The 72,089-nt window shown below is 44.4% G+C and overlaps 1 long non-coding RNA gene across 1 annotated transcript; it reads left to right on the forward strand.

Moving 5' to 3' along the window:
• Positions 1–11,514: 11,514 nt before the first annotated feature.
• On the forward strand, positions 11,515–51,034 carry LOC132023914 (uncharacterized). The gene is made up of 3 exons (XR_009406091.1): positions 11,515–11,566; positions 14,897–14,948; positions 50,947–51,034. It is a non-coding gene; the product is annotated as an uncharacterized LOC132023914 (long non-coding RNA).
• The last annotated feature ends 21,055 nt before the right edge of the window (positions 51,035–72,089 follow it).

Below are 72,089 nucleotides of genomic sequence, written 5' to 3' on the forward strand. Positions count from 1 at the left end.
TTGGATTTGACAACATGGAGTCAGTCCCTGGTGACTGCCAGGTAGGAGCGAGTTCAGGAGATGTGGTGCACACAGGACAATGAACAACTGTCAAGACAAATTTTGCAGGAAGGAAAACAGAGAAATGTGACAATAACTGGAGGGACATGCAGTTTCAATGGGTCCAACTTTCCTTTTCCTCAGTTGATGTGATCTGTCAAAGATGTTAGGAGCTAGGAGAAGGCATCGCCTTGCACCGTGTTCGACCACTTTGTACAAAACTAATGGCTTCATGTGTTCTTTCTTTCACGTATATTTGCATTTTAAGAGGAGGAACTTTATGTTAGATGTAGTAGATAGTCTAATGTATATTGGGTATCCAGAGTGAATGAGTATTCTAGCTAGGGCTAGCCGTGTGTGTGTGTGTGTGTGTGTGTGTGTGTGTGTGTGTGTGTGTTTGTACGTACATGCATTGTCTTCAATCTGGTGAGCTGGAAATCTTCCTGACAATCTGTTAGGCATCAGGGATTTTTATCTCCAGATGGGTGCCCCATTTTTCTTTTTGATAACCTCTTACTAATGAAGAGCCAGGGATGGGAGTTCCATTTACAAATGGTGAATCATTAGAAACAGATTTGTAGGTGGAGAAGGCTTGTCCGGCAGCAGAGCCTCACTCCTGAGGCATGCCATCAGCTCTTTGCACAAATGGGCCCTGAAGCAGATCCCTGGGAGGGGAGACAACTCATGACACATGTGCCCTCCCACACCACTGCTCTAACCGCAAGCCTTCATCAGAAAGCCTGAGGCCAAGAGGACAAGTGCTCCATTTAGAGTTCACCTTCTAAGTCCCTGCCCCACCTCTCTTTCCTTCCTTCCTTTACAGCAATCCGGGAGACTGAACATTTCTACCCCCTCCTTTTTTAAAGATTCTATTTATTTGAGAGAGAGAGAGAAAGAGACCATGGAGGGAAGAGGCAGAGGGAGAGGGAGAAACAGGTGCTCAACTGAGTGCAGAGCCAAAGCAGGACTTGATCCCAGGACCCTGGGATCATGACCTGAGCTGAAGGCAGCTGCTTAACTGACTGAGCCACCCAGGTGCCCTGAGACTGAACATTTCTTTGTGTTGGTCTGCAGTTGCTAAGCTGTGGCCTGCTCTTCAGCTCCCTTGGCCTGCCTCTGAGCTTCTTTCCAGCTTGGCCTTGAGACAGCTCTCAGAGCATCCTGCTCTTAGTTCTCTGGCCAGTCTGCGAGTGGATTTGCTCCTGCTCTGAAACAGAGTACTGTTATGTAACTCAGAGAGTGGAGACACCTCCAGGACCTCTAGGCCTTCAGAACCACAGTGGAAGGCAGGCCGGGCAAGTGGGACTTTGGACAAGAAAGAAGATGCGCATTCTAGAATCGATCATTGGAGTCTACCTTCCCATATCCCAGCCCCTCATCCCTATGACATTTTAACAGATTATTTCATTATGCTCACTTCCTTCTCCTAAATGCCCATGACTTGGTCTTGCTTCCTTGTTCCTTTGCATTTGACATCCAGAAGGGTCTGGAACTTCAGCCATCCATGTACCTACTTTGTGATTTTTTTTTGGCCATATGTATGTGCCACCAGTGCTGTTTTTTTACGTAAGTTTTTCTTTAAATCAACTCATCATTTTACTTAAATATCTATTTCTTTTTTTAGAAAGGCAGAGGTAGAGCATGGGCAAGCAGGAGAAGGGGCAGAGGAAAAAGGAGAGCATCTAAGGCAGGTTCTACCACAGCACAGACTCTGACACGGGGCTTGATCTCAGGACCTTGAGACCATGACCTGAACCAAAATCAAGAGTTGGGTGCTTAACTGACGGAATCACCCAGGTGCCCCTTAAATATATTTTTTTAATAAGGAAATTTTGTTACCACATGAATAGAAATTCAGGGTAAATAAAAAATAAATATAAATGAAACAGCAAATTCATGTTATTGAATTCTAGTTGTATGCTTGTTTACCAAGGGCTACTGGCTTGTTTTCCCTTTTTTCTCAGGAGGGAGGTTACCAAATATTAGAATCGTTGAAGATACAGCAGCACCAAACTGAGACTTTTTCCTTGACATAGTCTGAAGCCTTGAAACAGAAGAGCTGTTTGCACAGCACTGAGAATGTACTAGAAGCTGCCAAATTGTACACTTTCAAATGGTTAAAATAGTCTATGTTCTGTGAATTTTAGTTCCATTAAAAAAAAAAGCAGATTCATTTTTGATCTGGTGATTTCATACCACATTGCAGTACCATAGTCCCTGATTTTGGTGAAAAAGTGCACCAAGACAGATGCAAGGCTGAGACCCTCATGGTTCAGTGTCAGAGCAGGTCCCCTGTCTGAGAAGTGTAGCTTGGGAGTCTTTAATAGTTTTAAGTGATGCCAATGCCTTCACTTGAATTTCTTGAATAATGGGAAGTCATGCATGGACCAGTATGCTTCTGAAGCCCCAAAGGGTCTCCTTCCCCCTTCTGAAACCTAGAATATGTTTGAGCTTGAGTAAGTTACTTTCCAGAACTTAAATTTCTTTATCTGCAAAGTAGAGATCAACTACCCATTGTACAGTGTTGTTGTGGGGATTATCTGAGAAAATCGTGGAAGAATCTAGCAAAATTCCTGAGTGGAACAAGTAAGTGTTCATTCTTTTCCCTCTCATGGTTCAGTTGAAGAATAGTAGGGAGGCAAATTCATATGGATGCTTTATGAGAGATTTGATATTGCTGTGTTAATGATTTGCTAGAAATCCATGTAATCCAGAAATGGAGTAATTTAGAGAGTCTGGAAAATGGTCACTATTAAGTATTTTAGCCAGTGCCAAAAAAAAAAAAAAGGAAAAAAAAAAAACCCCTTGTGATTTCATTTTCAGAATCATTGATTGCTGAAATATATCTCACCATTTGCATTAAGTTGTTTAAATCATTGTAACCCTATTGAGTTTCTGTGCAATTCTCTTCTAGTACAGTTTTATATATTGGGACTTTGCCAACCTGGTTTAATTAATTAATCTTCAAGTAAATCCAAAGCCTATTAAGAACATTTATGGGATTTCCTTATGAAATATCATCACTTCTGGTTCACCCGCATTTTGCTGTTTTTGGTCATCATTATTTGTATTGTTGTGTTTGGCCGCAATCCTGGAAATACAATTTACTTTATGCTAAAACCATGTCTAAGGCAAAACTCTGACTCCACTGTGAAGTGAAATATGGTTACACTCCCTTGCATTGTGTTCTCGGTTTTGGCTATACATCAAACTAGCAATGATGTATTCTCTCAAACTTCAGAACTTGAGTGTGGGAGGTAGGAAACTTTCAGATGCCACAAACACACTTTAAAAAGCATTTCAGAACCAGTCTTCTCTGGGAAGAGATGTACAGTGAAATTCTCTGATCTTTTTAACCAAAAGTAAATAAATAAATAAAAATTAAAAACAATATAAAGTCCTAGGATGGTAAAAAAAAAAAAATTGCACTGTGGGTATAGGCTTCTCATGGCCTTTGAAAAGATGAGCAAGGTCTCATTTTGTATGCTTGCGGCATAGTTTGGCTTGTGGAATAACTAAAGCCATATGAAGTGTTTTATGATGGGTGTTACAGTTCATTAAGTATTCACTTACAAGGAAGATCTTTTAACGCCGTAATTCTTGAGGTAGGCATTTTCCTCCTCAAAGTCCAGAAAGCTTCATTCTCTAGAATGAGAATCGGCTGTCAGGCAAACTGAAGAGAGCTGGAGCGTCCTCTTCCAGACTCTGGTTTTCCACGGGGGATGTGACTTGGGAACATCCTGTGTACATCTGTCACTCCCATTCCTTGAGCATAGCCCTTCACAACTTTTTTTTTTTTTTTTTCTAAAAAGAACAACCTAAACACCTGAATCTTAAAAATGAAGGTGTGGCTACATCCATATCTAGGGCTGATGTCACAGTCCTCCATTGAGTCACCGTTATGGCCCAACACTCCCGGCTTGGTCTGCCGGCGTGGAGAGCCCCACAGTGTTGGAGTGTGTCACCTGCCACCTGCACTGACTGGATGTTTGGGAAATTCAGGCTTACCAAAGAGGCCTGGCTATGGACTGTGGTTTTTCTGGAATAATACCAACTCTAGGAAGTCAAGAGGGTTTTGCAAATGCAGTTAATTAATTCAAAACACCTTCTCCTGTGGAACTGGACAGCTGTGAGTTTTGATCCCTTGTGAGAGCGTTGTGAAATCATCGTTTACATAAGCGAGTAGTCATCTCACCAGGTTTGATGTTGATTGGTCTTGAGATCAAGACCTTGGGGTTCACCTTGATGTTGATCGGTCTGAGACAGTAGCTCAGGAGGAACGCTGGGGCGTGGCTCCCCACCCCCACAGGGGGCAAGACCGGGTTCTGTTAGACAAACATTGCTCACTTTCTTTCAGTGCCAAGAGTGTGTGTGTAAGTGAGTCGGTTTGAGGCTCTTGGCAGTGTATGAAGGCCGAACAGAGCCCCCAGACAAGTGCTAAGACAGGTGTCAGCTTCCTCCTCCTCTGTTTGAGCAGCGCTGTTCCTCCTGAGATGGTCCCCCTAAGAGAAGATGGGTACCACAGTCAAGCCAGGGGCCAGGCCCTCATCCCCACTCTTGCAACCAGAGGCACAGGGTTGAGTTGCGCCCTCTCTCGGCCATGACTTTGTACCCCTTGTTGCCCCTTCAGCCCCAACAAGTCTGGCTGAGCCGCCAATCCGCTCAGGCAGCCGTCCGGGAAGAGGCCGAGTGTATTCATCTGCCTTTGGTGCCCCTTGTCATCCTTTTCTGTCCTTTTGGGTCTTTTTCCTCCTTTCTCTTCATCCTCAGGCTTTCTTCGCTCCTTTTCGCCTTCTCTCCTCCTTGGCAGAGGCTCTGATACACACATTTGCACTGAAGTGTAAATGGCGGATACAAGTTGTGTTTCTTCTCCCAGGAGTATTCGTTCTGGAGCTAAGACATAAATTTCTAACAGTGGAATTTTAGATCAGCAAGCCAGGTGGAAGAGGGCCTTAGGAGTGAGGAATCTTCGTGAGGTCACCCTAGGCCCGCTCCCGAGCGCGGCCCTGCTCCTAGGTAGCCAGCAGCTGGTGATGGGAGGCCCCGGGCTGCTGGCCGTGGGAGGGGCTGGTCCCATGGCTGAGACCCTGGCCTTGCTCCATGACTGGAGTTTGAAGTCGTGGGGCCCTGTCTGAAAATCTTGAGCAAGAGTCTTGCTTATCCCAGAGGAATGTTTGGAAACACTCATAATATTGCATTTGTGGTAAATGTTTCATTATCTGACTGTTTTCTTCAGCTGATGCGACAGACACCTCTTAGTTTTAAGGCTTCTTGAACTTGCTTTTCTGTGAGACATCCGAAGTTCCCACATACAGCTTCACTCCTGCTGACAGAAACCGGTTAGTTTCATCATTCCTCAGCTTGTCTAACTCAGAAGTGTTTTTGATATTCAAACGCTGACCTCTGGGCAAATGAAAAATTGCTAAGACGCAGTAAAATTCCTCCAGGCTTGGAGCACACACGCGCGAGTGCATCGCTGCAGATGGGATCCTGGGGCTGATGTCACGACAGGGAACACCAGCCCCCGTGGAAAAGCCTGCCCCTACCCTGAAATTCCCTTAATGGACTGTGAGCCCGTTCGTTCCACGTGCTGGACGTGCGTCAGCTCTCAGAACAAGCCCCTGCCCCATTTGAAAAAATCATTAAGCTCCAACTATAAGCAGAGAATATCGGTTAACATTTTTTCCCCCCTAAAACACAACTCACATGTTAGAGAGAGGAGTTTTGACTTCTAATTTACCCTAGTGAGTTGAAATTTCACTGTAAGTTCTCATAAAAAATTGTGAGGTGGAAAAATGAATAAAGACACTCATTCCTCACTCTTATTTCTCTAAGTTTAAATCCTTCATTTCCTGGTTGTTTTGTGTACAGCGTTCTAAACAACCTGATAGCCATGATAATACTGTTTATACCACGACACAGAGGAGCCTCAGAAACTGACACACTTATGCTTAGTGAAGGCAGTCGGTCATAGAGCACCGCATATTGGGTAGTTCCCTTTATATGAAATATCCAGAACAGGCAAATCTATAGAGACAGAAAATAGATTAGCTGTTATAAAGGCTGAGTGGGGAGGAGAAGGGGTGTGGTGACTGCTAAAGATAGGATGTTTCTTTTTGGGGTGATGAAAAATGTTCTAAAATTTATATTACGGTGACTATATAAATAAAACATAGATATACACTGAGTGGTACACTTTGAGGGTATGGTATGTAAGTTACATACCAATAAAGACATTGAAAATGGGGACGCCTGGGTGGCTCAGTTGGTTAAGCAGCTGCCTTCAGCTCAGGTCATGATCCCAGCATCCTGGGATCGAGTCCCACATCGGGCTCCTTGCTCAGCGGGGAGCCTGCTTCTCCCTCTGCCTCTGCCTGCCATTCTGTCTGCCTGTGCTTGATCTCTCCCCCCCTCTCTCTGATAAATAAATAAAATCTTTAAAAAAAAAAAAAAAAAAAAAAGAAAATGAAGAGACTGTGTTCTTGGGTGAACTGGAGAGAAACGGAGAAGTCTTGGCCTGGACCGTACCTCTACACAGGCATGGGAAAAAGAGGAAGGCTTGATCTTGGGATTTTACAGACACAGGAAGAAAGTATTTTGGTGTGGAGGTGAAAATGAAGGTGAAGGGGTCCTCTTTGGGAATGAAGAGGAAATTGAGGCAAGCTGGTAAGCTGCTTGTGATGGTCACACCTTAAGGTGATCCTCAAAGACCTGACTTGTATAATTCCCTCCTCGTGAATGTGGGTAAGACCTGTGATTCGCTTCTTTTTTTTTTTTAATATTATTTTTTTCCAGTGTTCCAGCGTTCATTGTGTATGTACCACACCCAGTGCTCTATGCAATACGTGCCCTCCTTAATACCCACCACCAGACTCTCCCAACATCCCACCCCCACCCCTCCAAAACCCTCAGTTTGTTTCTCAGAGTCCACAGTCTCTCATGGTTTGTCTCCCCCTCTGATTTCCTCCAACTCACTTCTCCTCTCCATCTCCCCATGTCCTCCATGTTATTCCTTATGCTCTACAAATAAGTGAAACCATATGATAATTGACTCTCTCTGCTTGAATTATTTCACTCAGCATAATCTCTTCCAGTCCCATCCATGTTGATACAAAAATTGGGTATTCATCCTTTCTGATGGAGGCATAACATTCCATCGTATATATGGACCATATCTTCTTTTTCCATTTGTCTGTTGAAGGGCATCTTGGTTCTTTCCATAGTTTGGCAACTGTGGCCATTGCTGCTACAGACATTGGGGTACAGATGGCCCTTCTTTTCACTACATCTGTATCTTTGGGGTAAATACCCAGGAGTGCAATTGCAGGGTCATAGGGAAGCTCTATTTTTAATTTCTTACGGAATCTCCACACTGTTTTCCAGACTCACTTCTAACTGGTAGAATATGGTAAAGGCGATGAGACATCCTTCCCACAGTTCATTTTGTTCTTTAAGACTCCATCTTAGCAGACCAGAGTGAGAGACTCTCCTGCTGGCCTTAAAGAAGCAGGCTGCTTGGATGTGGGCTTCCCGTGCGGGGAGCCATAAAGCTGGGCACTGCGGGGGGCCTCTAGGGCCTGGGGGCAGCCTCTAGCCAATGGCCAGGAAGAAACCAGGGACCCCCTCAGTCCTGTAGCCACAAGGAACTGAATTCTGCCCACAACCACATGAGCTCGGAAGAGGATTCGGAGCTCCAGAAGGGTCACCACGCCGCCAACACCTTGACTACAGCCTCGTGAGACCCTGAGCGGAGGACCCAGAAACTGTGAGATAATAAAGGTGTGTTGTTTCAAGCCACCGTATTTGGTGTAATTTGTTTGCTTGTTTGTTTGTTTATAGCAGTGATAAACTAATGCAGAGCTGTTGCAGGAAGAAAAGTGATTTTCAGGATCAGTTCAGTAGGAGGACTTTTGGGAAAGAAAACTCAGGGTGATCACGAACTTAGGTTAGGATGGGACTCTTGCTGTCGACATCAGCAGAAGGCCGTTAAGATGACCAAAAATCAAATGAATCTGAGAAAATGGGCTCCTGTCCACTCAGACTCATGCTGGAAGTTCACATCTTACAGATGAGTGGAAATGCCTGAAAAAGCAAGAATATTAAAATATTGACTATCATTTTATCAGTGATAATAATGACAATAACATGTGCATGTGCTGTGTGTGTGTGTGTGCATGTACACAGGCATTGGGCTAAACCTTTTTATGCATACTTCATTATTTCATCTTAAAAGATTTTATTTATTTATTTGAGAGAGAGAGAGAGTTGAACGAGCAAGGGGAGGAGCAGAGGGAGAGGGACAAGCAGACTCCACACTGAGTATGGAGGCTGATGCAGGGCTCGACCTCACGATCTGGGCTGAAATCAAGACTCAGTTGTTCAACCGACTGAGCCAGTCAGGCACCCCTGATTATTTTATTTTTTAACAGAGACAGTGTAGGACAGGTCTGGTTCTGAATTCGGAACACACATTCCAAGTTCTGGCTTTGTCATCTTACCAACCACATGGCCTTCAGCGAGTCACGAAACACCCTTTCCCTTCTATCCATGCATTTGTAAAACAGGCTTAGTAATAGTGTCTACCTCATAGAGTTGATATGAGGACTAAATGAACAGTGCCTGGCCTGTGGTAAGCTCCCCTCAACAACCACTAATTGTTCTTGTTAGTGCTACTGTTTAATATTGCTTTAGCACGTGGTAATTACGTGTGTCCCTGCTTAGTCACTGGGTGACCTTGGGCAAGCATCTCTCTTGCCTTCAGTTCCTCTTTTGTAAAACAGGGCTGGGAACCTAGCTTCCTTAACGAGAGGATGGTATGCTTCGTGCGGTGTGCAGCGGGCTGGCTGATGAGACTGTCTTTGTTCCCTTCCATCCGGGTAGAGATGTACCTCCAGGAAAGAGGCTTGATGCCAAATAGGACATTATAATCTCTTCCTTTATTCAGCAGTTTTGTCGGCAAGCTTGGGAGAAGGCACCTCGTGCAGTGATCAGCTGCGCTGATTTTCAGGGAGTGATAGTTCCTGTTAATTATTATATAGAATTGTCCCAACAATTCCTTCAAGTTGGGTTCTTTATTATACCCATGTTACATATGCAAAACTTAGGCTTCGAGAAGGCAATTTGCCTAATGCCAAGCTGAGTCAGTTTTTTTTTTTTTTTTTTTTTAAGATTTATTTATTTGAGAGAGAGAGAGCACTCAGCTCCTGCTGAGCACAGAGCCTGATGCAGAGACTCAATCCCAGGATCTATGAGACCAGAACCCGAGCTGAAACCAAGAGTTGGATGTGCAACCCAACTGATCCACCTGGGTGCCCTGATGCACCTGATTCTAAGCAAAAATATTTCAGGAAAGCCTATTTTACACAGACTACGAGGACAAAGAGCCTTAATATGGTCCAGGCCAAGAATAAACTTTGAGATGAAATTGAGAGAAAAACAGGTAGAAAAGGAAAATCAGCAAACATAGGTGACAACAGGGAAGAAAAGAAAACACACTAAAATGAAATTTCTGGTAAACCAGGCTATGACATTCAGATCCACTTACGTCCACTTCCATATTGTACAAATACATGTGATTTTTACAACCAGTGACACTGGGTTAGAAGTTCTCATTTCCTGGCTCCAGGGTGGAATGCGTGGACAGTCCGAGCGAGCCCTTCCACGTCTGACTTCTGCGGGCCGTCATCCGAGACAGACGCGATTACAAAATCCCAGTCTGGCTGGGGTTGACTGGGAGGCAGGGATCACTGGGTGGCTTTCTCCAGCTGAACGAGGAAAGACAACAGGCGAATGGGATGAGGCTGCGCCAGGGGCCACACACTCTGACTCCGCGCCAGCTCGTATCCTGGCTTCAGTCTTCTGGAATTCCAGGGCCTCCCTAGACAGTGCTTTCTACCACCCAAGTGTTCGTGTTGCATGGGATAGACCTTTGGGGCAGCCCCAGATGCTGCCAGATAGATAACGGTCTTGTTTGTGCGACAGAGTCACCACCCGAGAGTTGTGTGAACAGTCAGCCTTGCCAGAGGGCTTTTGTCATATGGCAGCATCCTGGACGACGACGACGACGGTGACGACAAGTGATGGTGGTGATGGTGACGATGGTGATGACGAAAGTATTCATTGACCGGAAGAGTGCACTGAGGCAGTTTGAAGCTTTTGTGAAGAGCATGGACTCGGATTCCAGACTGATTGCCTCAGTTGAAATTCCAGGTCTGCTACTTACTAGTCCAGTGACTGGAGACAAGTTACTTAACCTGACTCAGTTTCCTCACCTGAGAAGTGGAGACAAACAGAGTTCCGACCTCATAGGTGTATTGTAAGAATTTTATGTCATTATAGCCAATGTGTGCAAATATAAATACACAGTATATATAAATTTATACCTATAAATGCATATATATATACACACATAAGTATTTCCGTATTTCTGTGTGCATGTGTGGGTACAGATCTCTAGTGTATAAAGCACTTCCCAGGGCACATGGGTGGCTCAGTGGGTTAAGTTTCTGCCTTCAGCTCAGGTCATGATCTCAGGGTCCTGGGATCGAGGCCCACATTGGGCTCTCTGCTCAGCAGGGAGCCTGCTTCCCCCTCTCTCTCTGCCTGCCTCTCTGCCTACTTGTGATCTCTCTCTCTGTCAAATAAATAAACAAAATTGTAAAAAAAAAAAAAAAAACTTAAAAAAATGAAGCACTTCTTGTGCTCCTGATTAAGGCAATCATTAGCATTAATTGCCAGTCATTAGCACTCCGGCACATGCTATAGCAACAATTGAGGGCTTCCTCTGTGATACGTGCTTTAAAGACATGACCTTAGTTAATTTTCACAGCAGCCCCAGGAGGTATGACCTTTTCTGTTTTACAGATGAGGACCTGAGGTGGAGAGCAGAAGTGGGCTGCTCCAGGTGCCCTCCTGGTGGAGCCAGGACTTAAACCCTGGTCTCGCTGACTTCAAAGCCTGATGTGTATGAGGCTAAGTCGTGTCATCTCTCCGTGGATGTAAGCAAACTAGCCACAAATATCCCAGGGCCTGTGTTCCTCTAAGCTGTCCTTAATTCACATGCCAGAACAGAGGCTTAACTACAGAGCTCTCTGAACCATTACAAATATCTGCATGGTTTTAGCAGAAAATGATTTACATCCGCTCTCGTAGAAACCAGAATGTTCCACACGGTACCCAAAAGGCGTGCCCCTTGCCCCCGGATAAATGGAGTTTACAACCCACAAAGGAAGGTTCATGAGTCTGCTGGGGAGACAGGAGTCATCTAAATGAGAATCTTTCTCTTTTTCTCTCCAAGAGTTCACACTTCCCAATCAGGAATAGTGAAAATTCTAACAGGCTACAATCAGAGAAGAACCAAGAATCCGATTCAGAGAAGACACTTTCCCATGCCGAGGGCACTTAGTTATCTGGAGGTTGTTCCTTGGTGCCACAAGATTTAATTCTTTCAGAGGAGCTTGGCCCCTGAATTGCCAGACAGAGGATCGGGTGCTGAGGGATCAGAGATAAGCAGCCCAGAGTCCCTCAGGTAAGGCGCACGTGACCAACGGAGGGGCTCAGTGCATAGAACACAGTTGTCTAGAAGTAGGAGGGAGGGGGAGTGTCTCCCTGCCGACAGGAATCCCAGAGGGCTTCATGGTGGAAGTGAGCTGGACCCGATGGATGCTTTGGGCTCAGCAGGCTGAGAGTCAGAGAAGGCCTTCCGAGTAGGAGAAACTGTATTTGCAAAGGCACAGAGATATGAACGAGGCTGCCTGCTGGGGAACAGAAGGCAGGCAGGTCTGGCTGGAGCAGAGAGGGGAGAGAAGAAGGGGAGGGGTGTGGGGGAGTATGCGGCTGGTGGAGTCGAGGGGGCTCCGACGGCCAAGGGCCTTGTGTTTCCAGGAGTGTGGGGGGGCAGCTCAGGGAAAGGCTGCGGTTCCCTGGCAGCGACATGACTTGTCCTTGTCTGTAAAGATTGGGAACAGGAAAGACCAGAGAAGAGCCGCCTGAGAGCGGGGCATTGCCATGTTAGAACAGGAGGTGGTGACAGACTGAATTAAGAAGTAGTGGTGGGCTAGAGGAGAGGGAGAGGATGGCAAAGGAGTCTTTGGGGTGGGAAAGTGGAAGGGGGAAGCTCTTAGGGGCGGCGGGGAGTCCTACCCTGCCCAACCAGGTACTTGGCTGAGCGGGGAAACACAAAAGGAGCCTTGGCAGAAAGACAATGAAATATGGAGTCTGGAGGTGGGAGGGGGGCAGCTCTGCAGGACGACTTCCACTGGTTTCTTTCTCTGATAGACTGTCAGGAAATAGGCATTGAGTTTGCCAGATTCTCATTTGTGGAGTCAGTGGGGAGAGGCCAACGGGGTGTCAGGGCCCATGGGAGAGTTGGTATGTGGCCCCTAGGAGAGGGGGAGGGGAGCTTGCCTGGGGGCAGCACTGGAGGAAGGGGAACTGGCCATGAATGTGCCACATGGAGTGCCCCATGCTGGGGGGGGGGGGCAGCTGGAGAAGGAGGCACAAAAGAGGTGAAAAAAGTCATGCAAAGTTAGGACACTAGGAAGATTCAAGAAAAGAGTGTGGCGACTCTGGGATGCCACCAGAGGCCACCCAGGAAAGTCCGGAAGATACATGTCAGGTGTTCTGATCAGGAACCGTGGAGAAGCCCGCAGAGCTCCTAGGACTGAAGACTCCGGGGAGGGCATGGAGGGGAGCAGGTGAGGTTGGAAGGAGGCTGTTCCTGTGAAAACACGCTCTTCGTCGTCCAGGGATAGAAACCCGAGTTGGGAGCCCAAAACATTAGTGCATTTGTGTCATGGGCTCATCTTACAACATCCTGTCACCAAATCCTGGAAACCAGGGAAAGAATTTGATTATGCTGAGTTGGTCCTGGCACCGGTACTAATGTCTTGGGGAACCATAAGCAAGAGGAGAATTCTGAAAAAATTGTAAAGACGTGTTTGGTGAAAAGGAGAAGGAAAATCTTCTCAGCTGTGGAGTGGAGCACACAGAACAGGGTTGGAGGTGGCAGTGAGCAGGGCAGGTGGGGGAAGGCTGGGGGTTTGCTCGTCTGCAGTAAGGATCTGACGTGAGACGCTGAAAGTTCATGACTCAGTCCTTGGATCTGACCTGAAAGGCCAGTGGGAGCCACTGAAGGTTTCTGAGAAACGGAGTGACGTTATCAAAACAACACAGTATATGCAGCATCGGGGTCCAAGGCCAGATTGTCAGACATGACCTCCATGTTCTATGCTTGCTTGGTCAAGCACAGTTCGTGGTGGAAGTGACTGTGTCTGTTCTTGTCCCAGTAAACTCCAAAAAGTGCTTTGGCGTGGGTGGCTGACACCACACTCAATCGCACATGCAAATACAGTAATTATGCCTGAAAAATTAGAGGTCAGCTGGAGGCCAGCGGAAGATTTGGCCTCTCTGCTTCCAGATTTTGAAATAGCAGATTATGCACAACTCACTGTCTTCCGCCAAGACCTCATTACACACTTTTGCCAGGATCTCATTTTACAATTTCCATTCTTTTAAAGAGAAATCCCCACACGACAGTGATTCTGGCCAACTAAGTGCTTTCCCCCAAAGTGCGGTTTGTCAGAGCAACCCCCACCCTCCGCCCCGCCCCAGTCCGGCTCCCGGTACCTGCTCGCCCTCCGGGACCCCGGGGCCTCAGGGCCACAGAGGAAAACACGCGAAGCCAACGGCGCCTGGATTCTCTTAGGAGAAACATTTTGGGAGAGGAGGCTATAACAGAGTCCTGAATATAATATGGCACAACAATCTTAAATATTCCAGACAGGAAAAGTTTTTTGTCAAAGCCTCTGACAGTTTAAACTTTAAAGCTTTAGCAAAACTTTTAAACTTTTAAACTTTGAACCTGTTTGAACCTCTCATGATTTATGAATTATTAAATGTACGACTGAAAATCAGACTTTCTCTTGAACTAGGAAAGCTTTCTGCCTAAAAGCAACTGAGAAGAGGGTGACTGGCTATGGGGGATACAGAAGGAAGAGAGAGCCATAGTTTTGTCTTGTTTGGTTTTTTGTTTTTCCTGGAGGGGTATTCCTTTTGGTTCTGTAAAAAACCAGATCCAGAAAAGTCTTAGGAGATAAAAGGTCCAAACCAAGGCACACGATATAAAAAAGGAGGTGAGAGATCAAAAGTAAAATGTAAACTGTCTGAAATTAGTTATATATCTAAATAAGAGAGGAGCTGATGCAAATATATAATATACATTTGATATCCTGGTGGTAAAAGATACATCATGTGAAAGTTACCATTTTGGCCTTTTTTAAGGATGCAGTTCAGTGACATTAAGTATATTTGCATTGTCATACAACGACTGTCACCATCCATCTCTGGATTTTTTCATCTTCCCAAACTGAGACTCTGTTCCCATTAGACACTGTCACCTCCCATTCCTTTTCCCCAGCCCCTGCAAACCTCCCTTCTATAAATCTATTCCAGGAGCCTCATGTAAGTGGAATTTATACACACACACACACACACTCAAATATTGCACAATCCCATGTATGTGGGGAACTTGGAATAGAGAAATCATATATATGTTTTTTTTTCTTTTTTTACTGCTTTCATAATATAGCAACAAACACAAGGAGGGCATCAGGCCAGGAAGAATCTGAGGTTTTCCATGCATTTCAGACAGAGTTGAAAAACATGCAAAGTAAGTACAGATAGGGAAAAAACTGGTTAAAATCTATGCTTCCCAGAGGGTACCATTTAGTTCCATCCTCAGGAACCCATAATCACTGTGAAAATGAATGGGCTGAGTGGAGGGCGGTCACTGACAGCCCAGTCCTTTTTTTTTCAAATCGAAGTATGGTTGACATACAATATATTCTATTCATTTCAGGTGTACAACAGGGTGATTCGACAGCTGTATGTGTTACAAAATGCTCACCATGGTAAGTGCAGTCACCAGCTGTCACTGTACGAACCTATCACAATATTATAGAAGGCATTCTGTCCGCGGTACTTCTCATCCTCGGGTCTTACCCATTTTATAACTGGAGCTTTGTATCTCTTCATCCCCTTCACCTGTTTCACCCCCACAAGACCCGGCGTCCTGAGGGGTGAGGATCTCGTGGGCTGCTCAGGGGATGCCCGGGGTCAGGGCTGGGCAGAGGAGGGCTGGGGAGCGCTGTTTGTGGGGGGCACATGTCGGGGAGCTCATAATGGGTGAGTGACCTAAGTCCAGACCTTTTCCAGGAACCAGGGCACAGGTGGGATGAGCGTGTCCAGCTTCCCCCTGGCTCCCAGCACAAAGACTTTTTTACTTCTGTTAGTGTGTTTTCATGGGCTTAGTAACCAGTCATAGAAACCCCCACCCTAACCTCACAACATCGAGTGTAAACCCTGCGTGCATCCTAACAGCTCACAGGGGAGCTGCAGAAAGTTCAGGAATTGCCTGAAGACTCCCCACCAGCTGTGTCTTTTGTGCAGCTCACCTGGGTGAGGGCGCCTGCTGGCTGGGAGGCAAACTAGCGGGAGTTTCTTCCTTAATCACGTCCACTGCTATCAAAGTGACAGGGGCCCTGCATCCTGAGGAAGAAAGGAGGGAAGGCAGCGCTGTGTAAGGGGTTTGGGCCTGGGAGGGAGACAGGAGGGACCCCAAGAGGGGAAGGGTGGAGCAGCAGCAGCAGCAGCAAATGGCTTGCTCCGCAGTTTGCCGTTCCTCACTTTACCCCTGGGAGAAAGCCTGTCCTCATATTGTGGGTTTGGGGAGCGTGAACATATTTGGCCAAAAGTTGCTTAAGTTATGATTGGATCTACCTAGTTCTCCCATCGTGGGTGTGGAGGTGCACCCTCTCTTAGTGGCCATATTTCTATAACAGATGTCATGACCATGGGAGGATTCTGGCAAGAGCAAGAGAGGCTGGCGGAGTGGGGGTGGGGAGGATGCAGGGGAGGGAGAGCGTTTTTTCCTCTTACTCACCAGTTAGCAGTAGGTGGGGGTTGATGCCAAGTCTCAGAGATTCGGACGAACTCTGTGTGAATGCCTCCTGCCCAGAATAGGTCAGGACAAGGTGTTGTCAGGGCCCCCCTAACTGGGAACCCACTTCACCCAACGCTAGATGCTCAGGGTTAACTCACTTCACCAACCTCTGGGCACATTCTCCGTGGGAGAATTTTCTGTGTTCTTCCCTGGTGGTGGCTTTCCTAAATCTGAGGGAGGTCATGCTGGATGGATCTCTCAAGGAGCTTTATGCCAAGGACGGCACACAAGTTCTAGGGCTGGTGAGTGGTCCCCCTCGAGTGGCTGTCCCTGAGATATGTAGCTGCCAGTCTGTGGCTTCACTTTGTCCCCACCCCAGCAAAGGAGCGCATGGTTTACCATTGTCTGAGAGAGAACCACTGCACCCTCCCATTCTGTCACCCTTCCTGTCACCGTGGTCACAAGACAGTGGCGAGAGTAAGAGCAAGATAAAAAAAAAAAGAGGACAAGATACCCCAGGAAACTGAATGGAACTTGAGCAGTCTGAACATTTAAACATGGAAACTTGGCTCTGGTTTAAAGTCAACAGGGTGTCTGAATTGGGAGAAAGAGGAAAGGCAATCTTGAGGCTGACAAAGGAGAAAGGTTTAGAAGATGGAGCATAGTTACTCTACCCCACTTTATGGACTGCGTCATACATACTAACCACTGACCAACCATTTTATTTGGAACTGTTTGAATCTTGGAGGAATTCTGCGCCAGATTGCCTGGGTTTGAATTCTGGTTCCATCACTTCCAATGTGACCTTAGCCAACTGTCTTACATATCTGCTGATTTAATTTCTTTGATTGTAAAATGAATAATACCTGACTCACAGCCTGTTCTGATAATTGATTGAGATAAGATTTATCACTCTCTTAGCACAGCGCTCAGAATATAGTAAATGCTGTTTAAGTGTTGGATGTATATGCATCTATCGCTCCACTAGCGTGGATAAAGAAACTGAGGCTCAGAGATGCTAGGTAGTTTTCCAGGGGTTTCCCAGCCAAGATTTGAACCCAGGCCTATTTGATGGTTTCTCCTGTGGTCACCTTAGCTAACAGGGTGAAATGTTTTCAGAAGAAGAATCTTTTTTTTTTTTTTCCAAAAATTTAATTTAATTTAATTGTGTGTGTGTGTGTGTGTGTGTGTGTTCCAAAATGCAGTGTTTATGCACCACAGCCTCCTTAGTACCCACCACCAGGCTCACCCAACCCCTCACCCCCCTCCCTTCCAAAACCCTCAGTTTGTTTCTCAGAGTCCAGTCTCTCGTGGGTTGTCTCCCCCTCCGATTTCCCCCAACTCACTTCTTCCCTGAGATGATGGATGATGGTGGTGATGAATGCTGATACGTGCTAGGTGTTTTACACACATTATTTAATTTTATTCTTATCATAGTTCTTTTGGTAATGTATCCTCATCTCCGGGTACAAGGTTGAATGGTATGCCTCTGAAATTCAGATCTATCCAAAACCTTAAAATGTGACCCTCTCTGGGGTCTCTGCAGTTGTCATCCGTTAGGATGAGATTCTACTGATCCGAGTGGCCCCCAAATCCAGTGACTGGTGTCCTTACAGGAAAGCCATGAGGAGACATAGAGCCCCACGGGGAGAATGCCACGTGACCATGACGACGGGATGAGAGTGGGATAGCCACAAGCCAAAGAACGTCAAGGAATTTCTGACATTCTACCAGGAGCTAGAAGAGGCCAGGATGGTCCTTCCCTAGAGCCTTCAGAGGGAACATGGCCCTGCCAAACTTTTTAGCCTCCAGAACTGGAGCGTATAGATTTCAGTTGTGTTCAGGCACCTCGTTTGTAGTCCTTTGTTATGGCAGCACTAGGGCACTAAAACTCCCAGCTGACATTTGAAAAACTGAGGCTCAGGCAGGCTAGGGGATTTGCCTCAAGTCAGCTCATTGGTGGCAGCAGACCTGGGACTTGAACTTGAGTTTGTCTGACTCCCGGCAGGGCTCTGACAACCCCCAGTGAGTGTCGGGGGTGCCGAAGCATCTGGGTCACATTCAGGCTGGCGGTCATAGGCACGCTGCCTCGCACTTTCCAGTCCAGTGTCTCCTGAACTTGACCCTGTGGTCCAGAAACCAAGAACCATGTGCTGTTCAACGTATCATGTGGAAGGGACTAAAAACAGTAGCCATGCCTCCCTTACTACTGGGGAGCAAATCCACCAAATACTTGGGGGAGAATTTCTCAGTTAAGCAGGTTATTAACTTAGGTTTTCCTTTAAGTATAAGTGATAGAGACAGTTATTTCAGAATAATGAAAGCTTTAGCTCCCGCAGAATTACTTTACGTTAGATCCCTGTAGTGCACAGAATCAGATTAATGATCATTCATTACTACCTTCAGTTCATGCCCGGCTTTGCTCTTTATTCCCTCTGTAACAAATAACTCTGAAGTGGCCGATGAACCCCAGAAGCAGAATATTGGCGGTAACTCCCAGAAACCTATATTCTCCTCCCCAGCCCCTTCCCTCTCTCCTTGCAGATAAAACAACCTTCTGGACTTTGGCCTTTGTTATTTCTTTATAAATAAATACTTTCGTCAGATGGGCATGTGTGTGTCCCCAACTCCTATGCAGTCCGGCCATGCCTTCGACCTTGACTCCAGTTTTACTCATCCCGCCTCGGGAATTGGCAGTCATGGTCTCGGTAGCTCGGATGGCTTATTGAGTAACATTTTCCTTGTATATGGCAGGCGCAGCGCCCCCCCACCCCGACTCCTTTCTGACCTGATCCCACTCCCTTGCTCACCTCCCCTGGCCCCCATGGCAGACCTGGCTGCAGACCCCTTTCCTGGAGACAAAAGCACAACACACGGAGAAAGGAGGGCTGCTTGTGTAGCATGACTGACTGAAGGACTGAGAATGGGGGCCGTGGGCCAGATTATGGTCCTTCGCCAAGTCTGTTAGGCCATTTGATAGCTCATTTAGTTCTCAGGTGTCCTTGCTGTGCATATAATCACACTTCTTTTGAAAGGGGATCCAAACAAAGGCTTAATCCTGTGGCATTTTTACACACAAGGGCTTTTGTTCCCAGGCCTTCTGCATGCAAATAATAATTTCGAAGCAGTTAAACAAATCTACTCATCACCCACTGAGGCCCATGCCTGTCTCCGTGTCTTGCAAAGGGAGCAGGCATGCAGGTGAGGCCCAAAGGAACGGTTTCTGTGAAGGGAGATTCTGGTCTGGCTTCTTTTGGTGGGAGCAAACCACCTGGCTTGAAGGGCAGTACTCTTCCCAAGCAGGAGAATTAGGAACTCGAGGTGATGAGGTTGGGAAATGGAGATCATTTGGGGAAGAGAGACTTCGTTGAGTGCCGTGGATTTTTGTGGGAGGGGAGGAAGTGGAAAATGCATCCTCTGCTGATTCACAGGGGGAACGGACTTCTGGAACTTTCTCTCCCAATGATCACTGACATTCTCCTCCGTGAATAAACACTGAGAAGGAAACAAAGGAAAAGGAGACGTCTAAGTAATTCCAGTAAGTTGTTCCTCTGGCCAGAGACTCAGCCTAGAGCCAGCACACTTCAAAGACAATACAGTTGCCTGTCAGCTGCAGAATTTCTCTGTCTGAGGTAAAATATTTCATGGAGGGATGAGGCATAAGTTTTGGAAGGAGAAGGTGATAACACAAAGCCAAGGAAACAGAGAAGGAATGATACTCCGGCAGGGAGATGCGCTTGGGGAGCAGGGAGACAATTCTGGCCTGAACCTAGAAGGTAAAAATGTCATAACAGGCGAGCAGATGTCTTCTGGCCGAGAGATCAAAGCTGTTGCATTTGGAATGTTGTCATGATCCCTTCGTAAGAGGCGGCCATCCTCCAAATGGATGCGTGGTAACCAGTGAGCGTGGTCACAAGAAGTACTTGGGTGGAAATCATCAAAATTCAGAAATTATCACCGCTTTCATTCCTTTCCTTGGGAGATGGATCATGGGTAGGGCAAGGACCAAAGCCAGAGGGATCTAAGGATCATAGGAAGAGACCCCCCCAGGGCTTCCAAATGGAACCTTGGGGGTTATATTTTGGACGTGGCTCTTGGGGTTTGGAAGGGTAATGCTTGCTCAGGGCTAACTCGGTACACGCAGGGTCTGCAGATCAAAGAATGGAGGACGGAGACTCCCTGCCAAAAAAGTAGCCCATAAAATGCTTTATTAAGCACAGAGAAATGAGCTTTGGCAAGAGCACACTTGTACACGTGCAGGAAAAGTGATCAAGGTAAAGAAGCCAGTAAAAACCTCTAAGAGCCAGAACAGCAGACACTCTTCACCTTCGAGGAACAGAAAGAGCAGTCATCATTGTGACAGCCATAATCAAGTGACATTTCCAGCAATGAGGGATCATGGCATCGGGCCATTTCCTCTGGGAAAGTTGGTTATGGCTTGGGAAGTGTTGGCTTTTCTGGGGCCTCTCTCTGAACACTGGGGCCGGTGATAGATTTGGATTGACTGAGGCCTGGTGGCAGCACCATGACTGGAAGCAACTCAGACCCCAGAGGAGAGGGCCAGGTCTCAGGGAGACATTCCAGTCCTTGCCCAACCACCCCACCCCCCTGCCCTGCCGCGGCAATCCATTCTGGATTTTCAGACAGCCAAGAACAACTTCTTGCCAAAGTCTCAGTGATGGATTTGGAGGTGCTACCTGTTTGGAGGTCTGGGGATTTAAAACATTTCAGCTGCGTCTGTTTAAGTCTGGCTTCGGTGTGTCTACATGACAGATGTGGCACTGCCGTTAGAGGGGGGACACATGTAGGGTGAGTAAGTGTAACGGGGATTTTAGGGCACTAAAGCTGATGTGATTTGGAGAAACAAAACCAAACCACAAGGTGCATTAAAAGAAGAGAAGGGATCCCACCATTGACAGGATGATGCCCCAGTCCTTTGGCATGGTTTCTGAAACCCCTTGTGGTCTGTCCTCCTCTGCCCCCACCTCCCTGTGTTGCCAGAGCCTGAGACTGCCTGCAATTCCCCAAGTGGACTGCAGGGGGCTGATTCTCAGGGGTTCCCCTACCTCCTAAAAATCCTCTCCCCTTGAGCATGGGCTAGGTCAGCTTGTAACAGGGTATGAAAAAAGTGATGGGAAGTCATTTCCATCTTGTTGCTGAGGTCAGTGTCTTTGTTGAAGAGGACCACTTGGCAGGGGGCTAAAGGCAGCATCGAGCCAGCTAGACTGAGGCCCTCAGTCAAACAATCCTTGAAGAACCATGATATGCTAACAACGTGAACTTGGAAATGGAGCCCTCTTACAAATCATCAGGTGGGACCCTAGCCCTGGCCAGCACCATGATTGATGCCCTGGGAGAGCCCTGAAGGTGAAGACCCAGCTAAGCCGTGCCCAGATTGCTGCCCCACAGACACAGTGAGATCAAAAAGGTGTGTTGTTTTGAGCCACTAAGTTTGTGGGTCATTTGTTAGGCAGTAATAGATATTAGTGTAAAGCCCTTGAAATTTCTTGGATCTGTGCCTTTGCTTCTGATCCTCCTAATGCCTGGAAAGCTCCCCTCCCCCCCACACCCTGACCTTGCCAGTGTGGCCAATCCCCATTTGTTGTTTAAGATGTGGATCAGGGGCGACTGTGTGGCTCAGTGGGTTAAGCCTCTGCCTTGGGCTCAGGTCATGATCTCAGGGTCCTGGGATCCAGCCCCGCATTGGGCTCTCTGCTCAGTGGGGAGCCTGCTTCCCAGTCTCTCTCTGCCTGCCTCTCTGCCTACTTGTGATCGCTATCAAATAAATAAATAAATAAATCTTAAAAAAAAAAAAAAAAAAAGATGTAGCTCACATACTACATCTTTGGAAAGGCCCACCCTGCCTTCCCCCAAAACCCTGCTTTCCGATGGAGTTGACTTTTCCCTTCTCGGACCTTGCACAGACTTTTCATAGCATTTAAACCTGTAGTGTGACTTGCTGTATTTTCTGTCAGTCTCCATAGAAGCCCTCCAATTCCTGGAAGAGGAACATATTTTCACTTGTTAGAACTGCAGTAGACCTTTCAGAAGCACATGAAATCAGTTGCTCTGAGGGCTTAGGCAGTGATGGAGGAAGGGCCCAGCCTAGGCTGGTGGTGAGTGGCTACGGTTGCTGGGCAAAAAAACAAGATGGGCGGAGGGAGGTAGCCCTTCCCCCATGGGCTTTGGGACAGAACAGAAACAGAGTGAGAGAGCGGAGGGATGGCAGGGTGCATCTGGAAGGAGGTTTAATGCTGAAAGGCACGCCCAACTCCTCAGGAACACTGAGCTATGCTGGGGACACAGCTCAGCGCCTTGGGATCTCCTCACATGTGGTAAAGATGTGAGGTCCTCCCCCATGTTTTTAAGTTCTTTGTAATTTTAGATGCTCTAAAACATTTACTTGCTTATTGCTTGGGGAATTCACCACGTTGTCTTGTTGAACATTGTAGCTGAGGGTTTTGCTGAGGAGGAGGCCCGTGGTTGGCGTTCATTAAGAATGTGCAGAGTTGGGGCGCCTGGGTGGCTCAGTGGGTTAAGCTTCTGCCTTCAGCTCAGGTCATGATCTCAGGGTCCTGGGATCGAACCTGCATCGGGCTCTCTGCTCATCAGGGAGCCTGCTTCCCCCGCAACCTGTCTCTCTGCCTACTTGTGATCTCTGTCAAATAAATAAATAAAATCTTAAAAGAAGAAGAAGAAGAATGTACAGAGTCAGAATGTTATGGCGTTTCCACCTGTGGGTGGCCGGAACCTTGGACCAGAGAAACGAAGAAGGACTGGCCCCAGATGGTGATGGCTGACAGCTGAGGAAGAGCCTGCCCTGCTTCTCCATGCCTGGCTGGTGGGACTCCCTGGCCGGGGCGCTTATGACTCACACCTCCCACCAGCTCTTCCTGAGCATCGACCAAGCACCAAGCCTTGTATTAGGATTGGGGGTGCTATGACAAGGCAGGACAAGTTTCCTGATCAGGGGTGGAGAGAGACTTGAGGAACCTGCAGACGCCTCCAGGTGGGGACAGAGAAGGGCCCAAGCTATGGGCTGGGCCTGGAGGGGGTGGGATGAATGGGGGAAGACTTGTTTTGGGGGCCCCTGGAGTAGCTGGTGGGGGAGGATCCGGGTATCCCCCGTGAAGACGATATTGTCTTAGACTGCTCAGGCTGCCATAAACCACCATAGACTGGGTGCCTCAAACAACAGACTTTATTCTCTCTCAGCTCTGGACACTCGGAATTCCAAGATCAAGCTCCCGTAGGGTTTGGCTTCTGGTGAGAACTCTCTTCCCCGCCTGCAGAGTGCCGCCTTCCCGTGAGGTCCTCACATGGCAGGGGGAAGTGGTGGGGGGTGGGGGAGGGAGAGAGAGAACTGCCTCTTCTCATGAGGCCACCAATCCTTAGGGCCCCACCCTACTGACCTCACTTAGCCTTCATTACCTCCTAAAGGCCCATCTCCAAAGACTGGCACACCGCAGGGCTACGGCGTCAGCGTATGCATCGTGAGGGACACAGTTCTGTCCATAGCAGTTGTTTCCTTCTGGAGCGAGGAGGCACACTCCATGCGCAGACAGCCCACTCCCCTTCTCTCTGGCCACACGTCCAAGCACAAGGCCAGGGCTCTCGGGCTTCCAAGTGGGGTGCCGGGAGCGTCTGACTCTTGATCTGATATGAATTCATGCCCCAGGGGTGCCACACGACACTTCAAAGCATTGGACTTCCAGAAATGACAGGACCCAGGCTCCACAGCAGGTGCGATGCTTGTCACAAGAACCCACTGTCCTGCCTCAGGGCAGCCTGCTTGCTGGGAGCACCCGCCACCCTGCCCCTGGGGTAGGAAGTCACCTCAGCAGGGTGGAGAAGAGCATTTGCAGCCATTATCTTGCCCGTGGTGATGGGCGCAAAACCTCTGTCGGGAGGGACCAGACGTCAGCCCAGTAATGACTGATCCAAGGGCGTGAGGTGTTTCCCCGGGGTTCTGAGCACCTGCGCCTCCCAGTGTGAGATGAACTACCAGTAACCTTGCTTCAACCACAGATAATTCTCCTTCTTGTGGTTCCCGCATCTCTAATCTCTGGGGTGCATTTGGCGTGTGGAAGTGGGGAAACACACGTCTTGAATGACGGAGGGAACAAGGCAGTGGCAGAGGGCACGGAGCTGATACCCATTCCTCTGGCTCCCCAGGAGAGTGGTGACCGGCAGACCTCCCTAACCCGGCCAGACTCTAGTTCTGGAGAATGAGCTCACCTCGAAAACATACACGCTTTTCCTATTGAAAAGCAATAAAAGGTCATTATAGAAAAGTCAGAAAATATGGAAAAGTACAAGGAAAAATATTGTCCAGAATTCAACCATCCAAAGCCCCTACTACTGTGATAATATTGTATCTTGTCCATGCTTTAATCCATGAGTATGTTTGTTTTATCAAATTTTATTTTTTTAAATATATTTTTTAAGGATTTTATTTATTTATTTGGCAGAGCGAGAGAGCTAGCGAGCAGAAGCAGGAGGAGCAGCAGGCAGCTGGAGAGGGAGAAGCAGACTCCCCCACTGATCAGGGAGCCTGATGTGGGGTTCAGTCCCAGGAATCTGAGATCATGACCTGAGCTGAAGTCAGACACAACCCACTGAGCCACCCAGGTGCCCCTGTTTTATCAAGTTTTAATCATATGGTAAATACAATTTTATCCTGATTTTTTAACAGTTCCTGTTACTGGATAAGCATTTAAAAAGCACAAACTTTATAAACTTATTATTGTCCTTTTAAAAACTCCCTTAGTTAAACATAAATGGTTTGTTTTTATTTATTGCTGTTTAGCAATATAAGTGTTTTAGGCAATGACTTTGCCTCTGGGAAAAGTCTGTTTGGGCTGTGGTGTATTTTTATTAATAGTGCTTTCTAAATTTTCTCTGTTCTCAATTTAGATCACAAATTTGACTCAAGAGTTGTTTATTAGTAATTTTAAAATTCCAAAAGTGGGTGCCTGGATGGCTCAGTCAGTTAAGCATCTGCCTTTGGTTCAGGTCATGATCTCAGGGTCCTGGGATTGAGTCCCAAACGGGGCTCCCTGCTCAGTGGGGAGTCCGCTTCTCTCTCTGCCTCTGCCCCGGACTTGTGCTCTCTCTCTCAAATAAATAAAATCTTAAGAAAAATAATAAAAATTCCAAATGGTGGGTTTTGTTGGTTAAAAATCATGTAAAATGACTATTACTTCAGTTGGCAGAGATGTTACTCCTCTTTGCTGTGCACTTTCAACTATTAACTATTGAATTAATGTTGAACATCTTTGTACATGAATCTCTTCCCTTAGTACATGATTTCTCAATGGGAGTGATAACTGTCCCTGGGTCGGTGTGTGTGAAATAAATCATACTCTTTTTATGTATAAAACATGGATAATAAATGCAGCACATAAATATATGGTATATCTGTGTTGCAAAATTGTAGGGGACACAAGAAAAAACGTGCTTAAAAAAAGGCTTTTAAATAAAGGACCAATAATAAAAAGAAAAGGGCAAGAAGCAATTCCTGGGCATAGAGGCCCAGCATGGAACTAGTAACTCAAAGGGCTTGAACATTTTTAAAAAATTATTTATTTATTTATAAAGACTTTATTTATTTATTTTAGAGAGAGAGTGTATGTGCAGGGGGAGGGACAGTGGTAGACGGAGAGAGAGAGAGAAAATATCTTTTATTTATTTATTTATTTATTTATTTATTTATTTATTTGACAGAGAGACCGTGAGAGAGGGAACATAAGCAGGGAAGGAAAGGGAGGGAGAAGCAGGCTTCCCGCTGTGCAGGGAGCCCAATGTGGGACTCAATCCCAGGACCCTGGGATTATGACCCGAGCCAAAGGCAGATGCTTAATGACTGCTTAATGCTCTCTCTTGGTGCCTGGCAGAGAGAGAGAATCTTAAGCAGACTGTTGAGCTGAGCGTGGAGCCCAATGCGGGGTCTGATCTCATGACCCCAAGACCATGACCTGAGCCAAAACCAAGAGTTGGATGCTTGATTGAGTGAGCCTCCCAGGTGCCCCAAAAGGTTCGAACATTTTAAAGGGCTTGATACATATTCCAGATTTGCATTCTACAAAAGTTATACCGATATGTACTATCTCCAGCAATACAGGTTTTATCCTAATTAGCTCATTAAAAAAAAAGTCTATGAAGTGTCCACAGGAAGAATGCCATTTATAATTCAATTCTCATTTTGAACATTCAGCAATCAGTGTTGTCAAGAACACAAGCTTTGCTGGGGAGTAAGGAGGGCGCTTGTCTGAAGAGCACGGGGTGATGGGTTGAACCACTATACTGTACACCTGGAACTGATACAACACCCTATGCTAACCCATTGGAATTTAAATAAAAACCTTTTTAAAAAGGACACAGGCTTTACGATCAACAGGCATGAGCCCCGCAACCTTGGGCAAGTCATTTCCCCTCTCTGAGCTTCAAATCCTACCCTGTGATACGAGAATTTTAATCTACAGCTAGGGTTCTTGGCTTCAAGGAATGAAGTCGCATTCTGACCTATTCAGGTACAGGAGAAGTTTGGTGATGGGATTTGAGTTGCTCAAGGAATCACTGAGAAGGGTGGGTCCATCCGGGCTTAGAAAATGTCCTAGAAACAGAGGAGGAGCCACGGGACCCGCTACCCTCCGCATCCAGGTGTTTGCTGCCAGTTCTGCTGCTAGAACAAGTTCTCCCTGTCCCCTTCTTACTGCCGCTTGTTCCTGATTCAAATCCAATGGCCAGACCGGGTCGTACGCCATGTCCTGCAGAAAGCAAACATGTGGCAAACTCTTGTGAGCAGTGAGAGAAGGAAAGTCCCACTCTTTGTGGAGAACTTTGTGGAGAATTTCCCCACACCCAAGAAGGGGGATTAGATACCGGGCAGCTAAGACACAGAAGTCAAGAAGTCTCGGGATGTCCTTTACGGCACTTCACAGGGTCTTTGGGAGGATTCCATGAGTTGGGATGTGTAGACAGCAAGCGTTTGGGAAGAACTCTGTCAATGGGAGCTGTCTGTCTCCCGTGATTATTCTCAGCCATAGTTCTGTTCTGCACAGGAGTTCCTGCCCCAGGACACGCATACACACACGCATGCACACGCACACACACACACACACGCTCATGCACACGTCTCTTTAAAGAAAATGCAGTAGGTTAAAGTTCCATACGGGATGCTGGGAACGCCAAAAGGTCATGTCTGTTTATGTGCCCAGTGGTTGGTAGAGCCAGAAACTCAGGGGAGGAAGAGATGCGGCTGGCGGGCCGGCTGGGAAGGCTTTGCGGAGGAGGAGGGCAGCAATGTGTGATGAAATGAGGGCTGTTGCATAATTTGGCTCTTGCCATGGGCTTGCATGTGTCACAGCTCTTCAGCACAGGCCAACAGCCTCCCGGGGTGAAGCTTCTTCTGGTCTGCAGCCTCCAGAACTCGGGGGCCACACTGTCTGTGCAGCGAACTCTGCCCTTCAGCCTGCTGTCCAGGGATGTGTGCGTTGGTGGACCACAAGAGGCCTTCTGGAAAGCCCCAACGGGTTCCCAGATTGTCTGAGAATCTGGACTCCTACTATGATACTGCGAGTTGATACCTGTGACAATAGCTGTCCATCCCTTTGGACATCAAATGCATACCAGCCCCTCCTAAGAGTTTCTTCCAGCTCCTTCATGCTCCCCGAGGCTGGGGCCCGACACCTGCCCACACAGAGGGTAGGGCCGCCATGTCCTTGCTCAGATGGTGGGAATCGGCTTCTGTCTTTCCGTGTGACAACAGCAGTGAGCTGCTATTTTTAGCTTTGCATGGGAAAGTCTGAGGGAGCGGGGAGAAAAGGGATCGGCCAAAAATCTTTTCCAGGGCAGCTGCCTTCTCAGCCAACATGGAGCAAAAGAGGGGAGAAGGGAGGTAGAGATGTCTCAGTCACTCCATTAAACACCACTGACTGCATGATCCTCCCTCGAGCGCCCTGGCAAGTAGGGACAGTGGAGAACTGAATCATTCTTGGGAGGCAGACATTCTTTGCCTGTGAGAGGGACAGGAAAGGAAGAGAGGAGAGATTCATTGTCTTCTGAAAACAGCCAATACCATCTGAAGGCTCTGTGGGAGCTGCCTGTGGGCGGTGAGCAGGATGGGAGGTGGCCCGTGGTCTGGGGTCTGGTGACAGGTGATGGAAGAACGTCCAATAAGACAGAGAATGTGGGATGAGGCGATGGGTGGTGGGCCAAGCAACTGGTCCCCATCAATAGATCGAGAGGTTCAGTGCAGGGTGGTGGGTAGAGCAGGGGCAGGGCGGGGCGGGGCAGAGGAAGGAGGTCCCAGGAGGTATGTGTGCAACATGGTGGGGGTCAGGGACCGCAGTCAGGAACGGGCTCTGGCAGCTGGGATGGAATCAGGGGCAAGACTCAAAGCCTGTGAGGAAAAGGAGGGCACAGCACATGGCCTGTCTTTGGAAGAAATGAAGTGTCAGCAGCCAAGCTGTCACAGCAAGGCAACGTGACCTCTTAGAGTGTGGGGACTCTCCGACTCACCTGAGTGCGGATTCCCGATTCTTAGTAGCTGAGTGAGCTCCAGTCAATCAGTCGGCCTCTCTACACTGTGGGTTGTGCAGCCTGATGTTACTGTGGGAGGGCGGGTGTATTCAACTGTATCCACCAGAATTGCTCCTGGGGAGAGCATTGTGGTTTTTGGTTTTTGTTGTTGTATTTTTGTTTTGTTTTTAAAGATCTTTATGTATTTATTTGACACAGAGAGAGAGAGAGAGAGATCACAAGTAGGCAGGGAGGCAGGCAGAGAGAGAGAGGGAAGTAGGCTCCCTGCTGAGCAGAGAGCCCGATGCGGGGCTGGATCCCAGGACCCTGAGATCATGACCTGAGCCAAAGGCAGAGGCTTAACCCACTGAGCCACCCAGGCACCCTGGGCATTGTGTTTTGTAGGAGAGGCATGATGTCCTGTTTGGGGGATGACATTGACACCCCAAGAGATGGACTCTATCTAGGGAGAGCCAGGGGAGGGTGGGAGACTGCGCAGTATGCATCGTGCCCCCTCCTCTTCTGACCCTCAAGTCTCCAGCAAAGTTTGCAAGCTCTTGAGTGATCTGGTGGACAGAGATCTTTTGGGCTATCCAGAGGAAGGGCTGAGGTTTTGGCCGGGGCGGATGTGGAGCAAAGATGCTGCAGGACACGTGAATGGGAAAGGGTGCTCAGCCCACTTCTGCGCTCCAGTTACTAAGGGGTTAATGATACAAGTGTGGGGCACTTGTGCTGAAGAGAAGCACCCTGTCCCCTGCTTGGCACTCAATCAATCATGGAGCTCAATCAATCATGGAGCTGCTCATTAGCCATGGGGGAGGGAAACCCACTCCCCCCCAGTGACGGGAGGAGAGGCTGCTACCTGGGCTTCAGGTTCAAGGAGGGGGTTCAGGCACGGCAGAGCCCCAGAGGGGCGAAATGGGGCAAGTCAGCTCAAGGACAACCTGGTGCCAAGCCCCACAGTCCCAGAGCCAGGCTGCTAGATGGCTAAGGAGGGGCTAGGCGCAGAGCAGGAGAGGGGTTTGCCATCCAGAAGGCTTGACGATCTCTAAATGCTGTTTCTAATCTTTCTTGAATTTGGTGGATGCCAGACTGAGAAAAAAATGATGACTCCTCAAAAATGATTTTAATGTTCACGTGTTGCACCCAAACCTAGGGGTTGGAATAAATACCAGAAATCTGTTTCTCATTCAAGGGACAGCAATACAAAGTTGTGTTTTTCCCTCTTGTTTATTTAAAACCCTTGTTTTTGACTTTTTCATTAATCTCTTGCATTATTTTTAATGCGGCAGCATCTTGATGTAAGAGATTGAAACTTAAACCTAAGGTAAAGCGGGGGAGCCTGGGTGGCTCATTCGGTTAAGCATCTGATTCTTTGGTTTCAGATCAGGTCATGATCTCAGGGTCATGGGATCGAGCCCTGCATGGGGCTCCATACCAGGCATGGAGCTTGCTCAAGATTCTCTCCCTCTGCCCCTTGCTCTGCTTTCATGTGCATGCTCTCTCGCGCGCGCTCTCTCTCACTAAATAAATAAATAAATAAATAAATAAATAAATAAATAAATAAAATCTTAAACCAAAAAACCCCCAGAGTTAAGTCAAAGCTCAGGAAGAATGTAGGAGCAGTTTCATGTGTTCCTAGCATTGTAAACTTCCAAAAGCTGACCTACAACGGAGTTTAAGATTTCTCCTCTTCACCCATAAACTTTGAAACTTTTCTCTGATAAATACCTGCGATGGAAAATTAGAATTACTGACCCTTTCCAACTTTGTCTTTCCCTGAATATACACAGACACACCCCAAACCCAATTCTCTCTTTCCAGGCAACATTTTGAAAGACTGCAACATTCTCTGGGAAGGTGGAAAGTATGGGAGTCTGTCCCTTCGCTGACACGTTCGGTTCAGGCAGGTGGTGACCTTCTTCCTGGGCCAGAAGTGAGACCATCAGAGGACCCCTCACAAGTGCCCCAAAGCACCAAGCTTTGAATTCATGGAGTTGGGGGTGGGGTCCGCTTCGGACATGAAAAATAAAGTATCTCCCTTTAGTTGAAAATACCCATTCAGTTTAGTTCTTAGTGTGTGTCCTCACCTCGGATGACGGCTTTGTTTTGTTTAGTTTTTAAATTCAAGTTAGTTAACATACAGTGTTTCATTAGTTTCACGGTAGAGTTGCATATAACACCAGTGCTCATTCCACCAAGTGCCCTCCTTAATGCCCGTCACGCAGTTACCCCATCCCCCCACCCACGATGACCATGGTTTGGATGGCAAGCCTGCGTGTGTGAACAGCTGGGATAAAGCACACAGGGTTTTTGGTCTTCCAGCAGAATGCTTGTTTCTGCTTGGAGATTTAGGAACCCTGTGCCCTGGGCCGGGTTCCCCAGATGGAGCCCGGAGAGACAAGGACTCTCATGCAGGTGAGTTTTGAATGAATGCTCCCAGGGAGTCCAGGGGTGTGGCATGGGACTGGCAAGGGAAGGGGTCTGAGCGAAGAGAGGGTATGCAGCCAGGTCCTGTCGTGGGTCTCTGAGGACAGGCAGGCCCCGCCTCCCAGTTGTTCTGCTCGGGGGTCCAAGGATGGAGTGTTTGCTCTCCTGTAACTGGCTGAGGGCTGCCCCATGGGGCTGCGAATTCCCAGGCACTCCCCGCATGCAGGTAAAGCAAGCTCTGGCATCTGAGGGCAGCGTCCCTTCCCCGCACCTCGGTGGCAGGGCCAGCTGTGGGGAGTGAAAGCACCTGAGGGAGATGCCCAGTGACAGCCGCTCTGTCCCCACCTTGACATAGCATTGGCCTCTTCGTTATGCGTAGGGCTCTTCCGGTCTCCAGAAGCTTCGCTTTTGTTGCAGACGTGAACAGACAGTCTTCAAGTTACATGCTGCTGAAGGAAGTGTGACACGGAATAGTAGCCACCTCAGTCTGACTCTGCCTTCTGGTTACATGAGAGTTCAAGATGGCTGCGGCAGGCTAGGGATTTCTCTGTGGAGGAGATTCATGTAGACAGCGATGAGCGACCTCCAGCCGTGGGTCCAGCGAGCGGCTGGAGAATGTTTGTGCTGGCCTCCAGCGACTCCGCTCCATGGGGGCTCTCCCTGACCTGCCTCTCTCCTCACATGCTGTTCCCCATCTTGCCTCTTCAGGGCAGCCTGTGAGAACCTTGGTGCTCTGCGTTCGCCTACCTCCTTGCGTTCACCTGACACCACGACGCCCCAGTGTCCTCCTTTCCAGCCATGTTTGGTGAATCTGGCAAAGCTCTGTAAAGCACTTACTGCATGCCCAGCGCCATCTCTGGCCTGGAGAGACAAAGATAAACCACACGGACGGCACTGTGGCCTCCACAGAGCATGTGGTCCCCGGCGTAATAACGAACGAACAAACAGGTGTGATGAAGCCTTGCGATAAGGGTTAGGAATGGGGGTGAGCGAACGGGATGCCACCTGCCACCTGAATTTGGGAGGTCAGGGATGCTTCCCGGAGGAAGAGACGTTTCGTCGGGGACGCACAGGGCAGGATGGGAGAGTAAGCCAGCAGAGGGCTGGGGATGTGAGAAGTACGTCCTGACAGTATTTGAGTAAAGGCTGAGGCAAGGAAGGAAAAAATTCTGTAGGATGGAAAGATAGAATTGGAGCCAAAAACAGAAAGGAAGGAGAAGTAGGGATGGAGCTGGAGGGGCAGGAGGAGGCCTGACCCCACAGAGATTCGTAAGGCGGCCTAGGGAGGGGAGGACATGACTAGCAGTCCCTTGCCTTACCCTGCACTTGTCTCCTCAGCACCTTCTCACCTGACATTCCCTCTGCCTGGAAAGTCTCCTCTCCAGGCAATACCCTCAAGCCAGGGTTAGGTGTCCCTCCTGTCCAGGGCCGCACCACTCCGAGCCTGCCTGTGTTCTCCCGAGCCTCCCCGGTGGCCCTGAGAGCAAGCTGAGGGCCGGGACTGTCTCCGAGACCCCAGGCGCAGGGCCTGGCGGGGCAGGTACAGAGCAGCTTCGGGTTGGAGGGCGGTCTGGGGCCAGCGGAAGGTGGCTGACCAGAAGGGAAACAGGAAGAGCATGGAGAGGCAAAGAGGGGCAGAATATTAAGAGGTGGAAAGAGAACAGAAAAGGGAAACGAAGGGGAAAATTTCACTCAGCATTTCCAGCTTCTTAGGGAAAAGGAATCAAAGTGCATTCTTACTAAAATGGAAGGAACCACAATGATCACCTTTAAAACGACAGAAGATAGGAGAGAAATAGTGTATGCAAGACTGCCCAGATAGATCAAGGTAAAGAGGCCCCTGGACAGAGACTCGGTAATGGCAGTGACTTGGGCCTCTGCCCATCAGTTAAGAGCAGGACTCCTCTGAGTCCTCCAAGCAATCAGAATGGTCAGTACCCACTGCAAAACTGTGGTTTGCTTTTATGGCTTTAATTAAATTCAATTAACTATAATAACCAGGGCTTCTGTCTGCCCCATTCTCCCTTTCAAAACATTCTATTTTAGCTGTTGGGCATGGAGCTTCTGCACTGAAAAATCAGAGTGTGTGTGTGTGTGTGTGTGTGTGTGTGTGTGTGTGTGTGTTTGCCTTTACTAGAAGGGCAGGCTGACCTTTGAAGAACTGAATTACAGTAATAGGAACGGAAGCGAGTTGCTTAAGGCAGCCCCGAGTCCCTAATGCTGTCCCTTTCTCATATCTCAGAGCACCACACCACAGGCCATCAAGTGCAGAGGGGAGAGGGGGAACACTGAGTGAGGAAACATGGCTGAACTGCCCACTGTCTGTGCTTTACCAGCTGAGAGAGCTTGGGCTCCCCTTCCAAAATGTTTGCTTCTTTCAATTCTAGAAGCATACCTTGGGGAAAGCTAGAGAATTAAACTTTTACTTTTAACACTTAAACAGCTTCTAAATACAAGCCTGTTTGGAGAAAAGGGAGGGAGGTGGACAGGCAAATGTCAGTCTTTGCAAAAGAGCAACAGGAAGCCTGAGTTGGCAATGTTTTTCTGAGTACTTTAGAGAGCTGAAGGTCAAGGTGCAGAAGGCCGAGTAAGGGACTGCAGGTCTGTGCCATGTTCAGCCCTCTCAGGCGAGTTGTGCCTCTCACATCTCCCCTGGCCAGCCTGGCACCAGGAACTTCTTTCTGAGTCCTGTGGAAGATTCATCCTGGGCCCTCCATAGGGACTCTGTGCACTTTCCACACGGGATCCAGCTCAGGTCCCGTGGAAAGAATTGAGGGTGACCTATTCTTAAATATTCCAGGGAAAAAAATGAAAAAAAAAAAAAAAAAAAAAAAAACCCTTGCAAGGAAGAGGAAAAAGGTCATCCTTTCTCAATACAGAGAAATTATATTATGATTCTTGGAAACCACAACAAAAATCAGAACAAAGAAATATCAGGATCCATTCTGTCTGAAATTTAAGTACAGAGCAATGACATATGGTAGCTGTGAGTTTCTCATGGGGCTGAGTCTGAAGAGATCTGCAGTTCTCAAGGGCATTCTGGATGGTGACAGCAGCCATTGGCAATGGGGGCTGGTGTGGTCAGGGCTCTCCCTTCCCCAGTGGCAGACAGGGCTTGTGTGCTGTGGTTGGACTGTGGTCAGCCAGGCTCTACGCCAACCACAGATCTGCCACTTTGTACCTCTGGGCTTTGGAGGAGGAATTTATTCATGCTGCCTCAGTTCCACACCTGTAAAACGGAGAGAATAATGGTGTCGATCTCAGTGTTGCTGAGAGCATTCAATGGATGGAGACAGGCCAGGCAGCTACAGCTACTTGGTATGTGGTCTTTACTACTGCCGTATTCTGATCCTAGCTGTGCAACCAGGAACATTACCAACCTCTTTTAGCCTTCATTTCCTCCTTGTAAAAAGGAGTAAAAATACTTACCTTGGGGGCCATTATCCAGTTTAAATAGAATGGTGTCCAAACGTGTTCACTGAGTCGGGGTCACTAAATGGTAGCCTTCCCAGTGAGGGTTTTCCTGAGTTTTCTACATTTTTCCATGACATCTTTTCAAATGCAGATCTAATAAGCTCACCTGCCCTCTGGACAAGACAACGTCTGATCCTTGCTCAGAATGGCAGGAAGCCACAGCTAGTAAGGCAGGCAGCCCTTCAGGAAGAAGAGACCTGAATAAAACCATCACTGAAGGAAACATTTGGGCTTCGTGCTGAGCATGTATTCATTTACTTAAATCTCAGAGCACTCTTGTGAGCTAGGGCTGTTCTCATTCCCATTTGTAGGTGATGAAACTGTGTCTGAGGTTTAGCAGAAGTGGGATTCGGACAGGGGCCCTTGGCTCTGGAGTCTGTGTCCTGAACATGTGCCCCTGACTTTGCATAAAAAGCTTTCTATGGAGAGAGGAGGCTGGGAACATGTGGAAGGAAGCCAGAGGAGAGGTTGGGAGGGTGTTGTGGACACCTGGCCCACCTTCATTTTCAAGCAGCTTCAAGGAAACAACCCAATTATTTATTGTCACCCGAGCAGCTGGGGTCTCTGGTCCTCTGTGTCCTCGTAACCATCCTTCCCCGCTTCCTCTCTCCCCTCCCCCTGGCCGCCTCATTGATAGGAACAGGGACACACGAGGCCAGCAAACTCAGTGACCGCACACAGTGTCCTTCTGTGTGGGTCACTGGCTCACAAGGTCAGCACAACAAACTCACCCCACTGCAAGGACTGTCCCTGGGAAGCTGGGGGAGGGGTGGGGCCAATGTTTCGTCTTGGTCTCCAGCCTGTCTCAGGCCAGGGCAGGCCTGGGTGATTGGAGAGGGAACATTGGGGGAGGGCGAGTGGCAGAGAAAGCTTGACGGGTAGAGGAGGGGGTGGAGACTTTATTTGGGCATTTCAGAAGATTACTCCAGAAGGCTGCTAAGTAGAATGAGCTTCTGCACCTCTAACCTCTCATGTACACCAAGCGCCTTACTACCTTGTTTTGGTAACAACTAGACTTTGAATCAATCACCTTCCCGCTCCTTTTTAAAACCATAAATGTCAGAAATATAATCCTTATTGTTGATGTGACTGTTGGGGAGGAGGTGGGGAAAGATCATGTAGCCTGTGAATCAAACATCGCCTGTAGAACATTCTGTTGGTGTAACTAGAAGATCAGTGTTCCTTTTCCCAACCAGAGAGAGTCTAAGAATCATATTGTAAATCTGTGTAACACCTAGTTTATAAATTATTTTACATATATTTTCAGAAGACGGAAAATCATTTTGCTTGGGATTCTTAACCCTCTCAAAATAAAATCTCAATATACTTCTTTCTGGGCACAGCTTTCCAAGGCCATGCTGCAGAATGGGGCTTTCTTTTCTCCCTTTATTTAAAGATTATATGAATCTCAGGAAAAGAAAGCCACTGATTTTAGGTGACTAAGAGCAAAGATTTAGAAAGAAAAAAGAGGACTTGTTTGGAAGATCTGCCTATTTGGGGAATAGAGAGAGTTTTCTTTCTTCGAGCCTGGAGGATTTATGGATTTATGTTTCCTCCTTAAAACAAATGACCCAAGCACTTTTTTTTGGGGGGGGGGGGGGCACTGACGCTAATCAATTACCTTTGTTACTAAAGAAATAAATAATCTCTACAGAGTAATAGAGTTAAAATGCACTAGGATCTAGTGTTTGGGGTTATGTGAGACTTTTTGTTTGTTTGCTTTTGTCTCTCTAGAGCTGCGCTTTGGCTAATTTCTAGTTATGGAGTAATTTTTCCTTTTGCCACGAGTCCTGGTCCACAGGAGACTAGTCAGAATGTCAGGGCCGGAAGGGACCTTGGAAAACGTAAGCCCCATGCCTTGGTTCGGGTCGGGGGGTGGGGGGAGCTGGAGCGCATCCCCTCTGGGGCGTGCGTACCTCCAATTCTCCAATTCTCTGCCCTGGACGCATGCTGTCCAGCTGTCTCTCCTTTTTCACATCTCAGCGCTTGGACGCAAAACCTTCGCCCTCCGTGGCGGCGGCAGGGGGCGGGTGGGGGGGTGCCTACCCCCAGTCAAACAAGTGATCCAGGCATTCGAAAGGGTTTGGCGTCGGGGCGGACCGGGTTCCTGCCACCGTGCGGCGTTTGGGCTCCGCGAACGCGCGCCGCGACGCCGGTCCCGGGCGGCCCCGTCTCAGCGCCGTCTCAGCGCCCGGCTCCGGCGGGGCGGCCCCGGCCGCGCCGCGCCAGGCTCGCGGGGGTCAAGTCCAGGTTGCGGCGCAGGAAGGCGGCGGGGGAGGGGCGGCCCGGCCGCGCCCCCACCTCCTCTGCCCTGCGCCGTGCGCAGAATGTTGGGACCGTTCCACTGGCGTGGTATGTCTGTGTAAACATCGTTAGCCTCGGGAGCCGACGCATTGCGCGTTTTTAATTTCTCCTTACCAATTGCGGCCTGCCAGCGTTGGAGAAGAGGACGGAGACCTCGCCTCTCCGCCCTTGGGTTGCATTCCCAGGCGCCCGGCTTCCTAGACACGGTGGGGAGAGGTGCGCCTCTTCGTTTTCTGTACCCAAGGATGATGGATGTCCGTGCTGCATTCTTAACGTACCTCATTTGTAACATCTCTGGCTCAGGGGGAAATCTTCCCTACTCACCTGGAATTGGCAAAACGTGGCTTCTCATGAATGTTCACTTTTTAATCTACCCGGCCTCCAGGAGAGAGCAGAATCCTCTTACCAACCAGGCCTTGGCGAGTGGAGATGGCCCGGTCCCCTCTGTCTGCAGACCCAGGGGTCCGCGGGCCTCTTACCTCTTTGCCCACTGCCACGTGTCCTCCTCACTTGGGTTCCTGTGTCTCCGTAGTGCACCACCCCTCCCCCCACCTCCCGACCTCACTCATTTCTCAAAGCCCCAACCTCATTCAGAACTGCCTTTCAAATCTACTAACTTTGAAAAATCTATTTCGTCATCCATAAAAACAGCATCTCTGCCTTCTTCACTCAGATGGGGATGGGGTGGGGATGTCCTTGTCACTTGGGGTTAAGAAACCTCAAAGCGGGGGAGGCTCCTTCCAGGGTACCTATTTTGAGGCAGATCATACAAATGACAAAGATAAAATCCCTTGGAGCCTATGGCAGTTTTGACTTTAAACATGAGGCCAGTTAACAAGGGAAGAGGCAATAAATTCAGCCCAGGGCATGACCCAGTACTAAATTGTCTCTTACAGTGTCCAGATTTCTGGCCAAGTTGTCAATTTGATGCCCCCTTTCTCCAGGAGCCTCCTCAATTCCCCTTTCAGGTCGCCTTGTTTTTGTTGGTTTGCTTTTGCTTCACTGCCAAGTTATCTCTGCCCTAACTCCCCCCCCCCCCCCATTCTCTGACTCTGTTTTCCAAGTTCCTTAAGCATGACCAGCATAACACACCCACAGTTTCTCCTGCTAAATCCCTCAAGTTGCTTCCCTGGTAGAAATTTTGAAACAAGCTCATGTCAGAACATTTTGTTCATCCCTCCCCACACACAAGCTGGTGAAAGATGGAAGGCTCTGGTATTTGCTGGAAATGAAAACACAGGGACGCTGTTGGAACGGACATCATGATGTTCTTTTTGTCCTTTGTACAAGGTGATCGTGTATCCTTCACATTCTATATAAGAACAGCTCATAAAGAACATGTCACCCCAACTGGAGACAAGCCATACTGGTGAGGGTTAACCAAGAAGCACTTAGTGAGCCTGAGTCTGGGAAAGGATTAGACCATGCTAGACGAATGGTCTGATCAGAGTGATAAAGTTATCCCAAAGATTCTTTCCACTTTATGTTTAACAGTTACTTTTCTTCAAAGGCAGTGGGTAAGTGGTGCTGCTTTTCTGGCCTGGAACAGGCCATTCAGACAACTACACAACAAGCCAGCATGAAACATTGTATTATCTTTCCTGCTCCCTTAGATTTGGAAGGAAACTGTGATATCATTACGTACACATCACACAGTGTTTTCTTCTTGATGTTCTACAAATCAAAAGGAGGGAGATCAAACGCATTTAGCACGCTGCATAAGTGCCTCATGGGATAAATTGTCCACAAGGCAGAGGTTTGGGACATGAAGCAGAGAATTCCAAGTGCCCCCCTTGGGCAATGTCGGCGATTGGACAAGGTGAGAAGCGACCAGGAAATGAGGATTTTCCTCAGCATGCAAAAGTTGCTCAAAGTGCGTCTCTGGGTGTTGCTATCAGTTGCCTTCTGCTGCTTGCTCAGCCAGAAAAATAATGACAATGACCTTGATCGTATTTGTAATAGAAACTGCTAACATTTATTGAACACCTACAATGTGCCAAGCTCTGTGAGTGGTGGTTTAGTAGGTTACACGTCTGCCTTTGGCTCAGGTCATGGTGTCAGGGTCATGGGATCAAGCCCTGTGTCAGGCTCCCTCTCAGCAGGGAGTCTGCTTCTCCCTCTGCCCCTCCTCCCTGCTTGTGCTCTCTCTCTCTATCTCAAATAAATAAATAACATCTTAAAAAAAAAAAAGCTCTATTAAGTATCTGTTTATGAGAGTTTCTACCATTAAGGAGGGGCGCTTAGTATGAGCGAGGCCCTTAATCCTCACCTCTACCCTGGCCGTAGGTATGCAGTATTACCCAGCTTACGGATGGGACAATAGAGACTCAAAAAAGCTGAGTAATTCTCAAAATCAGAGCTGATGTTTGAATGCGAAACTGCCTGTTCTGAGCCTGGGCTTTTTCTGACTTATGTTCGTGTGTGTATATGTGTGTGTGTGTGTGTGTGTGTGTGTGTAGAGGGGAGGGAGATAGAGAAGTCCCCTTAGGGTGTATACCTTAGGGTGCGTAGCAAGAACTGAAACCTCCTCTGTGGTTAAATTCATATCAAGCGACTGCAGTTGCCGTAGTAGCCCCAAAAATAGAGAGAGGAAGGTGGGTGGGAGTGACGGTCGCAAGCTTCAGGAGGCAGGGGGTCTGGGGATTGACCTTGAAGGGCAGGTAAGGTCTGGATGGTAGGAGGTGAAGGTGTACCAGCTTTGCAAAGGGCTAGAGGTAGGACTGGCATGGCAGTGAGGAAGGAGTCTGGCTGACCTGGGATCCGTTTCAGTGACCCTAGCTGAGCCTGGCATCAAATCCTGTTCATCTGTGAACCCCCTTTGTCTGCCCGAGCCCCTGGCAAGTAAATACTTAGTAAATGTTGGGGTGCACCAAACTGAGTTAAATCAGCTGAAATCCCTCACCCAGTCTGAGACCTTTGATGCGCACTGCCTTCTCTGTCCCCGCCCTGGGCCCTGCCCCTTCCTTCTTCGCTGCCAGCTTGTCTTAGTTTCACCAGTTCCTTGCCACCATCAAGAGGTGTTTTAACAGAGAGACTGACAGTGCTCATGGCCCGAGTTCCTGGTGAAGGCGGCAGTGACGGCGAGAGTTGCGAGCCTGGTGTGTGCCAGTGGCTGTTGTCGGCGCTTCACGCGCGTTCATGTGTTTAACCCGCCACAAAATGAGCAGGCTTATGATGCTTACTTTACAGGTGAGGAAACTGAGTCACAGAACTTAAATAACCTGCTGAGGGTCCTTCTGAGAGTGAAAGACTGAGCCTCGACTTAAACCCAGGAAGTCTGGCTTCCGTTTCTGTGTTCTCAACTGTTCCTTGCATACTGGTTTCTAAAAATAGCTGAACATTGCTTCAACTGTATCCAAGCCACATCCGGTCACCTCTTTGATGGTGTATGATTGTGACCTTCAGTCAGGCAAGTCAAGGTCAAGACTTGTAGACTCAATCAGTCTGAGACCTGCTGATCTGCTCTCTCTCTCTCCCTCTCTCTCTCTTTGTTATCTTTCAACTTCCTTGGAATTTTTGATTCTTCTTACTCTTAATTATCATGGAGAAGGACCAAATTTAGGTATTAAATTGCTCTTTTGCAATCCGCATAGAAAGCAGCATGCAGCTCTACTTGATGGCTGTTAGGAAAGAATTTTCATGAAGATAAGCCTTGTGTGAATCGATCTCAAATTCAGTGTCTGCCCATCAAAGCCACGGAGGAGATCCCTTCCACGGGCAGAGCTCCTAAAACTGCTTGTCTACTGTCTACTTGTCAGAGCCTTGAAGATGCTAGGGGAGAAGTGGTGCTATGTTCTAATCTTTGAAGAACAGAGTTCACGAGCCGGCCTCACCACCCCAAACCGACAGTGCAGTTGCAGAGACTGGACGGGTTTCTCCAAAAATGCAAACAGGAAGCAGCCACACATGAAATTTTCGACTCCCGAATGCAAGTTAATACATCAAGCAGCTGTACTGAATGTGACCGTGAACCGGTGTTCCTCTGAATGTGCTTAAAAGCACACAGCCAAATTTGAACTTCCTGTATCCCCCTGCAAGCATCCTTGCAAATCTGGCCTCCTGGTGACGTTGGGAGCGCAGAACATTTTTAGGATCTGGGGACATTGTGTGAAAGGAGAGGCAAAGACCAGGACAGAGAAGAATGACATGTAACAGCAACCAGATGATCCAGGGAAGGGATGTGCCATTCTGATGCTGAAAATGCCCTCTGATGAATGTGTGATGTTTCCTGGACATTAAATAAGAACAGGAAATACTTCGCAGAAGACTTATTAATACAACAGCTATTGAGTAGTCCAGTAGTAGTGGGGTGGTGGACGAAGGAAAATAAGTACAGGAATTTGTAACTATGTCAAGCAGGGGCCCCAGATTTCTCTTTAACCCCTCATTGGCTAAAGAGGCGGACCCCAGGGGGTTGCATGGAAGCATAGCAAGAAACCGTTTGAAGGATCTTCAAAGTCCTTGGGATAAAAGTCCATATGAAACAATATTCAGGCGACTTCCTCGATGCTAGGAAGTCAGTTAGTTTTGTATTTCTGCCAGTTCTAGAAATAAATACAATACCTCGCATCTTATTTAAGCCTGTGATCTCACTTTGCCCTTCACAACAGCTCTGTGAGGTAAGTGGCCCATAATCTCCTTGACGTCTGTCTTACAGATGAGAAAACAGTCAGAGTGCGATGAGGGGCTCCATCCAAGCCTCGGAGTTGTTTACGCCTTGGGCCTGGGAGCCAGGGCTTCCGACTGCCACGTGGACACGTGTCCCCCATAGTCACGCAGGGCGGAGTGCTCGGGTCTGTGATCTATATACTGTGACATGTGTCTGAGAATGATGGGGCTTCTGGTAAGGGCTGAATATTGGGGTGAAGTTAAGATAGTGGGGTGGTCTCCTCACACCTGGGAGAGACAGTGCTCCCGGGGAGGACCGACGGTGACCGGGAGCACGCGGGGCTGTGGGAGTCGCCAGTGAGAGGAGAGTTCAGGTTGGCTCCTGCCACATGTCCGCTTCGCTCGTCCCCATAGCTGTCTTCCAGTGAGGATAAGAGCCGTGATTCATGAGTTGCTAAAGACTGTGGAGGAAACTGCTCTTATGTAAACACCACTGATGCGGAATAGCTGTAGAAAACCAATTCTTCAAAGCTGACTTTTATTGTACTTTCAAACCGAATCCGTCGTCATCCCTCATCTCTGTTCTTTTCTTTTGAGAGTTTCATTTTTTTCTTTCTTTCCTTTCTCCTTCTTCTCTCCTCCTCCTTCTCCTCCTCCTTCTCCTCCTCTTTCTTCTCCTTTTTCTCCAACACCGTATCTCAGTAGCTTAACACCATTAGAACTTCATCAAACCTAAAATGAGTTTTTCCAGTCAGCAGGCAGCTTTACTCTAAGCAGAGGTGGGGGGCCAGGCTCTTCCTTGCTGGGGCTCCAATAAGTCGCAGGCTCGCCATCACCATGAAACCTTCTAGGTCACGGTGCTCGTCGCCATCAAGCGTGCAGAAATAAAAGGAGCCTGCAGCTTTGCATGTGGAAAGGCTATTGGGGCCCCTCAGGAAATGACACTACTGCTGCTACTTCTGCTAGAGGCGGTCACAGGTTCACACCAACCCATGCATCATGCACGCTGGGAAGATGTGTAGCCCTGGGCCAGGAGAGAAGCAGGTGGGTTTGGAGACGAGCACGGATTCCCTCGCTGAATCCTCTTCCTACCCGAGAGGGGCCAGGTCATGAGCCATGGGGGATGGGAGGAGTGGCAGATCGTGCTGGCCTCCTACAGCATGGGAAGAGGAGCCATTTTGAATAAACCCCAAAATGCTGTAGATGCTCTTGATTGCAACAGGTCCTTTACATGGAAAAGAAAATTCCGAATAATCAATCTCATATGAAAAAATACAGGAAAGTAAAAAGAAAAAGACCCATAGAGAACCACTATTACCATTTTGACATATTTGATATTAAATACTTGATATATTTTCTTGCAGTTGATAGTTTTCAGAAGACTTTTTTACTTAAATAAATTTATTTAAATTTTATTTAAGGGACACCTGGGTGGCTCAGAGGGTTAAGCCTCTGCCTTCTGCTCAGGTCATGATCTCAGGGTCCTGGGATTGAGTCCTGTGTCGGGCTCTCTGCTCAGCAGGGGGCCTGCTTTCCCCCTCTTTTTCTGCCTGCCTCTCTGCCTATTTGTAATCAATCTCTCTGTCAAATAAATAAATAAATAATCCTTAAAAATTTTATTTAAGATACATCCACAAAGGAACTGTATTTCTATGTATTTATACTGAAATATAGGTTATACATGGTTCTAATAGTGAACTATAATTTTTAGTTCTACTTTTTTCATCCAGTAATAAATTTTACATTAATACAGGACATTTTAGCATATAGAAGACATTTTTGCATACACTTTTATGAACTTATTTATGATTTTCTACACTATTTTTCACCATATGTATAGTCTTCATATTCACAATCTTTAATATGTGTGTTCTGTTGAGTTTCAACTCAACCATAATAGGCTTAATTATTCTCTTTTTCTTATATTTTCATTTCCTCTTCCCTCTCTGTCATGGATTGGGTTGGTCCTCTGTCCAAATTCCTTCAAATTCTTTTTTACATTCTGTGTTGATGGAAATGTGAATCATTTAAGGTTTTTTGGAAGGCTACCTAGTAGATTCTACTGCAATTTCAAATTCATACACTCTTTGACCCAGAAGTCCCTTTTTAGGGACTAGTGTTTTTGTCTGTATGAGATAGATTCCCAGGAATGGGCTATCTGGAAAACATATTGAGGGATTATTCATAGTAACAAAACAGAATAAAGAGCAAAATTGTGGGGCAAAACAACAAAACCCTGCTGACAAAATGATTGTCCCTAATAAAATATCGTGTAGTCATTAAAGAGAATGAAATGGAGCTAGACCAGTTCAATGGACAGGATTTCCATGAACTATTGGTCAGACAGAACACAAGGAACTGTGTACAGTGTATTTAGTAGGATCCCATTTATGAAAAGAAAACAGGACAAAAATATTAAAAAAAAAAAAAGCCTGTGTGTAATATGTAGATGAGCCAGTTGCAAATAAGATATATTCATGTCCTGGTCACAAACTTTATTTTTCAAGTTACTGGAATAGTGATATTCAAATGAAGTGTTATCTGTTCCTTTGGAGCAGGAATTATCACCCACCTCTGATACTTGGTGACAACAAGCATCTTAACACGAGGTCCAGAGACATCTAGCTGGAATCCAAGGGTTAAAGGAAGCATTTATTTCAAATACACAGAAGTAACACTTTTTAAAATGAGGTGATGGTTTTGCTTTACATTTCCAGGGTTGCTTTAAAAACGGATGAATGGATAAGGAAGATGTGGTCCATATACACTATGGAGTATTATGCCTCCATCAGAAAGGACGAATACCCATCTTTTGTAGCAACATGGACGGGACTGGAAGAGATTATGCTGAGTGAAATAAGTCAAGCAGAGAGAGTCAATTATCATATGGTTTCACTTATTTGTGGAGCATAACAAATAGCATGGAGGACATGGGGAGTTAGAGAGGAGAAGGGAGTTGGGGTAAATTGGAAGGGGAGGTGAATCATGAGAGACTATGGACTCTGAAAAACAATCTGAGGGGTTTGGAGTGGCGGGGGGGGGGGGAGGGTGGGGTACCAGGTGGTGGGTATTAGAGAGGGCACGGATTGCATGGAGCACTGGGTGTGGTGAAAAAATAATGAATACTGTTTTTCTGAAAATAAATACATTGAAAAAATTAAAAAAAAACCCTACTATGGTACTTGTTCCTGGGGGCAAATCAAAGAATGAAACAGTGTTGGCAGGAATGACAAGAACTGACTTCTAAAGTTCTTGCTGTGTGTCAGCCAGCGGGTGAATTACTTTAAATATACAGTCCTATTGGTTACAATCCTGAGAGGTAGTGTTTCTGCATTTTCCAGAAAAGCCTGGAGAGATTAACATCTATCAAGGGTTATGTAGCTTGTGCGTGGCCAAGACAGACTTGGTCTCAGAGTGGATAATCTGCAGCCTGTGTGTCTAACCATCTTCCCAGACGGCCCGCCTGTCTTTTACTGTCCTTCTGTACCACAAACCTCTTCCCATACTTGGCATGCATGCATTCTTGAAATATGTGGGTAGAGTTAAATTTTGGGGGTGGGGTGGGGTGAATCATACTTTCTTATGGATTTATATTTTAAAATTAGGTATGTGTCCCTAAGGCTTAAGTATTTGTCAAATGACATTATAAAATCACATGCATACACACGTATGCATATGTATGTATATGTACTATAGTCCATGTGTGTCTGTGTCTATGGAGAGTGGGTGCTCTGAAGGGTATAGGGCAGCTTTCAATATCATTCTGTAGCTGGACAGTAAGTCTACCTTCTCTTTTTGGTTCCAGATGGCAAAAAGGAAAATGAGCTCTGTGCTACTCATCTTACAGGTTTTTGCACTGCTTTGAGGATTTTGAGATACTGTGATTCAGCTAGAGCCCCAGGAGAGGCTGGAAGGGCTGGGGGCAGCTGTAGGACAGCGGGACCTGGACACAATCCATGGACAGGAGGAGCTTGAGGGAGTTAAAGCAAAATAATTAAATAATGTTTTTGTTTTGCATATTGACTATTGCCTGGTTCAACATAATGTTTTATCTCATGATGATATTTCCGTTTTCAGTAAAACCTGTTATAACTAAAATTGGAAATACTTTAAAGCAATAGAATGGGATTATCTATGCTGCAGAATGGAATTTCTGTCCCAGATTTACAAGCACCAACAACTTGGTAAACAGAGAGGGTCAGTGAAATAATTGCTATATGTCTCTTTTACTTTGGTAAAAATATATGAGTGTTAGCAGGCATATATAAAATATTTACATGTTATGATTTCTTAACCTAAGTTTTTCCCATTGTATTAGGATCCATCTATTCAAAATTAAAAATCAGAAAATCCACAAATGACTTCTTATGCTCCAAATGTTTAAAAAATGCTGACTTTTCCCTTAATAAAACATAAACATCCTCCTTCTCCATAGTCCCAAGATAGAGCTGGATTTTTTTTTTTTTTTTTTCCACAAAGAATACTCCGGAGGAAGTAAGGAGCCTGGTCTCCAGAGTGTCTGTCTGCACATTAGAGCAGGACATTACATTTGTTACTGTTATTTTAATCCTCATTTAAAGACTCCTTTGGCTTTAAGAGATACAGGTAAGGGCTGGGAAGCAGGAATTCTTTCTACAGATCTAAGGAGTTCTGCTAATGAATACTTCCTTAATTGCCTGAGGTGGGGCGGGGTGGGGGGTGTGTGGAAATCTAATTTTTTTTTTCTTTTTCTTTTTTGTAGTATCACAGGGATAGAAAAAATTTTCACTTCCCATGCCAGCTCTGACAAGTGGGTATTGTTTCCGGGGTTGAGACGCTTTTGGGGAGCAACTTCAACTTTGAGTTTAGTCAAAGTGTTCTGGGAGACATGTTTTTAGTATATATGTGCTGCCGAAGCGAGCACAGAGACATGATTTTAAGTGGACCTCTGAGTTGACCGTATTTGGTAGAGTGACCCCAGGCAGGCATTTCTGTGGTTGCCATTACGTAAAAATGTTAGATTTAAAAAATGTCCAGAAAGTATCTCCAAATATAGAGTTAAGCTGGAAAGAAAGGGGAAGTTTTGGGTTTCAAAAACAAAAAGCAACTCAAACCTAAAGTGGGGCACTAGAGCTGGTGTGGAGATGACCTTTAGGCAGGAGTCGATGTGGGCGGCAGGGCTCAGGGCCTCGGCACTAGGGTTTTGATGCTCAGATGGTGACAAGGTGTGGTCTCAAGGGCTGAGATTGAGGCCCTCAATCTGGGACACTCAATGGGTCACTGGCTTTTGAAAGAGGGATTGCAAAACCATCATTTTGGGGTCCGACTGAAAACTAGGGTTTTAGAGAAGCAAAGCTTCAATAATTTCTCTAGTGGGACCCTGGCTCAAGGAGGGATGTGAGGGATTCCAACTGAAAAATAACTTCTGCTGAAGATAAGCTTAAAAAAAATCACAAACTCCGTAAGGAACCAGGCCATCATGATACAGAGCCACCAGAAAAAATAAATAAGATACTGGCACCCAAGGATGGGAGAAAATAGAATAATCTGAAAGAGACATAAAATACAAATCTTTAAGATGACTAGAAGTAAACTATAGAACTAATGAGATAGGAAAACAACCCTGTACAAAAAAAAGAATAAGCAGATTTGAGAAAGAAAAATGGAACTGTAAAAATGAGACATATTGAAGTTTAGAATTCAAGAGATGGGTCAAAGAACAAATTCGTTCTAGCTGCCAGGAGAATTCCTTAACCAGGAGGTAGAGCGCAGGAAATCACCCAGCAGAGAATACAGAGAGGAAAGGAAATGGAAAGTTGAAGACAGATTCAGTGATATGGGCAACAGAATTAAGAGAACCAATACATAGCCAATTACAAGTTTTGGAATGGAAGGATTCAAAGAGAATCAAGGAGATGTGATATTCGGAGACAGAGAGGATGATCGGTTTCTTGAAGTGGACAAAAATTCGAGTCCTCAGAACAAGGCAGCACAGTCTCTTTCCTTTAGCAATTTCCCCCTCTCTATTATATTATTGCCATCAGCAAATATATACATTCTCATAAAATGTCATAGTAAAATAAAACAAATTCCCTTTGTCCCACAGCCTCCTCCAGATGCTACGCCTTTTCTTCTCACAGTGACACCCCTCTGAAGAGTTACCTGTGTTCCTCATCTATAGTCTCTCTTCTCCTACTTCTTTTTGGAGCCCCTCTAATCTGGATTTCATCTCCATTTCTCCACAGAGCATTCACCCAAGATTTCCATATTGTTAATTCCAGTGGTGCATTCTCCATCCGCATTATGCACAGTCTGAAGCATTTGGTAGAACTGATTGCTCCTGCTTTCTTTTTCTAAAAAAATTTTTTAAAAAATTATTTGATTTTATTTTTTAATTTAAATTCAATTAAGTAACATATAGTATATGATCAGTTTCAGAGGTGGAGGTCAGTGATTCATCAGTCTTTTATAACACACAGTACTCATTGCATCATGAGTCCTCCCTAATGTCCATCACCCAGTTACCCCATTCCCCCATCCCCTCCCTTCCGGCAACCCTCAGCTTGTTTCCTATGATTAAGAGTCCCTTCTGGTTTATCTCCTTCTCTGATTTTGTCTTGATTTATTTTTTTCTCTCTCTCCCTGGGATCCTCTGTTTCATTTCTTAAATTCCACATATGAGTAAGATCATATAATTGTCTTGCTCTGATTAACTTATTTCGCTCAGCATAATACCCTCTAGTTCCATCCATGTCATTACAAATGGCAAGATTTCAATTTTTCATGGATGAGTAGTATTGCATTTTATATATATACCACATCTTCTTTATCCATTCATTTGTCAATGGACATATGGGGTCTTCCCATTTTTGGGCTATTGTGGACATTGCTGCTATAAACATTGGGATGCAAATACCCCTTCGGATCACTACATTTGTATCTTTGGGGTAAATTCTTAGTAATGCAATTGCTGGGTCATAGGGTAACTCCATTTTCAACTTTTTGAGGGACCTCCTTGCTGTTTTCAGAGTGGTTGCACCAACTTGCATTCCCACCAACAGTGTAGGAGGGTTCCCCTTTCTCCGCATCCTTGCCAACATCTGTCATTTCCCGACTTCTTAATTTTAGCCATTCTGACTGGTGTGAGGTGGTATCTCATTGTGGTTTTGATGTGTATTTCCCTGATGCCGAGGACTGTTGAGCACTTTTTCATGTGTCTGTTGGCCATCTGAACGTCTTCTTTGCAGAAATGTCTGTTCATGTCCTCTCCCATTTCTTGACTGGATTATTTGTTCTTTGATTAAGTTTGATAACTTTGATAAGTTTGATAAGTTCTTTATAGATTTTAGATATCAGCCCTTTATTTGATGAAACATTTGCAGATATCTTCTTCCATTCTGTCAATTGTCTTTTGGTTTTGTTGGCCATTTCCTTTGCTGTGCAAAAGTTTTTTATCTTGATAAAGTTCCAATAGTTCATTTTTGCCTTTGTTTCTGTCGCCTTTGGAAAAGGACTTCTGAATAGCTTATTTCGTGCTTTCCCAGAACTCACTACTCTTCATACCTTATTTTTCTCCATAGCACTTATCACTCTCAGACAGAATTTATATGTATGGAATTATGACGTAATTCTTGTTTCATCCCACCAAAATGTAAGCTGCTTGAACATGGAGACTTTGATTTGCTCTTTGCTGATCCCTAGTGCCTGGATCTGGCATACAGTAGGTACACAATAAATACATACTCAGTGAATGAATGAATCCTGAGCAGAAAATATATAGATCCACACTTAGACACATCATAATGAAATCTACAGAACATCACGTAACCAACAAAAATATTAAGAGAATCCAGAGGAAGAAGACAGATTACCTACAAAGAAATGATAATCAGTTGAGAACAGCATTCTCAAAACTAATACCAAAAGATGGTGGAATAATGCCATTAAATTATGGAAGGAAAAACAGTTTAGAATAAATATCCAGCTATGTTTTTCAGAAGTAAAGGTAGAATGAAGACATTGCAGATAATAATTTAGAATCCCTTAAAGAGCTACTTAAAAATATACATGCCCTGCCTATTTACTTCCAGTAACTCCTTCCTGAAAATCAGACAAGCTAAATGGAAACACTGCCAATCCTATTTCCCATTATACCAATGGGAAAAAAATCTAATTCATTATATACCAACCTGAAACCAACCACTAACTACTTTCCTAAAATACAACCAACCACAGCAAAATATTGACGTATAGCAACCATCAAGTACTTAAATAAATAAAAACTGCTTAAAGTATTATTTCCTGATTGCAAAATGGTGTATGTGGCTATTAACAGACACCTGTCTTGAGTAACTCTCTGATACACCAGTAACTCTCTGTAGCACCAACAGCACACAGGGGACACTGCTGGCTTTCTGTAAGCTTTTCAGTGTCTTCACATGATTCTACCAATTATTTTTGGAATAAAACTTCAGACTATTTTTTTACATTGCTTTGTTCAAAGGGTTGATGAAATTTTGAGATGAGCATAAGTTTTCTTTTTTCTATAAAAACACTAGCCAAAAAACCACAGTGTTTAGAAATAAATATTATTTATAAAATTTGGGAATTAAATCAGGAAAATGTTCATCTAAAAATCAGTTTCCAGGGTATTCCTGTATTTCAGTAGGAAGGAAATTGAAACCAGTGGAAACAAAACAATTGGCAAACATATAAGTAAAATTAATAAGCACTGATGTAAAAACAAACACACAAATCCCCAAGACCAATAATGATAATACTAATGAGATAAGAGTTAAAATAAAGTGGAATTTAAACAATTGATAATAATGTGACTGGCAGAAGGGATGAGTATCCCTTGCTTTTTTGGGGAAGAGGGCAGAGCCAATGGTGACTTGAGTTTATCACGTGCCCATGTTAAAAATTTTTAAATGGTAACTTCTAACAGAATAGAAATACAGTTTATAAATTTTTATAATTTCAAATAAAAAAATTTATAAATTCAAGTCTGTAGAAGGAAACAAAAGAGAATAAAGCAAGTTTGATTCTATATAACACAGGAACACGGAGAAGAAGATACAAGAAATATGATATTAGAAAACACAGAAAGATCGTAGAAATAAGTCAAAATATCCGTAATCAAATTCTTCAGTTAAAAAACTCACAATCTCAGATTGTTTGGGAGAATATGCCCAACCATATTCAGCTTATAAGAGACATGCCTTCAATGTAACGATGTAGAAAGATGAAAAAAAAAAAAAAAAGATGTGAAGGAATCTTGTAAACTACAGAGTTATTTCCAAATGGGAAAGCCTGTTAGTTATTAAAGTCCCATTACTCACTAGGCTATTCCATGATAATCATTAATTGTCTCTCCCGCTGGAGTGTGAACTTTTTGAGGGCAGGAATCATGTATTTTCAACATTCTATCCTGTGCCTGACACATAGTAGGCTCAGAATACATATTTGTTAAATGAATATATGAATGAATGAATGAATGAATGGACAAGATACTACGTCCTCCTTAGACATTGACTATTTCAACCAATGCCTGTGTTGGGGTGGGGCCGTGTTCTGTTCTTGAAGTTGGTGGAGTTCCATGGATATTATTTCAATGTTGTCAATTTTATCTCATTTTTTTGTTGTTGCAGTTATTATGAATATCTTGGTTGTTTTGAGCTACATTAAGTCTTTATTTCCCATTCGCTTGCCCTCCTCATTCAACTGGCTCAATGTCACCGATTCTCTTCTAGAAAATGAACTGATGCCAAATACATCAGATTTCGTCAAGTCTGCTCTGTGAGTGTATATTGTATCTTCTTTCAGTCTTTCTTATTTGTGTTGCCCAAGGTTGTGGTTATGATTATTTCTGAAAACAAAAATGTCTCAAGGCAGATACACCCTCGTTTGTAAATAATGGTTGTGTCACTTAAAGAGCATGTACAGCTTGGTAACCATTGGAATTAAAACAGCTCCTATCAACGCTCTCTGGGAGGCCGGGTAAGATCAGGGAGGCGTTTGGCTGGGCTTGTCATGTCCATGCTTGAGTCTCTGGGAGGAGGCTGCCCTATGCCAGCTTCAGGCAGGCGTGTGGAGAGCGCAGTGACAGTTCTGGTTCCTTCCTCTGGGAAACCAGAGACAGGAAACGCTACATGACATGCTATTAATAAAGGACAAAATCACTTGATGGTAATTAATATTATCCTCATGACTAAATATAGGTGTTAGCCAAGATGTTTGGGCCTGTTTGCTTCTTTTGGAGAAAATGTTATCTGGATTTGGCTTTTATCATTTTGCTCTATTGAATCCAGCTTTACATTTTTGTGTGTGAAATGCTCTCAGAACATTGCCTCATATCGTCAGCTTAATTCCAAATGATCAACGTCGAAGCTGAGACTACAGGACACCGAACATCTGGATATTCGCAAACATTGTTTTTTGTCTGAAGTTTTCATTTGTTAGTGCTGACCTACCAGCCTTTCTTGAGACTTGAGTAACAAGCAGCAGCAAACAAACTCCCTAAGTAATCCACACAGGTGTTATTCAGACACAGAGTCTCTTCCCCAAGAATGAATTATCTGTATAGAAAAAAAGTGACCTAGGGCCACGCTTGGGTTAAGCGCCTGCCTTCGGCTCAGGTCATGACTGTAGGGTCCTGGGATTGAGCCCTGCATCACCCTCACCCTCTGCCTGCTGCTCTGCCTACTTGTGCTCTCTCTCTGTCAAATAAATAAATAAAATCTTTTTTAAAAATCTAAAAAAAAAAATCTTAAAAAAAAAAAAGTGACCTAAAATGCTCCATTTCCATATTCTATATTGAAATTCTCGTTGTGCTCATTTGTGGACTCTGGGTCGGGCTCTAGAGGTGCACAGCTGAGCTGGACCCCTCCATACACGCACACCACAGCTGGAGTGGGGGGCACAGATGGAGTGGGGGGGAGCTTGTGACTGGCTCAGGAAATGCCTGCTCTTGCTAATGCCCACACAGCCAAAGACTCTCGTTAACAGCATGAGCCCAAATGGCAACTCTGAGTTCTGCTGAATTAGACCCACATCAACAAAGAAAGCAGATCATGGAGCTGCTAAATGACCAACAGTCCCAGTGTATCTGGGGCTAGAAAGCTTCCCCAGACACAGGACTTTCAGTGCTACAGCTAGAACAATCCTGCGCAGACCAGCATGGCTGGACACCCTAGTGGGCCGCTGGGCCTTTGGGGATAGTGGCAAACGTCACATGGAGTCTGTTTGTGATAACCCCAAGTGTCTTTCCTGTACCACCTCTCCTGCACTGAGTTTGTTGAATTCCCTTTATAGTCAATAAGATGCGTATTAGTTCTCTGATTTTTGAAGCCCTATGGCGCTTCAAGGTCTGGCTAAAATGTCACTCCCTTTATGAAACCTCCTTCAATCCAATTCTCCAATTCCAATAGACTGGTTTGGTACTACTGGATCAGCCCCATGGTTCCCTCTGTACTTCTGGAATCCAAGAAGCTTTTATGGAAGTTACTTGGGAAATGGAAAGCTTTTATGTAAGATGTAAGCTACTTGGCTACAAAATCTTACCTTACTGATCTAAGGTTCTTGGTAGTCTATTTGTCTCAGTGATAGAAATATTCATTCACTTTGACTGCATAAATATATTGATGTGTCTGATGACAGAGGGATACCCAGACTCTAAGGTGGCTGTTAGTTAGTAAACGATATATACACTACATTATCACTCTAGAATCAGAAAAATTCCTACATGCAAGTGGCCCCAAGGTTTTGGATAAGGGATGGTGGACCCATACCTCTACATGGGCACTGTTTCACTTGCCTGGCTTGGAATTAATTATTTTACATATCTCTGAACCTCAATTTCCTCATTTATAAAATGAGAATAATAATATATGTTCTGAAATATGAAAGAAAAAAGTATTGCAATCAAGCAAAAGGCATCATTACTGTTACTTCTCTCATCATCACCCTTATTCTTTTTTTGTTTGTTTTTGGTTTTTTTGTTTGTTTGTTTGTTTCATCACCCTTATTCTAAAGTGCTTTCTATTTTATTTATTTTGAGTCTCTGCGAAAACCACCTTTTTCAGAGCTGGGGCTCAACAAACATTGTGAGACCTGGGTTGTAGACACGTGCTCAAAGTGACTAATTCATGAGTGATTTTCTCAGTGTTCCATCTGGTAAGTCAAAGTTAACATTAAATTGAACTACAGCTTAGAAGGGGGTGGGGTAGAAAAATAATTGATCTACACTAAATTTCCAGAAAATAGCCAGAATGTGGTCACTAAAATGACTCTGCCCTGTTGACTACATACAGAACCTGGGTTATGATGTATGGAAGTAGCTGCTCGGGGGCATCCTTGAACTTGAATAAAGGGAAAATTTAATAGACACTTTAGAACTCAGAGCAGTAATGTACAGAATATCTAATCTGAGGCTGGTGAGAAGATGCCACAACAGAAGACGAGTTTGTTTGACATTCAGCATTTAGAAATGAGGTGACTCATTTACAGCAAAGCAGTGTTGTCAAAATGGAAATTTGACCGGAATAGTCTTATCCAAATAGTTGTCCTTTAATTCAAATACAATCTGCTGCTATCTAAATCATGGGACACTATTTGACTGGTTGAACATTAATGCCAAGATGAAAGAAACTTGGAATAAAATCTCTATGTTTTCAAATACTGAGATACCTGATATCAAGAAGGCATTGTTCTCCCTCCTGAACAACTAGAAGAATAATTGTCACCCTTTTAAAGTCTGTTTTTTCCTATATGACTAGCAAACATCGGTAGTGTCTTTTTCAAATATGAAGGCATTGTATAGTAATTAGAGTTCAAAGAGACTGTGGAACCTCCTAATTCATGCAGAAACTCTTTCTTTTATTTTTTTGTTTTAAAGATTTTATTTATTTATTTGAGAGAGAGAGAATGAGGAGGGAAAGGGGCAGAAGCAGAGGGAGAAGCAGACTCCCTGCTGGGCAGCGAGCCCGATGTGTGACTCGATCCCAGGACCCCGGGAGCATGACCCGAGCTTGAAGGCAGACACTCAACCGACCGAGCCACCCAGGTGCCCCAGAAATTCCTTCTTTAAAGAACACCCTTCCCAGACAGTCAGTCATCTTTTACTTGGTTTTGTTTGGGATGGAAGGTCATTGACTCCAGAGGTAAATTTGTCTTCCAGCAATTCTGGTTTTTAGAAAATGACTTCTTACAGTGATTCAAAATCTCCCTTACTTCCTACTCTAGTTTCAGTTTTACCTTCTAGAATGTCTGAGGACTGAATGTGTTTTTCTTCTCATGAAGACAGTGTCAGCTTGGAGTGTTTAGCTACAGTGAACAGAATCCCTAGCTGCCATCGTTAAACAAATAGAAGCTTGTCTTTCTCACATAGCAAAGCATCTGCAGGCCAACTGTCCAGCTGGTAGAACTCTTTAGGTGTATCTCCCTATGCTGTCATTCTTAGCATGTTTTCTGCTGTATCCTCAGGTAGGAAGAAAGAACTAAGCAGTGAAAGGCAGCCCGTCAACCCTTCTCTTCTCAAAAGGTAAGAAGAAACTTTTTTTTTTTTTTAAGATTTTATTTATTTTTGACAGACAAAGATCACAAATAGGCAGAGAGGCAGGCAGAGAGAGAGAAGGAAGCAGGCTCCCCACTGAGTAGAGAGCCCGATGCTCGGCTCGACCCCAGGGTCCTGGGATCATGACCCAAGCTGAAGGCAGAGGTTTAACCTACTGAGCCACCCAGGCACCCCAGAAGAAACTTTTCTGAAATCCTGATTTATCAGACTTTTCCTTAGACAGAATTGGGCTCATGGTCACCCCTAGACTGGCTGTCTAGGAGGTGAGATTACTATGAGGTGAGATTACTATGGCTGGTAGTAATGCTTCTCCTTCCAGGACCTGGTGGGGCCTCTTCTTTCTGAGGTCAAGGGGTCTCTGCAGGAACCTACACAGATCTGTTTGGTTAGCAGGGACGGGGGCAGGGGGAAGGTGGAGAGGATGGACAGTGGTAGGCAGGGCCATGAGAACAGAGAACAGAGCCTGCCACAACCACACTTCAACTATCCAAAGACTGCTCTCATATCTCCCTGTAAATTTCTCTCTGCAAGGTTAAAATGCACTGTTTTTTCCCTCAATTCTCCTACCTATTTTTGTTGGCCTCCTATGTGTGGCTCTAGTGTGTGCCTGGTGCCCAGCCCAGTCTTTCCAATGCACCTGGCACCAGTGTGTGGACTACCTCTCATGGGCAGTCTCTGAATTTTCCATCCATGTTGTTGGCTTTTGTGGCAATCATTTTGTGGGCTGGCTCATACAGAGTTTGCTGTCAGTTCTTAGGAATTGACATAGGAACTTCCCATAAGTCAGATCATATTCAGTATCTGTGCAATTGATTAAAAAAAAAAAAACTAAATGAGGCCTACAATGTGCTGATTTGGGGGAATGAATGTATTAAAATACAGTAAGAAGTTATTTTAAACAGCTGTTCACAACTAAAATATGTTGAGAAGACTATGACATGAATTTTATGGAGCCTTTTCAAAATTTTCTGAAAAATCCATAGGTACCATTGATGTATTTATTACCGCATATGGATTTAAAAGAAAAAATGTCACTTCTTTATGTTTCTTTTTGCTTTTCCTAAAACACTTTTTTTTTTTCTTGGACATTATTGTGTGCTATGCCCAAGCCACACCAAATCAATTTGATTTATGCTGTAACAGAGTGGAAAATAGAAAGTAAGGCACAATGACTTAGTATGTTCAATAATATGTGTATCGTGGAGAACTACTACTTTTGCAAGTATATTATTTCATGAAATTTTAGGAAATATGGAATTCTCATTCTAGGTGCTTTTGGGTCTAAAGCGTTTTTATCCAATATAGGATTAGTATGTCTTGAAAAGCAGAAGTGCTAACAGTTATACTGTAACGATCACATTTGGTTTTGTGATACCAAGCATATATCCAGTCATCTCTAGGGTTGTCATAAAATATTTATTATCAATGTCAATGATTTCACGTCACTTTAATTATATATAGATGAATAGATGTAGATAAAGCTCCATAAAATAGATGACGAGTAGAATTTGTGTGTAGAATGGGGAATGTTATGAAAGTCTGTATCCAGAATAGGGTACCAAATATCCAAACCATTATAAATCACAGTTACGTATTGTAATGTGGCTTTATAAATATCGCAATTACTCACTCCTGTAATAAGTGTGGGTCGTAAGGCCTGTCAGGAATATGTTCTGAACATTAGAATTGCTTCACAATCTGTAAAAGATTATTCTTACTGAATCTCTAAGAAGCCGTAGGGACGGTGACAAGAATATTTATTTCACAAAGCTTCTGAAAGCTTTCTAAGCAACCTGGAAAGAACAAAGTTGGCTTCCAAATCCCACATCCAAAACTGAAAGAATCATGTGTTTGCAGACTTTTAAAAGTATACCATTGTTGGAGGAATGTGAACACGGTGGTATTCTGTGGTATATGCCAATGTGTTGAGATGAATATATAAAATAAAAGGCTAAAAAAAAAAAAACAACCCAGAATTCGAAACAACATGTATCCAGTACTTACTATCACGTGAAATAAATGTGTAACATCAGAAATAGTCAGGGAACCTATAGAGATATAACTAACAGCTTAACATTGTGTAGGCTCTCTCTGTATTTTTCAAAACTAAGTTACTGGCTCATTCTGGCTATAGCTGGGTGAAGAGAGTGGCAACTTTTGTCCCTGAAAAACAATGATGAGCATGGACAAGTGAAAAACAACCAAGAATGCATTGAGCACTCCAGAACCCAGCTAAAGGTTACAATTATCTGAGAAGCGTTTATGCTTGAAACACTGCTAAACATGGTTCAAGAAATGCGGTCACCCGTGGCAGTCTGGCCCACAGATGTTCCTGTCTCTCCCTCATTCAAGTCCCCACAAGCCCAGTTGATGCTGGGGTTCTAGCAGGGCCAGATTTTGCCAAGTGAGTCCTGCCAGCTTCTCTACCAGTCAAGAGAAGCTCACTTGATTGACTTGGTGGTGTAGGTGTTGGTGGAAATACCATCTCAGAGGCAGGTGAGTGACCATGCCCATGGCTTCAGTCTGAGGTTGCGGTGATGTCTGGGACAAACATATGCCTGCCGAAGGTCGCCTGGACACATGGCAGGACAGGGAAAAGGCTCAAGTCAGCCATAGTCCTGACCGAACCGGAGCCCATGCACAGACACAGAGACCAAAATGGCCCAGTGGGAAGTAATGACTAGGAAGACTCGAAAATGACTCGATCTTTGAATGTTCTGCTCTACCCACACACAAATCCGTTGATATAGCACAGTGGCTCACCGGCTTGAGATGGTTGAGTGTGATCTCTCTTTAGTCATTGGATGACCATTATTTTGTGTGAACACAGGAAGTCAGGCTTAAAAGTAATAAAGAAAATCAATGCAGCCAAAAGTTGTTCTTTGAAAAGAGAGAGAGGGGGAAAAAAAATAAATAAGGCAAACTTCTAGTTAGACTGACTAGAAAAACAGAAAGAGGACACACATTTCCAAAATCAGGAATGGAAGAGGGGACATCACACTGACCCTATAGAAATTAGAATTATAAGAGGGGCACCTGGGAAGCTCAGTGACTTGAACCTCCGCCTCTTGATTCTGGCCCAGGTCACGATCTCAGGGTTGTGAGATTGAGCCCCACGTTGGGCTCCACACTCAGTGGAGGCGTCTGCTGGAGATTCTCTCTCTCTGTCCCTCTCCCTCTGCCCTTCCTCCAACTCATGCTCTCTCTCTAAAATAAATAAATCTTTAAATATATAAATATATATGAATTATAAGCAAATATTACAAACAAGTTTATGCCAATAAATTAAAAAACTTAAATGAGTGAACTTTGGTACTTTGTGTCTTTCAAGGAATTGATTCCTTTAATCAAACATTTAAGGAAGAAATGATATCACTTACATGCAATGTCTTCCAGCAAAATAGAAGAGGAGGCTCATGTTATGAGGACAGCATTACCCTGATATCAAATCTAGACAAAAATATAGCAAGAATAGAGAACTACAGACCAATATTCCTCATAAACATGGATAAAAGCATCCTCAAAATGTTAGCAAATTGAATCCAGTAATGCAGTAAAAGAGAAACACATTATGACCAAATAGGTTTTAACTGAGGAATACAGCCTAGTTCATTTAGTATTTGAAATTTGGTCTGTGTAACCATGACATTAACAGACTAAAGAAGAAACACCACACGATTATCTTAATAGATGCAAAAACGCATTTGGAGAAATTCAACGTCAATTTGTATTTTGAAATGTCAGTAAGTAGATGGAAATTTCCTTAAGTTGATAAACAGCATCAACAAAAAAGCCACAGCTAACATACTTAATGGTGAAAGACCGAATGCTTTTCCCCTAAGATCAGGGATAAGGCATCACGTAAGCCATCAAGGGCAAGGAAAAGAAATAAAAAGCATTTGTATTGGAAAGGAAAAAACAAAACTGTTTCTTTTTTTTTTTTTTTTTAGATTTTTACTTATTTATTTGAAAGAATATGATAGAGAGAGAGAGAGCGAGAGCGAGAGCGAGCACATGAGAAGAGTGAGGGCCAGAAAGAGAAGCAGACTCCCTGTCAAGCAGGGAGCCCAATGTGGGACTCGATCCTAGAACTCCAGGATCATGACCTGAGCCTATAGCAGTTGCTTAACCAATTGAACCACCCAGGCGCCCCAATAAAACTGTTTCTATATATAGATGGCATGATTATCTGCATAGAAAGTCATAAGAAATCTTATAGAAAGCTCCTGGAATTAATTATCAAGTTTAGCAATGTTCACAAATACATGGTTAACATACAAAAACTATCATATACTAATGTACTAGCAATGGACATTTGCAAATAGAAATTACAACAATAAAACCAGTTTAATAGCTTTTAAAAACAAAATACTTAGTTATGAATCTAGCAAAATATGTGTAGGTTTGGCATGCTGAAAATGACAAAATATTGATAGATTTAATGCAATCCCATGAGTAAATGTAAGACAAAACCATAAAAATTTCAGTAGAAAATCTCTGTGACCTCAAGTTAGGCAAAGTAGTAAGACCATTATTGATAAAGGAAAAAAATTGGTAAAATGGACTTCATCAAAATTAAAATCTTTTGCTCTGAGCAAGCCACTGCTAAGAGAATAAAATGACCAGCTATTGACTGGATGAAAATATTTAAAAATCATGTATCTGATAAAGGACTTATATCTGTAATATATTAAGAGCTCTCAAAATGCAATAATAAGGAAACAAACTCTCAATTATATCAATTGGCAAAAAAATGTAAACACTTCACCAAACCAGGTTAGAATAATTAAGTACATGAAGGAAGTTAATTAAACACTTCACCAAACCAGGTTAGAATAATTAAGTACATGAAGGAAGTTCCATATCATTAATCATAGGGAAATGCAAATTAAACCACAGTGAGATACTACTATCTACTTACTAGAATGGTTGCAATACTATCAATCAAACAAATAAACCTGAGAAGACCAAGTGCCGGTGAGCACTCAGAGCAAGTGGAACTTTCATGTATTGCTGGTAGGAATGCAAACTAGTATGGCTATTCTGGAAAACCTGTTTGGCAATTTCTGTAGTTAGATACGCATTTACCAGATGACCCAGCAACTATACTCTATAATTATAGTTACACAAAATACTAAATAAATATGGTTACACAAAAACCTATACATGAATATATATAGCAGCACTATTCATAACAAGAAAAAACTGGAAATAAGTCAAATGTCCTTTTTGTTTGTCACCATATTTTTGGGTGTCACAGGTCCTAACAACTGAGTGTATAGAGACCAACTATGCTGCTAAAATATCTTAAGTGTTCAGCATGGCCCTCCCCCTCAACAGTCAGATATCCAGCTCCAAATTTCAATAGTGCCTTTGGCCTTTGGTGAGAAACCCTGCTTTAAGATATCTGCGAGTACTTGGACCATATTTGGTGGTGCTTGACGATTCCCTCTGATTCCTTTTTATTGTCCCATCTTCCTTGGTCTCCCTCATCCTGAATTCCTATTTATTTATACTGTAGAACTCTTCAGCTATTCCCTTTTTTTCTTCTCCTCTCCAGTGGCTTATGTTTTCAGGCTCATACTGCCATCTCAAGAGGTTTAATAAAGGATCTTCCTAAGCAAATATAGTACACTCTGTAAGAGGAATTTTATTGTCATTTGTTAAGATAACAATCATTTTCAGCTTGTTATACTCCCACACCCACTGAGTTTTACTTAGGATACCACGGTGGATGTGTTTTTGTCACATGTTTGTTTCCCTTAATAGAGTATCATGAATCTTTTCGCATTGCTTACCTAATAGGATACTGCTGGCCAAATGTTCCTGGTTCTCGCTTCCTTAAGGACATAACAGGATCATCCCTCCCGACACCCTTGCAATGGGCAGGGACATGTGCCTAGTTTTATTAAATGATTTGAGAATGGAATTGACTCCTAATTTCCAGGCCAGAGTATTTAATTGCTTATTTGATAACTTTCAGAGCTCTTTATTTCTCTGCAGTAACTCGACTAGCAATGTTGGAGATTGGAGCTTTTCCATCAGCCCTCATTGATATGATGTACATGTGGCATGAGAAAGAAATAAACTTCTATTATTTTAAATCATTGGAACTTCAGGTGTTTATTTCTGCTGGATGACCTAGCCTATCCTGATTGACACATCTGATACCCACCCACTCATCACTTCTGTTTGGAGGTTTACTTCTCACCATCAGATAAAGGCAACTATATCCAAGATCAAGGGTGTTTTCTTCGTTGGTCTACCCTACTAATTGCCATCCTATCTTCCTTCCAGTGGTTAGTTTAGGGGAAGGCCTATAACTTTCTTCTGAGGCAACATGGGAGGTCAGCTGAGGACTCCTGAGAAAAGTTTCCCTGATCCTAGATAAGAGACCTGAAAAGATAGTCCTTGGGCTTCTGGACATGCTGTATTTGGCTGTGGCTCCTGGAACCTTGTGACCATTTTGAAAGAGTGAAAGAGAACCCCGTAAAGCAAATCTGACCCACTAAGGATGGCAGAGCAGAGTGACGGAAAGAACCTGGGTCTTGGTGATGTTATTGAGCCGGAAATTTGTCCTACCTCTGGACTTCCGGATGTGTGTCATAATAAAAGTCCTTATTTTCAAGTTCATGTCAGTGTTTTATGTTACTGAAAACATCCAAAGTGATCTATCGCTATGTTGACTTCTGCGATGTTGATTTAATTGTCTGTAAAACATGTCTAGACTATAATATATTTAATTAACTTCCTGTGACCAAACATTTAGGTAGTTTTCCATTTTCAGACACTAATAAAAAGAGGGTCCCTCACTGCAAATAGTGTCAAATAAAAGTTACAAGCATTTTTCTGCTTCCAAAGAGTGGGAGGCCTGCATCCCTTTGAATCAGATCTTTATTCATTCACCCACTCGTTTCTATTTTTTTGTGGGAGTCTCAAGATAGAACAGTAATTTAGAACTGACAAGATCCTGGTCCTTATGTAGCTCATAAAAACTTACGTTCCTTTGATTTGGTAAAACCAACCAATAGTGCTTTAGTTACATAAATGTGAAACTAATTCCCACCCACTGGTTCTTGGAGAAAGATGACAGCCAATGTACTAGACTAAGAGATGAAGTGTTTCGATTAGAAATATAAACTAAACATATATTTTAGTATAAAGAGTATGGCTCTAGACTTTGTAACTTCTTAGGCAAATACACAATTTTCCATGTATGAATTTAAATTACCTATTCCTTCAGATTATTCTGTTGTTTTTAAAACCAATTAACTGAGACATAATTGACATACAGACACACAACTTGATGTGTTTGGAGATAGGCATGCATCGATGAAAGCATCATCATGATCAATGCCATAAACTTATGCACCACCTCCAAAAGTTTCTTTGCACCCCAGAAAACAGAACACAAAGAGTCATCAATGAATTATTACCTTACACCTGCTAAGATGGATATATATATATATGTATATATGAATGATATAGAGAAAAGGGAACATTTTTACACTGTTGATGGGCAGGCAAAATAGTACAGCCACTATGGAATACAATAAGGAGGTTCCTCAAAAAATTAAAAATAGAATTACTATTTGATTAAGCAATCCCATTTCTGGGTATATTTCCAAAGGAATTAAAATCCAGATCTTGAAGAGATATCTGCAGTCCCATGTTCATTGCAACATTATTTACCATAGCCAAGATATGGAAACAACCTAAATGCCTATCAACAGATGAACAGATGAAGAGAATGTGAGATGAAGAAGGAAATCATGCCATTTGCAAGAACATGGATGGACCTGGAGGAACTTATGTTAAATGAAATAAGTCAGAGAAAGACAAATATTGCGTGATTTCACTTATATGTGAATATAAAATAGTCAAACTCATGGAAGCTGATAATCAAATGGTGGCAGGGGGAATGGGGAAACAGGGAGATAGTAGTCAAAGGGTCCAAATTTTCACTCATGCAGGAGGAATAAGTTTTGGAGAACTACTACTGTTCAACGTAAGGCCTGCTCGTAAACAATTTATATTGTATGCTGAAATATTTGATAACAAGGTAGATGTTATGGTAAGTTCTCTTACCACAAAAGGAAAAAGCAAAATAATAATAATAATAATAAATTATTTCTTTGAAGATTATGTATTCTTATTGCTTATCGTGTAGGAAAAGTTGAGGACTGGACTGGTAGGAACAGTACATCTTGCCTGAGTATATGCGTCTAGAGGGAGAACACTATAAAAATAATTTTATTATTTTTAAATTTAATTTTTAATCATATTTAATTATTTTTAAATAAAATTTATTTTAATTTTTTAAAATTTAATTTAATTTTTAATAAAATCTAATTTTATTATTATAATAATGATTCCTGAGAAGATTGAGATTTTGAGAAAATAGTTGTCTCCACAAACTTTTTTTTTCTCATTCTACGAAGATTTATCATTTTCAAATCCCGTGAAAGGGACTGGAATAATTTACCAATTTTGTTTCCCATTATGTACCTTAGAGATACCTCAGGAAAAACTGTCCGACACAACCTAATAACATTTGCAGAATGTTAACATTGTGTTGATGGCACCGAGGTTGATGGTTACAGGCATATTAAACTCTTCGAGTATTACATGGTTATACCCTGTTTATACAGGACATTGGTCCAATAACAAAAATAAAGAACAGCAGCTGGAAATTTATCTCATTCAATGTTCAGAGATAAAGGGTTATTAATCATTCATTCCATTATTTTCTGAAGATACGTCCTTTTTTCATACTGAATTCAGATGGCAATTAAATGCGGCTGTTTTTCCGAGCTATTACACGAAGAGGATGCTGACGACCATCGCCCTACAGCATTCCGCATCATAAGGACCTTCCATTCACCAGTTCTGGCCACTTCCAAAATATACCCAAGAACCCAATTTTATTTCTATTCAGGAAGCTGGGTGTCAAGGATCAGATACAAGCACAGGTACATTTAAGCAGCAATATTATGGTCAACAGACTCTGAAAATGGGAAATGGCAGATACAGTGAGGCCGGCGGAGCCCCAGCCCCAGCCCCAGCCCCGCCCCCTTTCCTGCCCTGAGTGGATGAAGCGTCTACACAAACTTAATGGTGCATTAGCAACACCTGTGATGTCACCTGGAACGTGGATATCAAGAGATGGTTTGACGTTCTGCTTCCCCTTTGCTGCATGCTCTTGGACAATCCACCCTGAGTCCTCATCCACCAAATGCAGACAAAATGAAAGCATTCACGTTATTAGATTATTTTGAAAAAATAGCATAATGTATATGCGAAAAAGCATTACTAACTTAGCAGACATACTGTTTTTAGTTACTGCTTGTCTGGGGAGGTTAGTTAAATGAAAAATACTTTGAAGGTTGAGTTCCCAGACGTGTGTCATAAAAAAAGACGTTTCTATTTTTTATTATTCAATAATACATAATCATCATTGAAAAATAAAAACACCCAACACGTGCATGCTTACACACCCTCACCCCTCCAATGTCAGTGTCTGCTGGTGTTTCACTGACGCCCTCTTGCCCTTGGCTTCCAGGCAATGGAAGGAAGAGACTGTCTACATCCCCTCCATATGGAACATCACCTATCAGCACGATCCTTAAACCCTCTGTCCTTGTTATCCTTCTTAGGAAATCCTCCGCTCAGGTTGTGTTTTATTCTAGACGTTGGAGCATTTCTTCTGCAAATATTTAAATTATTAGTCCATCTGGAGTTAATTTGACATAGGGTGGGAGAGATGTGTCATATTTTTGCAAATGCTAATCCATTTACAAAACAGATAACTTTGCAAATGGCATTCAACACTATTTATTGAATGACCCTGCCTTTCATCACGGATTTGAGTGGTAGATTTTTCCATATGCTAAGCTACTAAATAGATTCGAGAAGGTTTTTGTATGAGACATTCCACTGAATTATCTGTTCTTTGCCCAATCACTCCCACACATTTTGATTAACTTTGTAGAAACTTTCTTGTCTAATGAGTGAGGTCCTCAAACTTTCTTTTCCATCATCGGTTGGCTTTCTAGCATGCTTCCTCTTTCTGAAGATCTTTAGAATCTTTTTATATTCACCTTCTAGACACCCATGAAAATACAGAAAAAATCTCCAAACTTTCAACAGTATAAACATTTAAGGTGACAGACAATATGATACCAGAAGCAGGATGTAGGATTAACCTCCCATCCACTTGAAAGTTCCCCTAGCCTTGTGGCTCTGAATGTACATACCTTTATGACTGCAAGTAATTTGCATTTATTTTTTTAAATGTTGGCTTCCCCGTCAGAGTCTGAGCTCATCTGGGGCAGGAGGTACTTCTTAAATATCTTCATACCATTGCAAAGGGATCGGGATACAGTAAATGCTCAAAAAACATTTAGAGAATTGATTCATGGTACACAAAACACTTCTGCTTGGCAATTCCCTAACTGTGCTTTTCCTCTCTCTTTGCTGGAGGGCAAGGTCCTGGGGTGCCCAGGGCTCGCTCAGCTCAAAGATGCCTTACCTCCCCCACCTGGCTCATAGTCAGCACTCCGCAAATGCTGACTTCTTCCATTTCCATGCCTTCTCTTCGCTTCCCGCTCCTGTGGTGGTTGTTGGAGTCTGCTAACATTTCCCTAAGAAACCCAGGTGGCTGCCGGGTGGACGTGACCAGTACAAATGAAAACACAGTTCCACATTACTAGAGCTGCCGGGCCCGGGTAGAGACAGGCTCCCTGAAATGATCTTATCTAGGCCAGCTTACCCCACCTTATTTTTGTTAAAGAGTACAAAAACGGGAACTTTAGTAGGACTTTGAAGTCTGAAGTTTCTGGAGGTGCTTAGGAAGTAGGGTAAGTTGATGGCCTTTGATGAAGAGGCCAGGGAGGGCACAGTATTCTTCTTCCCTTTTTTTTTTTTTTTTCAATTTTTCAGTGTTCCAGCATTCATTGTTTATGCACCACACTCAGTGCTCCATGCAATCCGTGCCCTCCATAATAACCACCACCTGGCTCACCCCAACCTCTACCCCTGCCACCAAAACCCTCAGTTTGCTTCTCAGAGTCCACAGTCTCTCATGCTTCCTCTCCCCCTCCGATTTCCCCCAGTTCACTTCTCCTCTCTTTCCAGTATTGCTTTGGAGTGGGTCTCCCTGGGGTTCACTGAAAAACATCAGGGGCAGCTTTCCTCTGATAGCTTCCGGGTGCCCTACACATGTCAAAGGAAGAACCAAAGGTTTTCTCTTGCACCACAGGCTGAACTGGTCCAACGGGTCACAGAAGGCCCTCAGCGCATGGACAGCTGCGGGAGACGCTGCTGGGAAACAGCTGACACCCAGTGTAGAGGTAGACTTCTCATTTGTGGTGACGGGAAACTCTGGGTAATGTCACATGTAAAGGAGGAAAGAAACTAAAATCGTGTGACTGAGCTCTCTATATTGTCTTCTCACATTTTCATAGCAATTGGGGGGGTGGGGTGGCTTAAGGTGGAACTTAAGAGAATTTCTAAAATCCACAGGAAGTCAACTCTGAGGCTGGAGAACGTTTGGAAGCTTCTCTTGCTTCGCCAAGGACCCTTTTGCCTAGACACAGCCAGAAGCCCTCCAGGGGATCTCTAGTACACAATTCACACGTCCTGGGCTTACACAACTGTTCCCACCCTTCCTTCAGGGGATCCTTCCCTGAATGTGTCCAAACCTTCCCCATCCCCTGTAGCACAAGGCCAGGCTCTGACCTGGCTGGATCGCTGTCGGCCAGCAGCCTGGGCCCAATCCAGTTTCCTGCTCTGCTAGTTTTCCTGGTGTTTGTTTGCAGAGGAAATCTTGATCGCTCAGCCTGTGGGAGAGATTATTCTCTGAGGCTCTTAGGGACTGTTTCTTCTCTTGAAAGACAGACATAGCACAATGCTTGCTTCTCTAGCATATGGAGCAAGGCTTTAGGGACTCCTCTTGGATTGGGGCAGGTACAAACTGCTCAGGGGTCTGGGGTCAACAACCTTAGCGGTGGCCACGCTCCCCTCTCTTTAGGAGCTGACCTTGGACCTCAGGTCTTAGGAGGGTGCACCTTACAGTCTGGAGAATGGCCAGTCAGTGTGGCCAGTCAGCTTTGACCAAGCCTGCAGCTTTAATATGGAGGGGGAAGAGATGAGGGGCACCTGTGCTGGTTCTGCAAATTAATTCTGGCAACTGATGGGGTGACAGGTTGTAGCTAGATCCTCCTCTCTCCTGTACAAGAATAGGTAACAGTTGAACATTATATAAACACCTGTGTCTGGTTCTTGGTGCCCTGGAGTTGAGTTAGGAACAAATGTCCAAGTGTTTTGCCTGCTCTGGTCCAATGTGCTCCCAATTTCACAGAGGAAAATGACGGGCATTCCCCCAGTGCCCACACACACCTGGCCTCAGATATTACCTGGGTTCAGTCTTACAAACCATAGCGCATTGTCACATAAGCAGTCCATGCGCTCATTTCCCTTTTCCTTTCCTTTTTGTTATTTTTACCACTGAAGAAACCGAGGTCCAGAGAGGTGTAGTGACTTGTCCGTGGTCACAGAGCAGAACTTGTATCACATCCCGTGCTTAGAAGGAGGTCTGTGAGTGTTTGCAGGTGGTGAGATTTAATTTAAAGCCAAGCAAAAGACAGGGGCCTTTGTGGTTTCTTTCATTCATTATTTATTTGTTTACCACTTCTCAGGACCAAAGCATCAAGTTTTAGCATCCAGCTAATTCATCATGCCTTGGAAGAGCTGCGTCTGTTTCAGCTTGGAATTGTTCTCTTTTGCTCCCGTCCCCATTGCTTTCTCCCCTAGAGGCATCACAGTGCCTCTGTTTGGTGCATGTCCTAGGGTGTGTGTGCTTGCAAATACACGTGTAGGATCATTTTACAGAAAAATGTGTGTTAGACTGTAGGCATAACATTGTGTTCTACGTTTTATTCTATTTCCTCTTTTTGTTGCTTAAAGATTTAAATTTCTAGGGCACCTGAATGGCTCAGATGGTTAAGCGTCTGCCCTCGGATCAGGTCATAATCCTGGGGTCCTGAGATCGAGTCCTGCATCGGGCTCCCTGCTCAGCAGAGAGCCTGCTTCTCCTTCTGCCTCTGCCTCTCTCTCTCTCCGACTTTCATGAATACATAAATAAATAAATAAAATCTTTAAAGGTTTCAATTTCTCCATGTGTGGCTTTTCTGTCCATCTAGTTCATTGCTTCCCAGAGCTATGTTGCATTCTTTGGCATACAACCGCATTCCCCCAGTGATGGCTACTCGGGCCACGTCCACCTCTAGCTCTCTGCTACACAAATAATGGTGTTGAGCATCCTTGAACATTTGAGAGCTTCTCAGGGGGAAATATCAAGTCTCTGTACTTTCTGTTGCGGGTCAAAGCATGAAAGGAGAGCTGGACAGCTGGAGATGGTGTCATATTTATTTTAAATGCAACCAATAGGAACCTGGAGGGCATCCCCCATTAAAGGGACTACTCTACAAAGAGAACCATTAAAATGAATGTAAATCACAGTAGCCTCGGGGACTGTTTAATAACAATCTGACTTTTTATTGGGTGAGCAGGAGATGTGCCAGCTTTCTCCTTACAGAGTCTTCTGGATCTTTTGTAGAGAGAGATTCTATCTGAAATGCTATGGAGATTACCAAGGGCAGAGGGCTGCTCAGGGAGTAATGGCCATAAATCCAATTAGTAACTCACTTTCTCTTTTGCCACAGGCTCCATTTCACCCAAACACATGGAAGATAATTCCGTGCTCTGGAACCTGTTAAGTCCCAGGGGCGCCATGATTTCATGCCACCAAGATACAAGGGTTTCTTGCTTGGACTGGAATGACACATACTAAACCACAATTGTTCTAGAGTAGAATGGTGTGGGTACCTTGCCACACTTTATTCTATGTACTTGTGTATCATTTCCAATGAAAACGTGTTCCTGTCTCGTTTGTGAAATAAGGAAATGGAAGAAAAATTTGAGGGATTTCTGAGAAATTTAACAAGATCTTTAGTTTGGTCTTTAGCAAGATCTCTAGATCACAGGAATCCCACTTATTTCCGGACGAGTATTCTAAGGCAGCAGGGCCACCAAGAAGGTTAGGGATCCTGCTCGAATGAGGGCAGCTGACACAGGGGAGAGAGCTTATGTCCCTTGACTCTTCCACTTCAGTCCTGGGTCAGTGGGTGAGATCAGTCAGCAGAGCTACCGGGGGGTTGAGGAGCCCAAGGGCTGAGCCAAAGAAGGGTCTTGGATTCCGGACCACTGCTTGTTTGAGAACTGGCATGCTTCAGAAACTAGATTCTTTAATGGCAAAGCTTTATGATTTAAAGCAAAGAATTGAGATGGCTGTGATAAAAATAAAATGCTTCTTTTTTATCTTATTTTAATTTTGAGGTTTAAAAAATACCATGTAACTGCTTCACTTTTGTTTTCTTTCAGCTATAAGACAATGCATGTTGACAACAGATCATCTAGAGGATGCACACACTCCTACAGGTTTCTTTCTTTCTCTTGTTACCTCTGTACTTGTTATGAAGATGCTTCTTTAGGTTTGTAGTTCTGTTAAAACTTTGATTGAAATCAAGATCTGAATGACTAAACCACATACTTGTTGCACAAGTTTACAGAAAAAACATGAAGGATTTGGGTTTGAGTCCTTGACTTGTCATTTACTAGTAACCTTCAATAAGTGATCTAACCCTCTGAAGCTTTAGTTTATTATCTTAAAAATTATATGCATAATATGTAATTGAAAAGGTTGTGAGGATTAAATAAGATACCGTATGGAGAGCTTTCAGTACAATGGCTGGCACATAGTAAGCTCTCAAGAATGATACCTAAAGTTTGAACAGGCACATATTTATTATGATTACTTTCCCTTATATGACTCCAGGGATCCACGAGGTATTTGTTAGGTACATTAATATTCCAAATTCTTCAAAAGCAGAGCCTGAGGCAAGAATTTCTGTGCGAGATGTCTATTCATAAGATGATCTCAGGAAGTGCAGTAAAGAGAGTCCAGGAAGAGAAGAAAGCCAGTAAGTTTACCTCTATTATAGGTAACTGGACACAATCCTGGAGGCCTCCCAAAGGACTGTGTGAAATGTACTTCAAAAAGCATTGGATGGGCACTCATAGTGTCTCCCACAACTACATAAATTCAATCTCCAATTGGGTTTTGAGTATGTGTCACCGTTGTGTTGAAACATCTTTTTTTGTTGTTGTAAATCAGATGGTGGTCTCCATTTAGCTGCTTTCTCTTTGTTTAGACAGAGCCACTCTACCACAGTGATCTGCTTTTCCAGTTCCTTGCCCATCACCTGATGGAGGGCATGGTTTAGGCTGCAAAATGTTTCAACTTGATAAACACATCTGTGGCACTAAGTTTAAATTCACATGTCTACCATTCCATTTAAAGTTGATGTAGGTTATCTCTTGGACTCTGGTTCTCAAAATTTAGGGGCAGGAGCTCTGGAAATCATGGAGCTCTTACAGAGAGCACCACTTTCATTGCAGAATACCACATGATTCTGTGTATATTTCATTCCAAAACCTGAGTAGAAAAAATGATTGCAAGAAATATGACCATATTATGAAATTATTAACATGGACATGCAAACACACCTATCAGTTCAATGTAATTGGCTCTTTATGAGTTTCCACTATTATTTGATTGCTAATTAATCATTAACTTGTTATCTGCTGGAATTTGCTAGCAGATAAGCAATAGTAGGCACTGTAGGTATCAGAAAAACATGTAAAGAGAAAATTAAAATTGAATAAAATTTTACCTGTTTTTACATTAATCTGAGACAAAGAATCTCTAACTTTCTTTCAGGAACAAGACCCCTCTGCCTAATTTATCAAACACTGGCACTTGAGAACCCACTTAAAAGTCAATTAAATCTCTATAGTGCCATTTTAAGGCAATACTCACCAATCAAAATGAGGGCGATACCATGATTCCAGGCTACTTGGAAGTTTCCAAGAGAGGCAGAGCACATAGAAGCTATGTCATAGCCACTGTAGAAATAAAATGTGAAATTCTGACCAAGATAGAATATATTGCTTGTTTTAGGAAGCTTTACTTATTTTAATATTTTGCTCTAAATTGAGCAATAAACAACTGAATATAACTAAAATAGCTGCCTCCTTTGTTTAACAATTCCTTACTTCCAGATACCCATTTCCTAAAACTGGAATGCCTTCTACGTCTTTACTTAAGGCTTACCTCAAATCCCTTGTCCCCACAAAACCATACCTTAGCTACCTGCAATCAGACCCTCTCTGGAATTCTTAGGATACTTTCTGTACTGTTCACTCGATCCTCAGTGGTACCTTATATTGTTAATGCTATCTGTCCCTCTTACATACACACACAGACACACACAGACACACACACACACACACACACACACACACACACATACACACACCATACACTCTATCTTTCCTAACTAGACATAGTCCACATTTCATCACTGTTTGTGCCCAGCCAGTGCCCTGTACACAGTGGGCACATGCAAATATATTAGAACCACATAGTCAGGCATTGCTCCAACATATTTACAGTCCACTCTTAACAAACATCAGTGTTTCTCAAGATTGAATCATGTAGAGATGCCTTAAAGAAGAAGAAATTCGTGCACTTTTGGTGTTGGCTTAAAACTTTTACGTACTAAAATGTGTTCGAGTATAAAACAAAACAAAGCATACACTCTAATGCACCCATGAAACTAAAAGAGTTTACAACTCAATGCAAATAAACGCAATATATTCAAATTAACGTTCTTATGACGGATGATGCTGTTCGGCTGAAACTAAATTGCTATTCAGGATGTGAATGTGATGCTGATAAGGCAGCTCCTTACAATCCAGCACGCCGCTAGGTAGGTTTGCAGTGTGACTGCTCCATTTTCCCACCCAAGGCACTGGGAAACCACCCTGTGAACAATAAAACACCATGTCATTTGCACTCTATTTGGCCCAAATACATCATTTATGTATTAATTCCAACTTCTCTTCCTTTCTTATTTACCTGTGACAATGAACGTGCTTCTTGGCATCAACACAGTCTTAAATACAGATACTGTGAAATCATATGGCAATGGTTTGTTGTACGGGGGTCATCCAAATGACAATGATGATAATAATACTAATAGTTAAGATTTCCAGACTAGTTACTATGTGTCAAGCACTTTTCTGCACCTAGGCTGT

Source organism: Mustela nigripes, chromosome 8 (genome assembly GCF_022355385.1).
Source record: "Mustela nigripes isolate SB6536 chromosome 8, MUSNIG.SB6536, whole genome shotgun sequence".
Classification (NCBI taxonomy): domain Eukaryota; kingdom Metazoa; phylum Chordata; class Mammalia; order Carnivora; family Mustelidae; genus Mustela; species Mustela nigripes.